Source organism: Lissotriton helveticus, chromosome 7 (assembly GCF_964261635.1).
Source record: "Lissotriton helveticus chromosome 7, aLisHel1.1, whole genome shotgun sequence".
Lineage (NCBI taxonomy): Eukaryota > Metazoa > Chordata > Amphibia > Caudata > Salamandridae > Lissotriton > Lissotriton helveticus.
The window spans coordinates 76,655,857-76,727,945 of record NC_136068.1 but is presented as its reverse complement, the minus strand read 5'-3'; the positions used below and the strand labels follow the sequence as shown (position 1 = coordinate 76,727,945).

Below are 72,089 nucleotides of genomic sequence, written 5' to 3'. Positions count from 1 at the left end.
GCATACTACCCTTACAACGCATACCATTACAACGCAGAACATTACATTGCATGTATGGTAAGTATTGGATAGTGTAGGGGTAAAAATTACTATTCTAACTCCATGGGGGGTTCAACAGTAGGGTAAGTGTTTGATAGTGTAGGGGTAAAAATTACTATTCTAACTCCAAGGGGGTGCAACAGTAGGGTAAGTGTTGAATAGTGTAGGGGTAAAAATTACTATTCTAACTCCAGGGAGTGCAACAGTAGGGTAAGTGTTCGATAGTGTAAGGGTACTATGCGTTGTAATGGTATTCGTTGTAATGGTATGCGTTGTAATGACATGCGTTGTAGTGATATGCGTTGTAGTGGTATGTGTTGTAGTGTTATGCGTTGTAATGGTTGCGTTGTAATCGCATGCGATGTAATGGATGTTGCGCTGTAAACGTTTCATTGTAATGGTAGTGCGTTGTAAATGTTGCGTTGTAAAGGTTGTTTCCCCTGCCAGACCACTTGGTCTAGCTGCCTTCCTTGCCCCATTAGAACCTGGCATCGACAGTGACCCTAGCTCTGCCAATGATGGTACCTTTTGCCCTCAAGGATCCCTCCTGCATTCTTACAGGAGGCCCACCTGTTGGCGTAGGAACTCTTTCCCTGCAGGTTTCCACCGATAGCAGCTTTCATTCAGACAAAGAATACACTCTCTGACCAGTAATTACTCCTTTTTAAAGAAGGCTGGGTAGTCTTAAGAATTTTTGGGGCCCGGAGCAAGACATATTTTGAGGCCCCCTGTTCATAAAAACTCTGAATTTTACTACCCACCTTTTTTTGCTAATTATAGCCTGCAAGATGCCAAACAAACTTTCAGAAACGAGTTTCACTCAAATAGTTGCAATATCCTAACTTTACAACTAGGAAATTGTCTCAGTTAAACCTTTTTGTCTTAAGTTTATCTTAAGCCCAAAACTTAAGTTTAACAGAGACAAAATCCTAACTTTAGTACTCCTAAATGCCTTCTGTGAATACCGAAAGTCGTAAAGTTGGGATTTTGTCTCAGAGTACTTTTTTTAATCGTGCCCTGAGAGTCCCTCATCTGAGTTGTTGGTGTTTCCAAGTGTGTTGAACTGTATCAAACTGAGCACCAGGAAAGCCAGTAAAAAGATAAGAAGACATGCAAGTCAGAAGTAGATGCGTGCACACCAGTCTCGGAAAATGCATTAACAAAATCAACCTAAAACACATAACTAATTTATTATGCACTTTCTGTACCTTCAATCTTCTAAATATGAAATGCTTTATTATCAGGCACACCCAGGGAACTGTCCATACTGCTGGCTAATCACCTGGACAACAGTAGGCTTTTATTTGTATCCTTTTCCTGTCCTTCTGAATTTTGAAATTAATCACAGGTCTGGGTTATCAGAGACGCTGGGCCAGGAGAAAATTGGACTGGCATCCTGCCCACCCTTGTAAAGGCCTGCTTCAGACTCCTCCAGCAGTGGTCTGGCAAGAGTGCCAGGGTCCCTGATGCAAACAAATAAAATAGGCCGAGTTTAATTCCATTTAGACATAATGGTGGTGCAGTGGCCCCTTCAAACCACCGGGACCCGGCGACACTGCACCTGCTCCACTAGTGATAGCGGCACCCCTGACCTCAGGCTTTAAATATCAGCTGTCTCACCTGAGATAGGTTCAGAAACCCCCCCACCTGGCTTTGGGTCACCTCCATATAGACCCAGAAACTCTCAACTCACCATCAAAGGTGATGGAACACAACCATTGGTCTTCAACATTATGTAGCGCTTAGGCTTAGAGACTCTCGGCATGTACTTTGACACTCCCAAAAGGCCTTCAACAATCCCTCAGCCCAGAGTGGCCTTTGCTCAGATAGTGCCATGTGTAACTGCAGCAAATGATGGACGGAATGCTGAATGATTCAAACATTCTCCCCCAGTCAAGAGATCTGGGTTAAATCTATCGTTCTTTTGCTCACTCCGCCACCCCAGTTTGGACCCAGCCATATGCAAATCAGTCTTGACCCTGTGCCTCATGGGAACAGTCTAGACCGAACTGCCAAGCCAGGTTCTCCCTGGACCGGAAACAAGCATCCTGGGACCGGTTTCGGGGTATGTCACCCTTCATGAGCCAGGCTAGCCTGAGCGGAAAGTCATTTTTTTTGCTACTAGTAAACAAAGTGAGAGAGAAGGGGGTCCTTTTCACAGATCAATGATTTTCCTCTGAACACAAACATCTCCTCCAGTGGCTGCTGGTATGTACCGAGGGTGGTGAGGAGGGGGGACACAAAAAAATAAAAAATACAAATAAAACACACTTACCTTCCTGGGCGACGCATTCTCCTCCTCCATTGGTCTTCTCTGAAGGCAGGCTCCAACACGGGACCCAGCCAAATCCCCAACTAATCCTGGAGGTGCTCTCACCAGCATGAGAGCAGCGCCAGGATTGGAGGGAGCAGCCTCACTCAGCGCTCCAAAGAGCACCAGAGGCCTGTGCTTTCTCAAACCCATCTGTCTAAGGCAGCTGGGTTAGAAAAGTTTAAAATGCGCATGTCTGACTGGTCGTCGCAAGACGGCTTGAGAAAGAGACATGCACATTTTAAAGCACTCAACTCTCTGCTGTCACTGGGAAGCACTGGCCACGCCCTGTCCTGTCATTGAATTCGGAACAGGTCAGTTGCTAAAAAAATAAAATGGTAATAAATACACTTTAGTGCCATTTTATTTTTCAGCTCTGGCCTGGGGCTTTTCTTTGTGGGGCGGCGCTCCTCTGCTCAAATGGAAGAGCCACCCTTGCTTTTCCCAATTCACAAGCACAGCTCAGCTCAGCTCCATCAGGCTGGAGCCAAGTTGTTTGTTGGGTGGGGAGGGGGTGTTCGAGTATGGCGGCAGGGGGTCAGAGGTAGATAGGAGCGACTGATAGGATGTTAACTGCAGAAGGTTAAAAATGAATAGCAGCTGGAATGGAGGAGAGTATACTGATTCTGATGGAGATGCCGGTGGGTGGGGGCTGGAGGGGGAGGATGTGTTGATTGATGATGACACGATTGTGCTGTTGTTATATGATAAAATGCAAATAAAAATATTTTTTTTAAAAATGAAAAAAATGAATAGCAGCGCTTTAAACAGAGAGGCAGATTTACGTTGCCTGACGCATCTCTGCAAATCGGCAGAGATGCGCCAGGAACGATACGGCACGCAAGTTCATCCTTGCGCCACCCATGATGTGCCGCATTTACAATGCGGCGCACCATGGTGCAGGAATGAACAGATGCGTGTCGCATCTTGGGCGTAAAGTTGGCGCAGTGCTGAAGTTGTGTTGCGTGCGGCACGCAACTCCAGCACTTTCCCAACTTGCCCTATCTTTAACGTGGTGCGTCAAGCCTTACGCCTGCTTCAAGCAGGCGCAGGGTTTTGACGCATCAGCGTTGGGAAAGTGACTCAGTAAAATCTTGTAGATTTCACTGAGTCAATTTTCAGGTGCGTTCCTGCGACGGAATGCCCCCCCTGCACCGGAATGCCTACATGAAACCTGACGCAGGTTTCATGTGGCGCAGGGCCTTACACCGTGATGCATCTCCATAGATGCGTCACGTTGTAAATGCCTCGTAGGGATGCGCCACGTTTACGCCACCTTGCGTGACGCAACAGCGGCGTAAACGTGGTGCAAGGTGCTTATAAATCTGCCCCAGAGTCTCTGGAGCCAAGGTGGACCTTAATGCAGCGGGCTTCGTGAGCCTCTCTAGATATTGGCGCCCTGGGCTTGGGCTCAGCTCGCCCGTGCCAAAAGCCGCCCATGCCTCAGCCATACCTTAGAGAACCATTGTCTGACTTCGGACACTCTTCGCCAACACCCACACACCTCTGGTCTCTTACGACACTCTGGACCAGCTCTCAGAGCTCATCTGTATGGCCTCAGAGACCTTAAGGCTTCTCCAGCCTTCAACCACCCATGTGGGTATTAGATTCCTCTGCCAGCCCTCACCTCACACTCAAACATGGCTAGCCATTTATTAGACAAAACCAAATGTCTCTCAGAATCTCTCAGCAGACCTTCAAACATTCACAGCCAGCACCCTGACAGCAAAGTTTATCAATAGATACTCCCAGGTGGCCCTCTTCCCCCCAGCAGGTATCCCATAATGGTCATTAAACAAAACCAGAGATGCTCAACCTGCCTTCAACTTCCCTGAATGTGTTTCTTAAACATCAGTCAGAAACTCTTCTTCTGTCTTCAGAGACTCCCAGCAGGCCCTCTTTGACCATCAGCACATCATTAGGACTAGGCCTGGGCAAACTTTAAGTTACGCGGGTGTAATTTGCCTTATTTCAGTAACTTTGGGGCAAATTATCAAGGGATTTATCTCCGCTTTTTTGGCTTTAAAAGCCAAGAAAGCGGAGATAAAATTATCTCCCTATCAGCAACGGGGTGCTAACACGCAAATTCGCATGTTAGCACCCTTTTTCTCTACACTTCCCCTTGCATCTCTAATGAGATGCAAGGGGGGCGTTCCAGAGAAAAATAATAGGAGAAATGTTGTTAAGCGACATTTCTCCTATTATCAAGGATTTCGCTAACCCTGTTAGATATAAAAAAAGCAGTGCTAACCGCAGTTAGCGCTGCTTTTTTTACACCTGGTATTTTCCTGACTTAGCCATGATATCCTATGGAAGGTGGATATCATGGCTAAGTTTGTGAGCCCCTATCATCAACCTAACGCCAAACTTCGAGAGATTATCGTTGGTTTACAGAGATAATCTCTCATTTGGCAGTTAGCGCAAGGATTTTTATCACTTCTGAGATAAGCGTTGCTGATAGCACGCTATCTCAGTGATAAAAATCCACGCTACCCGGCGATAATTATCCTAGCGCTAAGTGCGCTTAGCGATAATTATCGCTGGGGCTTGATAATATGCCCCTTTGTGTTATGCTTCCTACACGAAATTCATGAAATTCTGCCATTATGCCACTTCACATAATTATGCACCATTTGCTGCACAGAATTACTGTGAGTGCGTAATTTGCTGTAAAAAAATTACAGAGAACAAATTTGAACAGCAGGTCGCCAATGGCTGTTGCTCGTGGTCCTTTTGTTTAAATGTGTCCTTGCTAAAATATAGCACAAAATGACAGATTTGCACTTTGTGTAACTATATGTAATTTTGCCATCCTTTTGTGTAATTACACTTAAGCAAATTCCGCACAACCCTACGTAGAACCTCCATCTTGTCCTCAGTTACCCACAGATGATACTTGGATACCACTGGCCTACCCACAGCGGCTCTAGGTGTCCCTTCAGAATATAAAAGCCGGCCCTCAGAAACTCTCAGCCTTCCCGTCACCCCAGTTGGCCCTACACTCCCTTCACTGACCTTAGACTTCCTCAAATGGCCCGTAATCACCTCTAGCACGTTCTCAACTCTAGTCATTTTTCAGAGACCTTTCTCTGATTTTCAGACACCCACTGCTTTCAGCATGTCTCAGCTCACAACCAAACATAGCTAGCTGGCCTTTAGAGGCCCTCAGACAGCCCCATATGCTCCACCAACACCTCCATTATGGTCTCAATGAGGTTCTGAGAACCTCAAATGGCACAGCTTACAATCAGACACCTCCAGCTGTCCTTCAACACACCCAGATAGCTCTTCGAGCGGATGTTGCTTAACAGCTAGGGCAGTCGACCTCAAAGCGGGGGAACCGGGTTCGAGTCTCGGCAGGGACGCTCAACATCCTGTGATTCTGACTGGCCGTAGCAGGAATCGGACATATGCCCATGAGGCTGGAAGGGTGTCGGTCGGTTTTGGCATGGTGGCGGCCGGTATGTTCCTTTGAGCCGGTTTTGCAGAGGTGCTGCAATATCGGCTCCCAGTAACAAAAGCAGCAGTGCTGGTGACGGATATTGTTAGGCAGCAGCGCTTCATGCTTGCACCCCCCCACCCCTCAGCCGGTCCCCAACAAAATTGCCAGGGCTGCTATGGATTACCGGTCCAGCCCTTGACAAAAAGTGCTGGAAATACATCATGAGAGTAGGTTTCTAACTCGTGTGAGGAGGTTCTGCACAGCCGGTGCCCATTCTGCGGTTTTGGAACCTCCAAAGGACATCAGCGGCAGCCTCAGAAGCATTTTCTTTCTTTTCTCCATGTAGGGTGCATACAAAGAGATTATAGGTACTTTGTAATTAGAAATATGCCTTTAATTGATCACAGGCAACATTGAGGGATGCCGTGTTTATTAAAATCACCTTAGAAAAGTCACAAGTAACTGTTCGGAGATTGGATGTCACAAAATAAGTCACCTGGAATAGGCTTATCTTCCATTGTTGACGATTTTGTTTGGAATAGCAATCATTTTAAACTGCACAAGTCTGTCTTCCGACAGCAATGGTGATACGTTTTAAAAAAACAGCCGGGGTTTCTGCAGGCTCTAGGATCAGACTTGAGCCGTTCTTTACGATGGACATACTGCCACAAAAGGTAACTGACACCAGATGTTAGTGATGGGCATCTTTTACTTCCAACTTCTATACTGTTGGTTGTATCTTAGCCCTGAAGAAGTCCCTGCGCACAACCATTAAGCGTGACGAAACACGTGTTGGCTAAGGATTTCAAGATTAAACTGAAGTGACTGTTTCAACGGAGGAACAAGAGTGTTTTTTTGTTACTGTTAATGATATATAATATACACTGTTTGCGTGTGCAAGGGATTGTTGTTTTAGTTTATCAGTGGTTATCTACACATTGGGGAGGAGGGTGTCTCTCCCCACCCTAATGCACCACAATCTTAATTATGCACTAGTATACACCCACTGCGTATTTCCCAGGAGCGCCCTTACCATACATATTCCACCGACCGAAAAGTTCCATTTGATTTCTTTCTGTTTGGGGTGGATACAGGTGACTCTTGGCCTGTGCTAGAACAGAGCCACGCCCACTCTCCATATGCCCACCCACCCACTGGTCAGATATTACGAGGCTCAAGTCCCGCCTCCTCCTCTCACACAATAATTCCTTTTTCACATTGGCAGGTCTTCTCTCGGTAGAATACAGGATACACTACTCACTGGCCTTCCCTGTAATTGGACAGCCCCACTGAAAACAATCCTTAACACAGCTGCCAGAATGATTACATGCATGAAGAAATGTGAGCTTATTACGCCTGTACAAGTCAAGCTCAAATGGCTCCCTTTACAAGCCCACCGCACTGTCAGATCAGCTTATATCAGTTTGAAGGCACTGAAACTTAACACCCCACTGCCTGAAAAGGAAAATTACAACCTCAGGGAGATGGGGAGAGCTTAGCGGCAGTAACTGCACCTGAAACCCAATGATATAATAAGACTCTTATACTATCCCCTTCCTACTCAGGATTTGCACCCAGAATATGGACGAACAAACCTATTGAGATGAGGCAGGCCATGCTTTATCTTCTTTCAGTGCCCACCTGAAATCCCACCTACTTCTGAATCAGTTGTAACACATCATGGAACCTCACCTATGCCCAGTGGCGGCTGATATCAGGACAGGTTGGCGGGGTGGGGGAGAGAGGTGGGAGACCACGACGAGAAAAAAAAAGACAAAAGAAAAGAAAACTACGTACTTTCGCTCACCACATCGCAGACTCACTGCTCTTCTGCTGTGACTGCACAGGTTCCCAGACTCCCCTGCGGCCTATCCCGACGCTGCTCTCATGCATGAGACCAGCGTCAGGATTGGCCTGAGTGTACAGTCGGTTTGGCCGGCCTGAGAGGCTGGCCACATCGACATGCGCACTGACAGCAGTGCTGAAACGCTCCCCCTACAGCTTTTCATCGTCTGGCCCAGCCCAACAAGACTCGTTAAAAAAATTAAATGATATTAACCCCTTGTTATTATTGTTTTATTTTTTATTTTTGCGGCTGCTGGCAGGGGGGCGACGCTCCTCCGCCATAGTGGAGTAGCCGCCGCTGCCTACGCCTCACCGCATCATACCGGGCATTTTGTTTCTAGCTGATAATCATTGAGTACCAACTTAGTATGAGTGTTCTAAGGGCAAATTAGATCGCTTCATGTAGCGCCATGGCCATTGGCCATTAGCCATTTTGGAAATAAAAGTATTTGATTGTTGTGAACTCAATCCGGGTCTGATACCAGCTCTGCTATGGTGGATTCTTTAATTAAAATTCAGCATTTTTCAGGTGGCAATGATAACACTGAAATGGAGAAACAAAGAACATATTGGTCAATTCAAGAAAGCATTTTCACACAGGCCCAGGGTATCTAGGTAACAAATTGTGAAAATATCAGCCAGCCAGAACTTTGAGATCCAGTTCTAAACTTCTCTTAACCCATTTACGGACGCGCACTGTGCGAAACAGTGGCCCATCCTTTTCCTATCTTGCCCCCCATTTCTGGAATAAGCTTCCTTCATACATCTCGTCTATTCCAGATCATTCGTACTTCTGCAGAGAATTAAAAACCCCAATTTATGCGCTATAAGAACCTAGGTTGTCGATCTGTCTGCAAGCGCCTTGAGACCTAACGGTGATATGTTTGTGCAGCTTGTGTATGAACAACTTTTTGATTAAGTAAATTGTGTAAAATTCTATGTTCTGATTCATTCTGATTAAATAACAGTGAATCTAAGTTCGATGCATATTTTCTTCAACTTCCTTTCTTTTGATTGAACTTTCCTTTCCAACGGTTCTGTACTGGGACCCTCTATTTGTGTATGACATCTTGTTTAACAGCATCCTCCTCTCTTCCTTCTCCCCCTTTCTAGGCTCGGCCTTTCTATACAGAATTTTAGTTGCATCTCCTCACCCTACATCTTGCTTTTCGACTCTTTCTTCTCTAGAATAACCCAAAACGGACCGCCGTCCCAACATTGATAATTTTATGGAAACCTTGTGTTCACTTGTCGTATATTTATTTACTTGACCAATACAGTTCTCCCTCTTCCATGGTGTAGCATTATCAATGTTATATCTCATATTTTTGTGCATTCATAAGACTGAGTAAATAGTTCTACTTTGTCCAACCTCTGTAAAGTGTTCTAAAATCCCCTGGAATAATATCTACATTAAGGAGCAATTTAATGTCTCAGTTGAGAAGGTGGCGGGCGACATAGACTTTCACGCAGCCTGGCCTGTCCATAATCAGCCCACTTGAATTGTCAGCCAAACAAACACTCTTTCTAATAAATTTAGAACGCCTCAATTTTCAGGCAGAAGAAATCCATGTTCATTCAGTGAAGAAATTTCCCAGAATCCATTATTTCCAGAGAGGGCCAGTGCAGAAGCGACTTCTTGGCTTATCAGTCTCAGGCAGAGCGCAACGCTGGCGACCAAGACAGACAGAAGCACTGGTGCAGCAGGTCACAATATTACTCCCACTTCCATTGGTGCAAGGCTTCTGGAGTCACCTAGTGTATCATTGCCTGATTTTAACAGATGTCCAAACAAAGGACAAATCTGAAAACACTTTGTACACTTTCAACCCTTCTTTCTCCTCCTCTCGCTGTTAACTATTTTGTGATCCACTAGTAATTGCCCCAAAAGTTAAATTCCCATAACTGAGAGTGACCATATAACTTGACCTCTGGCCACAGCTCACCCAAAAGATCCCATAAGTAAGGACACTGCATTATTTTCTGAGCAAGGGCTGCAGTTCTAACTATTAGCTCATTGCAGGATTGTCTTGTTTACTTTGATTTCCTACTGAAAGACTGGTCTACTTTCCCTACACTTCAGATTCTTTCTTTTGTTCAATAAATTGATTTTTCAAATTCAAAGGCTCAGTTTGGGTATTCAATCAATTATTTTACTGGGCTCTAATTGTGTTGATTTGCAGCTTTGTGATTCACCTGACAAGAAACTTTACAGAATTGAAATATGGTAAGTTTTGCATTTGTTACAAGGTAAAGAGAGCGGTGTGAAAACCAGATCAGGCCAATCTCAATCTGACTTTGATGATGCACTGGATGAACGTTCTACCTTGAGCTACAGGCCGCGTAACTCTTTTTGTTCTCAGTGGTGTTTTCTGTGTGAACAGGGTAAAGGATATAAAATGTATTACTGGTGCAAAGAATGTCTTGCTTGTAAAATCAACCCCCATGTGAAGTAAGCCTCCAAAACTCCGCTTAGGGGAAAAAAGCATGGCTGACTGGCAATGATTGTGTTGTGGTCAATATATTGATAGCACAAATATGGTTTTGACTTAAAGCTCTTGCTGAAGCAACATTTACAGAAATGTTTCTCCCTTGGATATAGATTTTCAATTATTAACTCCATTTGGGGAGATATCTTTGTCAAGGTTGTTGAGCACACAATATTTTGTCTGAAATATTGAATCCAGGATATTCTGGAACCAAGCAAGAGATTGACTTTTGCAGGGATGATAGCTGCCATACAATTTCCAAATCTCCTTAGAAATAAAAGGGGCAACCCAGTAACCCAGGGACCAGGGATGGACAATATTTCACACAAAAAGTGGTCCTTATGGGGGAAGTGTAACCCTAGACTTCCACAGCAGAGTGTTAGGATCAGGGTACAAACACCTCCAACGCAATTAGCTCAAAGTTATACATTCATTTTATTAAATGTATTCTTAGAGATTTTCAATTTAATTCAATAGATTGAAAACAATTGTAAGGTGCCCCTAGAGAGTGACGGCGTAGTGAAAGTGACTATTGGTGCAAAAATTGCATACGTGCAATGTACATAAACATAAACATGTGGCTAATAGGGATAGTGGGATCTTCCTAGCTAGCACTAGTGGAGCGAGTGTTGCTATCCACCCTAAATATATTAAAAACAGTCCTCATAAGTTATTTTGTCAACATTTCAACCCTTTTTTTTTTTTTTACAAAAGACGCTCTTAATCAAATTACTGCAGACATGCTATTTTGAAAAGCATTTGATAAAATCCTGGGTGACACATGCACCTTTAAAAGCCTAAGTCTTGTCCCTGGTGGGCTCACATGAAAGATTTAAGATACTTTGAGGATCAATACCCCCTTGATTGTGGGACCAGTTGCCCCTATCAATCGGTGTCTCCTTTGTATTTTTTGTTCTGATGATGACCCTGTTTTCAATAATACATACTTAGGGGGCCGAAACATTGACACAATAACTTATGTGGACTGTTTACAATATATTGATGGTGGATAGCAACACTCGCTCCACCTGTGCTAATACGAAATCTCCTATTATCCCTATCAGCCACATGTATATGTTTCTGTACATAGCACGTATGCAGTTTTTACACCAATACTCACTTACACTGCACCATCACTCTCTAGGAACACCTTACAAATGTTTTAAATCTAATGAATTGAATTGAAAATCTCTTAGAATAAATTGAATAAAATGAATGTACAACTTTGAGCTAATTGTGTTAGAGGTGTCTGTACCCTAATCCTAACACTCTGCTGTGGAAGTCAGGGGCTACACTTTTCCCTTAGGGACCACTTTTTTGTGAAATACAATTTCTAATTAGCTGAAAATGGAAGGAAACCATAGAAAGAAAATAATTAAAATGGAAAAGGTAGTCTTTCATTTTACGCTCTTTCAAAATACTGGTACTGAAAGAATTAATGTACTTTAAAAAAGCAAGGAAGTTATAAGAAACTGAGAATGTTTGGTATTCCAGAAGGCATTGATCGTCACAGTACTGCTTGCTTTCTACAAGTGAGTTTAAATACAAAGAAAGTGTATTCGGATATTTGAATTAAGCCTTAATAACCCAATGATGGAACAATCTGGTGGAGGTCAAATTGAATGTTGAAAATCTTTAAAAATATTTCAAGTCATTTGATGAGTATTACATATATGTGCTTGCCTGACATCTGGCAATTGTTCTACAGAGAAAAGCAGATCAGTGATTTTCCAGGTGCCATAGCCATGAGGCAATTTGTGTACCTAATGGAAGGAACATAGTAAAAGAGCGCCACACACGGGTGTTTCTTTAAATTTAAGAATGAAATCTATCAGTGGTATTTATTTTCTAGATCTTTAAATTTGGCATCACTAATATTCTGTGAAGGGTTACATTGCTGGCTTGAGTAAAAACAAGACTATAAAAATAAGTTTGAGATGATAATAAGAAATGGAGTCATGGCCAACGGCTTGCTTTGCTGCTCAGCACCAGTTTCTCTTTTCCGCGGGGAACGTCCTTTACAACGGAACTTTTACAACGAAGTACCGTTATGACGCAGGTTTAACAACAAAAGTCATTACAACGACTTTCGCTGGAGGGCGCGCTAGGATAGGTAATAGTTTAATTTACTATCCAACACCTTCCCTACTATCCACGCGGACTGGAGCTGGAATAGTAAATTAAACTATTCACTATCCAGCGCCACCCAACGCAAGTCGTTGTAACGACTTGCGTTGTAAAACCTGCGTTGTAACAGTACGCGTTGTAAAAGCACGCGTTGTACCGTCATACATTCCTTTTCCGCACTCGGTTGAACCCGCCAACATTTGTGTGTGGGTTGTCTGTCGTGTTCCACTCACATCGGAAGTTCTGGTCAAGATGGAGAAGTTGTTCTTTATAATCTCTACGGAAAGACCTGTTCATTATCACGCAGATGATAATAAAACCCACCATCGACCCACAAACCTGAACAACCCATGTTCAGCTGCAATTGCTTAATCCATATTACCTCATGGAGAGCGGGAAGGTTAATTACAATGAAGAATGTAGGGAGAAACAGAAAAGCATCTCAAGGGATACTAAATGAACTGCCATGGTGCCGGGGCACATCTTTTCATGCTTCCTTAATTATTTAAATTAAAAACAATTGGAAATGTTTTCATCAAATTTCTAGCTTGAGAAGGTGTGCTATGTCCTTCAATTCCTGTGTAATTCTGTATAGCGAACTCCAAGGCCCCATCACCCGAGGAAGCTTCCGGCACTCTGTATGCGGCAAACACAGTGTTGTTAAAAAGCGGGTAGGTGGATCCAACTTCGAAAAGATGTGTGGTGCCCCTTGAGCCGTGGAAGTCGGAGACAATATCCAGCTGAGGAGATGGACCAAAGGATAATTTACAACTTTCCATAGATCCAAATTGCACTTTGCTTGTGGGAAATTTGTTTTGAATGATTTAATGTCCTTTTGGTCTGACAAGTGGCATGTCCTAGAGTACCAGAGAGTGAGTGCTGCTCTGTGCAATCGCAGCATGCATAAGATGGAACAACTTAAACCAATTTAGAAACGCATTAAAACTCTAACTCTTGAATTATAGGGATCACAATCCCTGCCACCTGTCATTGGAATCAACATAAATAGTCTGATCAATGCAGTCAGCACATACCCGCACACACCCGCTAACACACACTCCAGCTGGACGAAGAAAGCTACAGTTGTTTTATTTTATGCTTTGTGTCCTTCCCAGCCCTGAAGAGTCACAATTATACGACGTTGTGACGAAACACGTGTCAGCTGTTTTTTCTTTCTGGATTGATATAAAAATCCCCATTAAGATACTCCGGATGTCGACCTTCATAATTTCTGCAAGAAAAGTTCTTTAATTTTGTTTTTTACACTAAAACCTTCACCATTATACGTGTGCACAGGACTTGGTTCTACAGCTGTACAGCACTAGGTCTACAAAGACCCTAAGCAGACAGACACAGCTGACAAGGGTTCAGTGGAGGCTGAAATGACACAGCCACAATACACCCCTTACAGACACCCCTGAAAACATCTCCTCCTAATCCAGTTTTGGATCTTAGTTCACAATGACTGCAAATGTAGGGTAAACCCAGAGTCATTGGGAGATATGTGCTATATAAAACTGCCTAACATACCAATATAACATGTCTTCCTTTATGGATAGTCTGTGTTCAAATGATGTTCTTTCTTGTTAAACTCTTTGGATCAAAGCAAAGGTATTTGTGCAAAGTAAGTGCCCTGAAATTATGCATTGCATAGGTTAAGCTCCCCATGAATACTAGGACTGATGCTTAATTTAAGAAACACTGTTCACTTCACTTTGATGCCAAAGTGAACCTGAATAATTTTTAATAGTAGGCTGCAGCAGGTGTCAATCTGTGCATTGAGATAAAGGTCTAAAAAGAGTCATTTTAAGTGCCATGAAGTGCAACAACTACATTTGCTGTGCTGAGTTGGGTAAGGGGGAAAGAGTGGTGAGAGACACAACTATTAAGATTGCCCCGCTGCTGCTGTCACCCTCCCGCTGGTGCTCCAACCAGGCTGCCTTGCGGGACACAGCCTCGAACCATGATAGAGAGGTAAGTGTGTGTTCTCTTTCGTAAGATGTGTACTGGAAGCATGCCCTTCAGCAAAGTCTTATGCCTCGACAAACTCAGATTAATCTCACTATATGGTGTGTGCTGAAATGCGTTAGCTTTGGATGGACAACCAAGGATGGCTATTTCAGTATATCAAGCGTTGCTTCAAAACCGCTGGGTGTTTGTGCTGACCCGCCCCAGTAATGCCCCTATGACAGAAGGTGAGGCAAAGCAGCTAGATAGATGCCCCTTTCTGACACAAACACCTTTTGTGCTCTCCAAAATATGGGCCCCCCTTATCTGGCGGAGAAGTTTATTTCTAATGTTCCAGCACGTGCTCTCAGTTCCAGTAATAAACTTCTTCTCCAAGTTCCCTCCATTAGGAGGGCAAGACTGGGAGGTAAAGCTCTTTCGTACCTTGGCCCTCGTCTCTGGAACGAGCTTCCCGTTACCCTTAGATCATGTACAGAACATCTCACTTTTAGGAAATTGTTAAAAACCTTTTTGTTTCAAACTCAGTGAATTGTTAGTACCATCTCCTTTCCTCCTCCGTCCGCTTTTGAGCGCAGAGATACTCCTTCGTGGGTCGATTCTAGCGCTATACAAGCCCTTAAATAAATAAATGATAAATAATAAGAGCCATGCACCATTTTGCGTTGCCTTGCGTCATGGCAAAGCCTTAGTAAATGTGGCCCAAATCTCAGGGCACAGATGTCGCTTGAGGTACTTTAAAACAGGTCCTTATCTGGATGCAAATAATCTGAACGCTAGGACCAAGAGGAGGGAATGAGAGAGAAAATAAAGAAAGGAATCTGAAGAAAAAAGTCTACACTTCTGAAATAGGACTAACCATAGTTGTCTTCTAAGGGATCATTAAAGTGTAACAGAATCCAGAGGCACCTCCAAATGAATGAGGCCTTCTTCATGACAGAGGGTCTGTCCTGTCCTGGCGGGCACCAAAACCAGTGGGGCACTCTCCTACTGAAAGGATCTTTCTCTGCATCAGAGAGTGTATGATCTCCTGGGAGTACCAAAGCTCAAGGGGCACCTGGTATTGGGAGACACATTCTCTATGGCAGAACATCTGCTAACACCGATGAGAAGCAGAATGCAAGGGCACACCCAGGACTAGTAACATGTAAGGACACAACTTAGCAGTGGGACTGTCTCTGCCGCAAACAGGCTGTCCTGTCCGAGTCCTGGATTCCAAGACCCACGTGGCACCTTGTGTTCAAAAGTCCTTTCACTCTGGCAGAAGATCTGTTCTCTTTCTGGTGTAATCAATGGGCACCTCAGAGGATATGTTCTCTCCTCAGGGTAACCTATGGGTTCCACTGAGGATCTATTCTCTCTTTGGGGTAACCATTGGGTTCCTAGGAGGATGAATCAAAAACAGCATTTCAGTATCGCCCTTATCTGACTCGCATGGGTCCCTCGCTGACCCCTTCAACCCCCACTCCCTCACTCAGATCCCCCTCATCTTGGAGGTGGACTTTTTTCCGCTCTTTTAAGCAAAGTCACTTCAGGGTCTCCCACTGATTGCTCCCCTCCCAAGATCCTACGTGAGGCCTTCACTGCTTGCCCAGGCCCCCCCCCCCTCCCCCTGGCACTCCTGAATAATTCCCTCACTCTTGGCTTAGTCCCTAGCTCCTTTAAGGCAGCCGAGGTAGTGCCTATCTTAAAGAAACCCACAGCCGACCCCACGATCATGAGCAATTTCCGCCCCATCTCCCTCCTTCCCTACTTAAGCAAGGTGCTCGAATCTCACGTCACTAACATCTTGAGTTCGTTTGTTGAGCAATCTCATTTTCTTGATTCTCAACAGGCCGGGTTTAGACCCGCCCACTCTACAGAAATGGTCATACTCTCTGTCATGGAAGAACTGTGTAGGGGGGCCGACTCAAACATCAGTCAGGCCCTAGTGCTCCTGTATCTGTCGGCCGCCTTTGACACGGTCGACCATGTGATCCTGGTCGACCGTGTCAAGCAGGCTGGCATCAGGGGCACTGCCCTGGACTGGGTTCGCTAGTTTCTTACCAGCCGCCAACAAGCGGTCCGGCTATCCCAGTTCTCCGCTGACAGGGTGGGGTTGACCTGTGGCGTGCCGCAGGGCTCCTCCTTATCCCCACTCCTTTTTAATTTATATCTCACTCCCCTGATCCGGTCTCTCCGAGATAGGAATGTCACCGCGTTTAACTACGCGGATGACATCCAGTTGGTCTTCAATATCGACCCCTCGGACCAGTTGGTTTCAGAGTTTCAAGCCACCCTCTGTCACATTAGCAACTGGATGGGGGCAAATCACCTCAAGCTTAACCCCGACAAGACCGAATTGGTTCTTGTCGGGGGGCCTTCCAACCCTTGGAACTCCAATTTCTGGCCTGCTAGCTTGGGCCTTCCCCCTCGTCCAGTTGACTCAGCCAAAAGCCTGGGGGTTATCATCAGTAAAGATCTTTCGATAAAGCCCCAGATAAATGCCACTGTTTCTTCTTGTTTTTTCCAACTGCGAAAAATTCGGAAAATTGCGCGCTTTCTTACCACTGAGGCGCTTACCTTAGCCCTCCTGGCGTTAGTCATCGCTAGGATTGACTACACCAATTCCTTGTACGTAGGCATCCCAGATTATCAACTTAAACGTTTGCAGCTTGTCCAGAACCAGGCGGCACGCCTCATCTTCCATCAACCGAGGCACCACCATGTCCGCCCCCTATTAAGATCTCTGCATTGGCTCCCTGTTTCTGAACGCTGCAAATTCAAGCTGGGTTGCCTTGTTTTTAAATCCCTGGCTGGCCTAGGTCCCACTTTCATCTCCTCTCTCATTCATCCCCTCTCGTAATCTTCGCTCGGCCCATTCGGCTCTACTCAAAATCCCGAGAGTCAAGCGTAAGAAATGGGGAGGTTTAAGATTCTCATTCCTTGCTCCATCTCTCTGGAATCCCCTCCCATTGGACATAAGGCATGCTTCTCCCTATACCCATTTCAGATCCCTCCTCAAGACTTACCTGTTTCGCATTGCGTACAATTAAAATGTTTTCTCTTTCCCCTGTCTCTTTATTGTTCTCTTTTCTTTTCTCTGCTGCTGCTATGCACTCCCTTGCCCTGCCCAGGCGGTGCCCTCCGTTCTTTCTACACTAGCGCCAAGGAACTGTATAGTGTACGTTGCGCTTTACAAATACCTTTCACATCACATCACATCACATCACATGTGTTCTCTCCTTGGGTAACCCCTGGGTTCCTCAGAGGGTTCTCTCCTTGGGTAACCCCTGGGCACCTCAGAGGATCTGTTCTCTCCTCAGGGTAACCCATGGACAACTCAAAGGATCTGTTTTTTGGGGGGGAAACATGGGCTCTTCAGAGGATCGGATCTCTTTTTGAGGTAACTCATGGGCTACTCAGAGGATCTGTTCTTTCCTTTGGGTAGGCATGGGCACCTGAGAGGATCTGTTCTATCCTTGGGGTAACACATAGGCTCCCCAGAGGATCTGTCCTCTCCTCGGGAAACCCATGGGTTACTCAGAGGATCTATTCTCTCCTTGGATAACCTATGGGCACCTCAGAGGATCCGTTCTCTTCTTGGGGTAACCCATGTGCTCCTCAGAGGATCTGGCATTCTTGGGGTAACCTATGGCCACCTCAGAGGATTGTTTCTCTCCTCTGGGTAACCTATGGACTCCTCTGAGGATCTGTTCTTCCATGGGGTGAAACATGGGCACTTCTGAGGATCTGTTCTATTCATGAGGCAACCCATGGGATGTTTGGAGGATCTGTTCTCTTCTTGGGTAACTCATGGGCACCTCGCGGGATATGTTTATTTATTTATTTAAAGTCTTATATAGCTCATAGTTACCCTGGAGCATCCCAGCGCTTGTTCCAGAAACAGTAAAGAGGCAGTCGCAAGTACTCCCGGTCAGCTATTTTAGCAGAAAAGATGTGTTTTCAAGAGTTTGCGAAAACAAAGAAGGCACGTCTCCGAACGCAAATTCAAGGGGAGTGAGTTCCAGAGCACGGCTGTATTCACTGAGAATCTTCTTTCCCCTGTGCGTGCCTTTTTGATTTTGGGGATCTTAAGCCAGTGTTTCTGGTCTGAGCGTAGGGTTCTGTTGGCCTTATAGGGTATGACTAGATTCTTTAGGGCCGGTGGACCTTTGCCCTGCAGAATTTTGTGCGCCAGACAGAGGGATTTAAACTTAACCCTTTCACGCACCGGCAACCAGTGCAATGCCCTCAGGGCGGGTTTAGCCGATCGTGACGCAGGGGTGTTATTCAATAGCCGCGCTGCAGCATTTTGAATTTGCTGAAGTTTATTAAATGTTGCTTCAGGTGCGCCAAGATAGATAGCATTGCTGTAATCAAGTCTTGATATAATCAGCCCCTGAATCAACAACTTCCTGGATAGCGGTGGGAGAAGAGGCAAAACTTTCCGCACTGACCGAAGAAGACCGAAGCAAACTCCTGCCGTTTTGTTTGCCTGAGTCCTAAAGGAAATGTTCTCTCCTTGGGGTCATCCAAAAGCACCTCAGAGGATCTGTTTTCTCCTTGGGGTAACCCATGGCTCCTCAGAGAATCTCTTCTCTTCCTGGGGTAACCCATGGGCACTTCAAAGGATTTATTTCCTCCATGGGTTCCTCAGAGTAGCTGTTCTCTCCTTGGAGTAAACCATGGGCTCCTATGAGTCCTTGTTCTCTCCTTGGAGTAACCCATGGGCTCCTCAGAGGATCTTACTTTCTTGGGGTAACCCATGACCACCTCAGAGGATTGGTTCTCTCCTGTGGGTAACCAATGGTCTCCTCTGAGGATCTGTTCTTTCTTGGGGTAACCCTTGGGTTCCTCCAAGTATCAGTTCTCTCCTTGGGGTAACCCATGGGCTCCTCAAAGGATCTGACTTTCTTGGGGTAACCCATGGCCACCTCAGAGGATTGGTTCTCTTCTTGGGGTAACCCATGGCCACCTCAGAGGATTGGTTCTCTCCTCTGGCTAACCAATGGACTCCTCTGAAGATCTGTTCTTCCTTGAGGTGAAACATGGGCACTTCAGAGGCTCTGTTCTCTCCTTGATGCAACCCATGGGCTGTTCGGAGGAGCTGTTATCTCCTTGGGGTAAGCCATAGACACCTCAGAGGATCAGTTCTCTTCTTGGGTAACCCATGGGCACCTCAGAGGATCTGTTCCTTGGGGTAACTCACGAGTTCCTCAGAATATCTGTTCTCTCCTTGGAGTAACCCATGGGCTACTAGAGGCTCTCTTCTTTCTAGGGGTAACCAGTGGGCACCTCTGAGGATCTGTTCTCTTCTTGGGGTAACCCATGGGCACTTCAGAAGATCTGTTCTCTCCTTGGGGTAACCAATGGGTCCCTCCTATTCCAAAGGTCCTTTCACTCTGGCAGAGGCTCAGCGTGCTCCAAGGGTCGGCAGAATCAATGGGACACCTCCTTCATGACAGATGGTCTGTACACTCCAAGGGGCAACACAGCCGTCTCTCTGTAGTGGTAAATCTGTGTCCCTCTCTGGCATAGTCCACTGGCTAAGTACTAATAGATGGAGTTTTCACTGATGTTTGAGGAGTATGATGATTCAACTCTCGTAGGCGGGGCAGCCTTCAGGGAAGTAGATGGGTCCCTGATTTACAGGCTTACCCTAATGACATAGGAACTCATCTGCAGGCATTAAGTACAGAATAATGTACCCCGTTGAACACTGTAAGGATGTATCATTCACGGAAGAGGTCTGAAGCATGGATCACTGAGGACATTTATCTACTAAAATTGTACCTGAAGAAGGTACATGGTCCTGCATAATAGTAAAATAACAATTGGTCTTCTTCTGAAACAATCAGGGGATTTTTTCACTTAGGAGACTTTATGTAAAGTTTACAAAGGCTGTGCGACTAGGTAGCTCTTAAAGTGGGGAGTGCACCATCCATCTATCAGATTGGGAGAAACCATTGAAGTGGGTGTGTTTTTGTTGCAAATAATCAGATTATCTTCAAGTTTTGCTTCAGATAGTTGTTGAAGACTGTCTTTGCTTGTGTACACAATCAAAGTAAACCTTACAGAAAAGTCATAGTTGTAAGTTTCACACACTGCTACTTAGCCGTAGATCGCGTGTGCTGAGCTACGAAATGAAACTTAAGGTGAATAGTCTTGTCTTGCGCAGACCATCACAGAAAAAAATACACGTTTCCATCTTAAAAAGGCGGCAAAGACTCATGACCCTGAAGCGTCCAATCCAATTCATATTTTAATTCCATTTCCGGTCACTCTCCAGTGCTCTCTCAACACTACCTTTATTCATCATGGCATTTGGGAGCCTATGTGTGAAGAGGTCAATCAGAGGTAAATCAGAAAGTGGGTTCCCCCTTACAGTCAATACTCCCATTTTTACTCCCACCACGTGACTCCCCACCAGGTTTGCCTGAGAACTGTCACCCGTAATGTCCCGCAGTGTCCTGCAGTTGCTGATATGTTAGTTTGGTGTCGCGTGGGTGTCCTGTTCCGCCATTGAGGCATCTTTGGCACCGCCGTCTGGCACTCCCCATTGGGCTGCACCACCAGAATTTCTAACCATCGGGTAATAGAAAGGCCCTCGGATTCCCTCCTCTCTGTAAAGTTATAAGTTCAGTTCTTGAAAGTTTTTCAGAGAGGGGGCTTGGATCTCAGTGGGCCGGCAAGTCCTCTTAAAGGAGAGATCTCGTGGATCCGCCCTGCTCCGGTATGGTGGCCCTCTGGATGGAAGGCGGTCTGCTCTGGACCGGTCAGGCGAGCGCCCTGGGTCCCTGTAGATATGGGGCTTCCTGGAGTTGTATGGCTGAAGGCCTAAACCGGGATCCGTGAGTGAACAGCGGCGGGTCCGTGAGGCATCCGGCTCAGATGTGCTGAGAGACATGCGGCGGTCACGACGAGGGCTGGCTGCCTGGGGACGTGCTCGGTATGGGCTACCGGCAGGTGAGGCCATTGGTGTCTCATCAATAAAGGTGGTTATTTCTTCTCGGCAGAAGAAGGCATCGTCTGCACCATTGCCATCACGCATGCCCGCTTCCAAGAACTGACGCAGGGTAGAGAGTCCATCGTCAGATTTCTGCCGCCTTCGGTGGTACTCGAGAAGGTCAGGCGGCTGGTGGATAGGCCCACGGCGTGGGCTCCCGCCCCGGATATCATCAGATGATGACCATTTCTGGATGAAAGGAGCAGTGCGTTGCGAGAACATGTCACTCTCGTCATGGGACATGCGGCGGGAAAGCGGCACCTGTGGAGAGAAAGAAAAGAAAGACTTAAAGTTATTTTTTTCCCTTGTCTATTCTTATTTCATTATTTTATTCCAAATATTTGATTGAGTTCAAAAGACTTGAAGCTGTGAAATAAAATGTGTTCAACGACTTTGAAGAATGGTAATTCGAAGGCACCGACTCTCTGTACACCTTGTCATGACTTTCTGTTCTGATTTATTGCTCCCTACTCTTACATTTCTCCTGTCTGTCAACACAAATTCTGTATACTGGTCTGTTTTTTTATTTTCCTCATAAACAGAGCCCCTCCAATCACCCTGTCTTAATTTCCACACCCCTCAATCCAACCATTGTTAGCTTGAAAGTATGCATTGATTATGAATGGGGCTACCGGTTTTATGGTATTTTTTTTACATTTCTATCTGTATTTATCCATATTTATTTTTTGCTAATTTTATCTGGATTTATCCATATTATTTTGGGTTTTGTTAAAAAATTATGCTGAAACTAGTGTATTTCTACATTTATTTAACCGATAAATATGCACTCATGCTTGAATGTCTGCCAGATTTCAGTGCTGTGATCACCCGCAGAAGATAACTCAGCGCCCTATATGAAAATATGCAGATTTCACTATCAACCTTGTGTATATTTATCTACTCCTGTTAAAGCCTCTTTATTAAAATCCCTCTCTTTTGTAACACCCTTACCTATCAATCCACACAGCTATTGGCTTGGCAGTCATGGTCGACAGTATTTAGAATTACTCAAAAATTAACCCACTTCTGCTTTTATCCACATTTAAAAATAAATAAAGATATGAAAATAACTGTTTTCTGTCTGTATTTATCTGTAAAAATCAGTAAAAACGGAAAACAGGCAGCCTTAATTAAGAATCCCTGAGCATTAGGCAGCAGGTTTCCAGCTGCCTGCAGTGCCCTTTAATTACCACGAGATGGCAGAACAAGCTTACAAAATGCATTCATCAGACGTGTGTTTGTAGTTGGTGCTACTGGTAGCTCAGTAAACATTGGACCTGGTAGAAAACTGGGTGATGCTAGAACATCATCTGATTTGTGAAGGGAAATGCATAATTCAGAGGGGAGTCCATTTCCACCACCAGAGGGATAGCCTAGCAGATGAAATTCTCTCTGAAGATTTTCGTCTGAATCTACCACTCCCTTCATAGGCCTGAGAACACATTAGCATATTTGGTGACATCACAGGAAGTGAAGTCATATAGACTTTGACACCAATGGTGCGTTCACTGGGTTCTCATGATCCGCCATTGCATGCACTAAGTCCTAGGGGCCTCTTTTATGAGAAATGACGCATTGCTGCGTGAAAGCAGCGATGCGTCACTTCTCAGTGCGCACTCCTTGCGACATTCCTGATGCGTGATATTTAATGTATGACGCATCATGTCGCAAGGAGTTACAGATACGTCAGTATTTCTGACGTATCTGTAAGTGCAAAAGTGACGCATTGCTGGAGTGTGTCACAAAAGTGACGCAACTCCAGCAATGCGTCCTTTCACATGGGGCAAGCCCCAAGTGAAAGGGCCTGCGTCAGTCTTACGCCTGCTGTGAGGCAGGCGCAAGATTTTGACGCAACGGCATCCTAAAAGTGACGCAGTGAAATCTCCTAGATTTCACTGCGTCACTTTTACAACCCTTCCTTGCGTCAAAACGCCCCCCTTGCATACATTATACCTGGCGCAGGTATAATGTGGCGCAGGGGTTTACAAAGTGACGCATCTACCTAGATGCGTCACTTTGTAAATATGGTGCAACAAGGTGCATTTTTTACGCCACTGGTGCGTCACAAAAAGTGACGTACCGGCGGCGTAAAAGTGACGCACATCCTCATAAATGAGGCCCTAGATGCTTTTCGTTGAGTACAATGCACCCTAGAAACCCCCCCTGGCCATCCAACATACTCTGGGCCTACAAGCTCCATAGTGACAGTGGAAACTGGATTTTGAAGTATGTTTTGTAGTACTACAATAGCACTACAAACGTGCTACAAAAAGCTACTCACAAACCTACATGCAGAGTTTCTGCCTTTCCTATTTCTTTTTCCGTGCAGAGCTCTTCGTCTCGACTTCAGAGTCTCCACACACAGAGGTATACGTTTTAGTAGTAAATGTGGAGGAACAGAGGGGGCGGCTGGAAAATGGGGCATACATGCGACTAAAGGGGAGGGATTATAGGGAGGGACGTCACCCATCCACCAAAGAGTACTATTTACAAACTGCAGTTTTAAAGTTACCCAAACAGTAGTAAATTACCCCATCTCAGAGCTAAGATAAGGCCAGCACCACACATGACCAACCACTGGTATTGCAACACCCTCCCATAGAAAATAACAGAGTTAGGGACTTGAAATGAAACCCCATGGGAAATAATGTTACATTAAATTAAATAATTAAAAATATGAAAAATATGAATGTATTTAATTTAATGTTAACAAGTATAAAAATAGTACATATTATTCATAAAAATTTTAATAGCCTATTTCGAGTTTAGAAATTCATGTAATAATTATTTTTATCAAAATATAATATGGCTACTTTTAATGAATTCTATACTTCACTTTTTAATAAATATACTCATACTAATATTACTACTTTTTGTTTTCAGCTTTAACTTATACTCATAAATGTTTAACTTATACTCATAAATGTTTCTTCACCCCCTTTTTCAAGAGGTGGAGGAGCGTAAGTGTACACTTTTTAGTTACTTTACACTCTGATTATGTAAATAGGGAACAGGAGTACAGTTACTAAAAAGTGCCAGAGTAAATTACACATGTACATTACTCACAAGTGTAATTTACTTTTGTGGATAGCCCCATGCATACCCAGGGTCCCCTAATACCTAGACTGTGTTGTTGACTTCCCCTAAACACAGATACACCAAGCATCATGCACAGGTTCCAGGAATGCATCTGCATCCTCTGTTGCATAAGACAGAGTCCTGTGCATTCATCTTTAATAATACTGTGCGGTGGAAATCCCTAAATACATGCACTGTATCCTTCGGATCCTCAGTGACCACCCGGGGCCCCGATTGCCTACACTGTGTTCTGGATTCCCCCCCAAAACAGCACAAGCCCACCTAACAGCATAAACACAAAATTTGTCCTCAGAGGCACCGACTCCCTCAAATTGTTCACAATCGTATATTGTATATTATATAACAAATGACAAAATCCAGCAATTTCCTCCTTTTGCATATCTGTTTTAGGAACCCTTGCACTGCGTCCTTGTAATTTGCTACTGAGTAACCTTGGCACGGGAAACAACCTTTACAATTCAACCATTACATCGCACTACACTTACAACGCAGTCATTACATTGCAACATCCTTTACAACGCATACCATTACAACGCATGACTCTACATCGCATGTCACTACAACGCAGGCATTACAACGCATATCATTACAACGGTAAACGTCGTTTACAACGCGGTGTTTACACCGCACGACCTTTACCATGCTGCCATTACAACGCAAGTCGTTACTATGACTTGCGTTGGATGGCGCTGTTGGTTAAGGAATATTGTAATTTTATATTCCAACACCTTCCCTACTGTTACGTGGACTGGTGTTGGAATATAAAATTATAATAATCCTCAATCCGTGCCCTCCAACGCAAGTCGTTGTAACGACTTGCGTTGTAAAATCCGCAATGTAAAGTACCGCGATCAAAATGATCGCGTTGTACTGTCATACATCCCATTACAACGCACACCATTGCAACGCATAGTACCCCTACACAATCCAACACTTACCCTCCTGTTGCACCCCCTGGAGTTAGAATAGTAATGGTTACCCCTATACTATCCAATACTTACCTGAAATGCAATGTAATGGTATGCGTTGTAATGGTATGTGTTGTAAAGGTACAATGCGATGTAATGGAATGCGTTGTAAAGGTAGTTTCTGAAAACGCGATGTAGTGTCATGCGATGTAATGGAATGCGTTGTAAGTGATGTTGCGATGTAAAAACTGCGTTGGAAAGGCATGCGTTGTAAATGTATGCGTTGTAACGTCATATATTCCCTTGGCACAGACTCCCTCCACTGCATAAACTAGTTTGGTGACTTCCTATGCTTCATCCATTTGTCCAGTGCTGCATGTATTGCAAATACATACCTACTTTGTCCTGAGGCCATCCATTACAAACACTGTGTATCAAAAGCCCTTCACTTCATCCAGTGGGCCATGGTATGTCTCTGCTGCACCCACTGTATATTGAATACACATTACATTAGTCTCTAAAAGTTGTCAGAGTTCTCTGGCTCACCTGATGCCGGTTCACCTGCAGGTAGTGTACCCTCTCGCTGGGCCTTAGCGGCAGGAACTTGCCCTCCTTTGTCTCAGCGCCAATGAACTGAGGAACGCGCTTCATGGAGGCCGTTCCGTTGGCATCAAAGCGCACCTCACATAAGCGCCCATCCAGGTAGCCGTCACGTTCGTTGTCTAGAGAAGAGAAAAAGACACCCGATGAATGTATAATTCCTCTATCTTTGAATATAGTTCTTGCAAACCACCTCAGGGGTGTAGGGTACACTCCTCACCACAAAGAGTGACTATGCTATTTCTGGCACATCTAGGGCCACATGTAGGTAATCACATATTACGATTCCTAAAATACCGAATTTTACCGATTCGGTATTCAGGAATCCGTAAATGTGATGTAGCTAATGATTCAGTAAATTTTACCGAATCGGTAAAATTCGGTATTTACCGATTCGGTATTTACCGATTCGGTATTTCCCATTCATTCCTATGGGCCTGGAGGCCCACAGGAATGAATGGAAATTACCGATTCGGTAAATACCGAATCGGTAATAGGGGGAAGACTTACAAGGGTGGCAGGGTGTCACATTGACACCCTGTTGCACCCCTGGATAGTGCATGGGTGCACATCTGGCACACATACATGCCCTAAGGGCATGTATGTCTGCCACATGACACTGTTAAAAAAAACAGCACAAAATTGCTTTTTTAAAGGTTTTCGATATTTGCCACCAACTTGTAGTTGGTGGTAAATAACGAATCCTTAAATGACAAATGCACTCACTTGAGTGCTCCCTACCTTAAGGATTCAGTAATTTACCGAATCGGTATTTAAATTACCGTTCGGTAAATTACCGAATCCTTAAACCTGCCTCCTACATCTCAAACCCTAAATACCGGTCGGTGACGGCCGAAATGCGGTAATTTCGGCCGTTACCGACCGGTATTGGGCTACCTACATCTGGCCCATAGTGTTTATAATCCAAGTCAGCCTCATGCGGTCCTCCACTCCAGATCAGATTGCTTGCAATCATCTCTACTTCCCTCCAAGTCTACATCCTAAAGGCTTTTCTTGCACTCCATGAACCATGTTTAGTTTTTCGACAGAAGGACACGGACCCTTCGAAATAAAATCCAGTAGTCGCCATATAAAAGAGCAGCGAGAACGAGCGTGCAAAGCCTGGGAGTTAAGGTACCTACTCTTTACTGGGTTCGGGTGAAAGTGTGTGTTCGTATACACGAATAGGCTAAATGAACAAATCGAGTTATAAAAAATACTCTCCCCAGAAAGGCATACAGGACCCGGATGGGCACCTGTGAACAAAGTAACATTGGCGGTTGTTTACCGAATCTGAAGTGATCTGGAGACAGAAGCGACTACCTCGATAAGGTAGGATCTAGGAGAGTGTTTGGTGTCTGACCACAGGCGAGACATTGGAACAAATAACTGATTCCAGCATATTGATATTTCTTTCTCTAGAAACTGTGGCAGGGACCATTTTTAAAAAGAAAAAAAGGGAACCCAATCGAACTGTGACGACTCACATTAAAGGTATGCACCTTGTAGTCAAACACGAGAATACAGCGATAACGGGATGCTAATAAGCCTAAAACTGACTGAGTTTTTTCTTTTTTTCTTTTTGCACAAACCTTGCAGATAAAAAGTGACAAAGCCCTGATGAGTACCCGCAAATTAAAATAGCGAGTTCGAAGCGCCTCGGCAAAATGGAGACAACTAATTGATAACAGCAAGGAACAAATTGTTCCCTGAATGACTGGAACATTGATTAATTCTCCCAGTCATACTTGTACTTTTCATTAGATTTGTTAATCTCCATCTGAACGTGACTTTATCACTTAACGAAAGATAGTGTAAATATTGAATATTTCTGTTGCTGCATAAAAAATCGTGCAATGTATACACGAAATGTTCAGATTAATGTTCTGTTTTTTATATGTAATGTTTTTTGAATAATTGTATGTAAAGTTTATATGTAATGTCTTTCTCTTTCAAATGAATTTCAAAGCAAAAAAATCAAAAAGTAAAAGGGTATAAATAAATGATACCGAACAAATCTGGAAATAAGATTGATTTGTTACTCCAATTAAGGAGTAGTGTAAAATTACCTTGTAGGGCCAGCATTTTGTGTTCTAAATATTTCAAGACAATGAAGCACTAAATCAACCCTCTGCCAGACTCCACGATTCCTCATTCCACAGAAAAGTGCAATGCCATCAACCTCTTCTTCAGTAAAAAATACACTAGATACGAAAACACATCAACAACACCCCATCAGCTTCCTCTCTTATGCCCACCTCGTCCCGTGGAGTCTCGCAATTGTCAGCCTTCGGAGCCCTATCTCTCCCAGACCTCACTTTCATACTCAACTCCTCAAAGTCACTTCTTATGAAGATGATGTCTTAGACTTGTCCTTCATCACTGGTCTCTTTGGGGATGTTCTCTCACCCCTATTCATGACTGTCCAAGCCTCGCACCTGGCAGTTGTGCCCAGGATAAAAAGGTCTCGGAGTGGGGGATACTTGTTTTTCTACAATGCAGCAAAATTGTGGAACCAGTTTCCTAATCACATCCGTCTTGATTACAACTACTTGTCCTTTCAAAAGCTTCTTAAAACCTTCCTGTTTCCCTGAAGACCACTCGCGCTATATAAATGCATATTCATTCATTCAGTCATCCCATACTCACAGCATCTTCCCAGTAGCTATGACAGGACAGATCACCCCACTCTTTAAAAAACCTAAACAAGATCCTGATAACCTCATCAATTAATGATCCATCTCTGGTCTACCCTTCATGGACAAGATCATTGAAAAAACACAAGTCACGTCAACTCCAAGATCATATCAATACTAGACATCTCCTGCACGACTACCCCTCTGGCATCATATCACATAAAGCACAGAGACAGCTGATTTACATAATGTAGACAATGCCCTCTTGACCACAGGTGAAGATGATCCCCTGCCTTCCGATATTGCTGGACCTCTCAGCTGCCTTCGATACAATCAGCCATCCCTCCCTCTCGCGCACCCTGGAGTCTCGAATGGGATTTACGGAGAATGTCCTTCACTGGTTCTCCTCCTGTCTTTCCAACTGAATCGAGTTTGTTGACATGGACCCTGCCAGGTCTCAAAAGAACCCTGTCAGGTACAGAGACCCCCAGGGTTCCATTCTGTTGCCTGTCTTCTTCAACTTCTATGAGGACTCACTTGGTGCTCAACTCACAGATAACCGCATCAAGATTGACCAATGTGGTGATGATACACAACTCTCCTTGGATGTCTCCTCTGCTTCAAACATCCAACCCCTCAAACTGCCTGCACATCATCCAAACATGGATATCCAGCGCCTACCCGAAGCTCAACTCGACCAAAACAGAATTCCAGTTATTTCCCAAGAACAACAAACAAAAATCAGTACAAACCTAATTGAACCTCATCTTCCACTGAATGCCAAGTCACTCTGGTTCACCCTCAACACCAACCTCACTCTAAAACCACATTTTGCCAAAAAACACAAAGACTGCATAGTACAAACGCTCTCTCCAATAGAAAGTGAAACCGTTTCTTCCACAAAGCAATTTCAGAACTGCTGTACTCATACTCTTGCATTTAGATGGTGGCAATGGTGTGCTCTGTGCCATCCTAGTCTACACCCAGGCACCCCTTAGGAGCACCCTGTATGCCGAGGCATGTCTTATCATGGACTGAAAAAATATGATGACTTCACCCCCGAATCTGATGGAAACCCAAAGGCTCCCCTTGCCACCTGCACCACCTTCAAAACTTGCTGCTTCGTTTACAAAGTAATCAAAAGCAGGACAACCGGCTCTTTTTCCAACAAGCTCGCCATCTCTGGTGGTTCTCATTACACCCACAATAGGAACACCATCAGACTACAGACTAAGAAGTGTAAGTAAGAAAAAAACAAGGTACAAAGGCCTTTTCCATCTAGGCGCACGAAATATGGAACAAAATCGTAGCTCCATCAGGATCTCCCCAAAAGTGCTTCAATTTAGGAAAAAAATCAAACTCGGTCTTTAACCCCTTCCATGCTGATGACGGCCCCCGGCCGTCATGCATCACGGTGGGCGTGTGCTGATGACGGCTGGGGGCCGTCATGAACGCGCCCACTCTTCAAAACGGCTGCACAGGCGCAGAATCGCGGCCCCGCCCAAGGGGTTCAAGAAAACTACATCACAGTGCACTATCTGTCCACAACCACCTGCCTCTCCTATCACTGTTCTCTTTGAGATTATATATCTCTTTGACCTTGTGCACTGCACCTCTGCCTTTAACTAGGTGGTCACTATGGAAATACCATATGCATACGTACATAAAGCTGTCATGCGCAGATGCTAACAAGGGCTACATGCCCCATACATATTCTTATAGCCTCATTCCATTGATTTGGTTGGTTGAAATACAGAACCTGGTAAATATTCATACCATCTAATGCAGAACTCACCAGATGCATCCATCACCACCCCCTTTTGTACCGCTTTGGCCGCCATAAGTGTGCAGGGTATGCTTAGACGTGAGTCCCTTGCTCACTTTGCCACTGGATTCAAGCAAGCCTGGCTGAAGACGGCTGTAATGCCAGAAACCGGTCCTCGGAAGCTTGATTCCGGTCTGGGAAAGACATGGCTTGGCAGTTCGGGCTGGACTGTTCCCATGAGGCACGGGGTCAGACTGATTTGCATATGGCCATGTCTGAACTGGGGTGGCAGAGTGGGCTAAAGAACGGTGGTGGATTATACCCAGATCAGTTGACTGGGGGTGAGTGTTTGATTGGTTCGGATGCTCCGTTCATCACCACCCCCTTTTGTGTCGGACTCACCAGATGCAGCATTACTGCCTATTCCCTTGTATGTTAGGCAGATGGGGATTGGCTATAAAGTAGTAATAATATGCGATCGCCCGTTCTGAGCCGCAAACTCTGAAAGCGTGGTCATTTTCCTTGCACATATTCCGCCACGTATTATTTGGCAACATTTGTGTGAGGAGAAAGATTTGGTCACATTCTTCTGTGCAGCAGGTGCAGTGGGACCAGGACCTGGAGATGTTAGAAACCCAGTGAACCCCAATCATGCTGTATTTTACACCCAAACCCAGGACCAAGGATGCCCATTCTCCTTGTTGCATCGGAGTCCATGGCGCCCTTTCCCACACCCCGGCAAGTGCTGCTGACTCTGGATTACACACCCATGTTCTGAGGGCTGAAGCCTCCTCAACTGGGCAAGCATAGTTCCCTAATGGGGAGGTTTACTGAGCTTCTCTCCCAGCCTGCAGGCACCAAAATGTGGATCTCTTCCACACAGGACCGGTGCAGGTGGCCTCCTACCCTCTCAGACCCATGCACAGGCTTTCAAGAGACCAAGCAGGGTAGATTTGATTGGATTACCCAGATCACCTGGAAGCTCTGATAAATCTCACAGGAACTGCTTTAGGGATTGTATGTGTGTTTTGGTATTTCTAAAGCGCAAACCTAGCTGGCTAGCAACAAGAGGGGGCTAAAAACTGCAATGAGGTTGAGGGTAAAATGCCTCAGCATTAGTTAACTACGGGGCAGATTTACAAGCCCCTTGCGTCACTTTTACGCTGCTTTTGCATCACTTTTCTGACGCAGTGGCGGCGTAAAAAATTCGTCAGATTTACTATGTGACTCTTCTAGGGAGATGCGTCACGTTGTAAAGCCCTGCGTGACATTATACCTGCATCAGGTATAATGTATGCTGGGTAGGCATTGCCACGCAGGAAAGCCTCGTTAAAAATCTACAAGATTTCACGGAATGACTTTTAGGGCGCCGCTGCGTCAAAACCTTACGCCTGCTTGAAGTAGGCGTAAGGACTGACGCAGTTTATTTGTAATAAGCCACAACACTCATTGCTGAAGTTGCACCGTGCTTGCGGCACAACTCCAGCAATGCGTGACTTTTCCACCAACAGATGCGTCAGAATTTCTGACGCATCTGTCAATCCTTGCGCCATAGTGCGCCATATTGTAAATATGGGGCATTTATGGTGGTGCAAGCATTTTTCACTCAGGCACTGGGAAACTGACGCATCTATACAAATGCGTCAGTTTCTTGTAAAAATGCCCCTACACCTTTTATATAGGAAATCGAAAATGCCCTGTCCCCTGTACCTTTCCAAACCTTGGCTTGTCTTCACTACACTTTACAGAGCTAGAGGCTGGACTCTACTGTACCACAAGCTTTGGTGCAGCACAAAAGAGGTGTGGAATACAAGCGAAGTCCCACAGATGATGCTTTCAGGGCAACTCTCTGAAAGAGTGGCACCAAATTTCACTAGATTTGACATTCCGAATTCTTCTACCCTCCAGAAAATGTGTACGTTGGGGAAGCTGTTTTGGGGGGGTGGGTGATAAAGTTTTCAGAAAGTGTATTTATAGGATGGGCGTGTTTGCTTGTCACCAAACATTTTTTTAAATGAAAATTTGACCTACAAATCACTTTTTCAAAACAAAAATTACCTTATAAAATCTGTTTTTGTCAGAAATATAACAAATAGTTTTGTCAGACATCAATTTTAATAAATTGGCAAAGCAATAGATAAACATAGACAGCCACCAACAAATCAAGAAACAAGGAGACAATAATAAAATGGACAAAAGCGTACGTACACTGACAAACACGTAAAACCAACACATATATTGAAATAAAACCTGTATAAAGGCGTAAAAGCAACAATTGCTGCTCAGGCTTACAATTTTGTGAAACAAAATTTGTGCAATTCTAAATCTTTTCAAGAAATCTCTGAAAGGAGCTCAAATGTTGTGCATTACAAACTTTAATGTGCAAATGTGCCCATTATTATTTCAAATACAAATACTTTTTTTAAAGTTAGATAATATTTAAACTTCAAGGCATGCGGGTTTTAGGGTAAAAAATCCACTTTTATTTGACTTTCTTTTTTTGATACTTATATCCCATAAAAAAAGTTTAGTGCAAGGTGTGTTATAGTTTCAACCAATTAAAAACCATTGTAGTCAGCAATGACAACACAAATGGGATAATCCGTGATATGACAGGTAATATCACACTGGGGATGCCAACCCCTCCTGTCCCCCATCGACTCTCAAATAGTTAAATAAATAACCCTCTCAACAAATGTCCTACCATGCCGTACCACACTTTTCAACCATTCAATACTATTTGGAATATTCAAGAGTGATTCAAGACTGTGGTTCTCCAGTTCCTTCTAAAGAAGTCGACTTGTGATCAGTGGCGGCTGGCATGTCCCAAGGGTGGTGAGGTGGGGGGCACATAAAAGAAATAAAAACATAAAAGGCACTTACCTGTTCTATGAGCGCAACGTTCTTCTCGATCCTTCTCTCCTCGAGGCAGGTGCGCTCCCTACTCCCGAGCCAATTATGGCGCTGCTCTCATGCAGCATGAGAACAGCACTAGGATTGGTGGGACCTGCTCCTATCAGCGCTCACAAGAGCACTGGAGGCCTGCGCTTTCTCTAACCCAGTTGTCTTAAGACAGCTAGACTAGAGAAGTTTAAAATGCGCATGTCTGGCCGGCCGTTGCAAGACGGCCGGCCAAAGAGACATGCGCATTTTAAACTCAAGAGTACAAAGCATTCTGCTGGCACTCAGCAGCAATGGTCCCGCCCTGTCCTGAAGCTCAGTTCAAGACGGGTCAGTTGCTGAAAAATAAAAGAGTAATAAATAAACGTTATTACCATTTTATTTTTCAGCTCTGGCCTGGGGCTTTTGCTTGTGGTGCGAAGCTCCTCCGCTCAAACGGAGGAGCTGCCCCTGCTCGTGATCCCTCCTGCCCCTCAAACCACCGCCCAGCTTCCACCCTCCTGTCTTCTCTGAGACACTTTAACAGCAGCTCAATCGATTAGCTCCATACCGTCCCTCCTCCAATTCACCAATTTCATTACAATCTATTTGGCTTTTGCAAATGACAGTCCCCTGAACCAACCCTCAGCCACATCTCAAACATTCTCACCGCTACTCCCCATAACCATCTTGCCTCCATTTTCATCACTGCGACCTCTCTACGGCATTCGACACAGTCAACCACACTGCTATACGAATGACTCTTCTCTCCCGGAGAGTCGCATAAAATGCTCCGAACAGGTTCTCCTACCCATACCAGTATTCCATCTCAAATTCCAACTCTCGGGCTCCAGTGGGTATTTTATTGGCAATGAAATTCCCTACTTTTGAGCGATTACGAGTCTGGCGGTCTATGGACTACCAGACTCACGAAGGCGCGACAGAGGCGATCTCCCGACTGGCCTTTGACAATCAGGGTGGTTGGACTGCCAATGCCCGCCGCAGCTGCCAGGGAACCGCTGTTCCCTGGCCAAGTCACGGCGGTCCAGTGGCAGTAATGTGCTGGGTGGGACCACCGCTGCTCCGCCAAGCATATTACAAGTTTCCTCTCTGCCATGGTTTTCATGGCGGTTCCATTGCCATGAAAACAGTGATGGAGAGAGAACAAAGGGGCCATACAGGGCCCCCTCGTGACTCACGTCATGTAGATGTACACAGGGGATCACAACATGTGCTCCCCTGTGTGCATGCGCACCAGTTCCTGCACAGCATGTAATGCCTCCCAGGAACTGTTTTTGGCATTTGCATTCAGGTGCCCATTTTCTGAGGCACCGCCGTGGGAACGCCATAAACCAGCCAGTCAGACATGAGGAAACCCCTAATCTGGCGGACGGCCTGACCAGTGGCACTTCTTGTAACATCTGTATACAGACAACATCCAAATCTTTCTCTCATTGTCTTCCATCACATCACATCTCAAAACCAAATTTTTGGACTAACTAGCCGTATGAAACTGGATGGCCCATGGCTCAATTGTGCTAAATTTCTTCAAGACAAAATCTTTTTTTCTAAGTTCTGCATCTTAGATTTGTCTCAGCTGCCCATTTTAATTCCAACGCAGTAGCTTGGCGCCATCTCCTTGAGCCAGGAGCTGAGGCGTCTCATTGACCTCCACGATGCGACTCCAACCATTCATCCCATGCACTATGACCGATGCCAGGCTCCAGCTGCTAGACATTAGAAGACCCAGCGGCATCTCCCCTCCCAGATGGCGAAACCCCTATTAAATACACTGGTCATGAGCAAGTTAGATTACTGCAGCGGCTTATGGGTGAGCCTGCCCGTCTAAGCTTTTTGCGCGTGCAAGATCATTAATGTTGCAATCGGATACCATTTATCCTACCCACAATCTCATCTCACTCCCTTCACGAGCTGCAGGCTGGCTGGCTGGCAGCCAAAAACAGGACAAATTACTCCTGTTGGTCTCCAGAGCTTTTCATGGCACCCCCCCGCCATCCATTTCCCAATAGGTCTTATGTCGCACCCCATGTCGGTCCCTACTGTCGGCCAACATTCAGCTGTTTGCTGCACTCAGACACGACTTGCACCACATACAGGTCCTGTTTGTTTGAACTTCTCTAACACCCTCTCATACCAACTCAAAGGCTCTGATTCTAGTTCAAACGCCATCTTTTCAGCTGCTCCGGTGCCACCATTACATTTGCACCGCTCCTCCTATGCCCGCAGCAAGTGCCAGCAGCCCCTGTACCCTGTTTACCATGGTAAACAGAGATCAGGTGCAGCTGTGATATTTCCAGGTCCTCTCGGCCACAGCTTATGTGAGCCATGGAGCAGCAGGTCACCTCAAAGCTGCCAGGCGCTGAATTTGCATTTAGAAGCAGGGTGCAATGTTGCCCGCAGCATTTAGCGATCCGACGTGGCTTGAGGCTGCTGACACCTGCCCGCGTGTTTTGTTCACAAATGGAAAGTCAGCATGGGTCAGATTCTAGCTGAACCTCAAATCCAACCCTTATAATTCCTGGACACCTGCTAGTGCGATAGTCTTTTTTCCATTACTGCACTTCCAGGCAGCCATTTTACATGAGGACTTTCAGGCAGCCATTTTACGTGAGGCAGGGTTGTGGAAAAAGTTCACTTGCTTACAACCCACACAGTATTGCATTGCGCCGCAGCAGTTCTCTTACTGTGCTGGTCGGCAATTTTTTCTGACACCTGATAAACACAAATGTGAAGAAGGCTTCTAAAAAAACGAAGCCTGTTCTTCAAATCGGAAAATGCTGTCCCAATTGCTATATACAATGTTGAAAGATGTAGTGTGTTTGCTTTAGTCTGAAAAGGCAATTTTCCCTTTTCCCTCCTTTGATTGTGAACATCTTCAGTGCGGTGAAATGTGGGTAGCAAGATGACATTTTTCAAAGAATTCCAGCCAATTTAGGGGCATATCATCAAGGGGCGGCCATAAATAAAGCAAAGTGCGCTTAGCGCTTTTTTATTTATCGCCGTCTATCTCTGGAATTTATCGCCCTGGTATCACGTTATTAACGCGTTTCTCCAGGGCAGTAAGAATTCCAGCGATAGGGGGGAAATCGACGTTTTGCAGGGAACATCGCTGGTTTTCCAGCGATGTTCCCTGCAAAACGGCAATAACCTTGCTGATACGACCCTGTGGTCGTATCAGCATAATCCACCCCCAATGTTATGGATAGGTAAGTCTGCATTTTAGCAGACGTTAGATTTTGGCAAAAACTGCGGTTTTCTCCAAAAACGAACGTCTGCTTAAATGCTGGGGCAGCCTTGTAAATATTGCAATGTGCACATCAGCGTTATTTGCAAGGTTGTACTGCCCAGTGATGCTTACTTTGCATCTCATTAGAGATGCAAAGGGAGGTGTCAGGTAAAAGGGTGCTAACATGCGCTAATGCATGGTAGCACCCACTTGTAAATAGGGCAAAACGATTGTTCCCGTTTTTTTGGCTTTTAAAGCCAAAAAAGCGGAGATGTTGTTAATAGCCCCTAAGAACCTATAATTTTTAGGTAATTGTTTTTGTTTCCACAAACGAAAATGAGGAAAACTCAGCTTGTTTGGCTTGCTTCCCTTTGTTTCATTTTCTTGTTCGTCACAAGCAGGTCAACAGATGCCTAATTCGCACACTCACAATGCAGTTATTTTTCTTCAATAATTTTCCCAAAAAAGTGACTGGGCCAAAATTCACCAAACCTCGAAAAAACAGTAAACGAGACCAAGCCCTACAAATTTGGAAAATATTCATCCAACTATTTTAAAACTGAGGAGAATGACGAGCCAGTGTGTGAACACAGATTAGGTAAGAAGGGGACACCTCCTGGAAAAAACTGAATGGTCTGTGAGGGAAAAACAAACTGTGACAATATGGCGGCCATTAGCGTAGGAAGGGGCAAGGGCAAGCATGTGGTGGATGAAGTGTGGTGGATGAAGTGTGGTGGGTGGCAAATGAGTAAAGAAGCAGGGGATATGGTCACAGAAAACAAGCACTGGCAAAGCCAAAAGGTCTTGCTTTATAATGAGAGTTGCAAGCTGTTGACTTTGCCAATGTTTGTGCGTATTGTTTAAGAAAGTAAAAGAAAAAAAGAAAAGAATGGAGACAAAGCTAACAGATATCTCAAGGTGTCTCAAAACATCTTATTGAATTCAACGTTTTTAATCTTTATAAATGGCTTTTATTTTTCAAATATTTTTCACTCCAGAAACTCTGAACAAAATTTAAAAACAATAATGAAATATTAGAATATTTGCCCAGAGAGCAGATGTATGTGCCTCCAGGAGAAATGTCATTCTAAGTGCACCTTCTGACCCAAACGTTAGGTGAGTTCAGCAGATGGACCTTGCAAAGTGCCATAAAGGCCTTTGTGTGCCACTGCTTGTTGTGACACCAGTGGCGCTGGAACAAGAGGTGCGTGAAGAAGTGCTGCAGAACTGCATAACTCTTGACAAAGTGGAGCTAGAAAATGAACATTAAAGGAGCCTCTCAAATGTTGTTTTCACTTGACAGCATTTGTTGTGTTTTCAAAAGCAGACTGATACATACCCCAAGTGGCTTTTGTGAGGTGATGTTGTTGACAAATTGTTTCACCACATTGGCTGTCATGCAATATGTGGAAGGCAGGAAAAACAATCCATAAAGTCTGCTCCTCACAATGGCTAGCAAAAATATAGGGGTGGGCGAAGAATTCCGCTCCGCTGGCGGAGTTTGCGGAGTTTTGCGGTGGTGAGGGAATGATAAGGGCACCCCTGCCGCTGTGATCGCTGTTACGGACCATTGCGCCGAGAGCCCTGCAGCTGATGCAGGGAGGACCCTGTGGCCCTCTGCGGAGTGAGGACCACGCCTCGCGTGGGTAGCATCCGCCATTGAGAGGGCTGACCTGTGAACGTAGCCTGCACAGCAGCCGGGGCCCCAGTGAGACTTGCCTACAGGGCGGCGATGTTGGGAGGTGCAATCAGTCCCCCCCTGCAGACATGGGGCCCGATTCACAGAACTAACTTAAGACAAAATCCTAAACTTACTACTTTTGGTATTCACAGAAGTTAGGATTTTATCTTAAGTTTGTCTTAAGACAGACTTAAGACAGACTTAAGACAAAATCCTAACTTAAGTCTCTTAAGTCTGTTTTAAGTTTGTCTTAAGACAAACTTAAGACAAAATCCTAACTTCTGTGAATACCAAAAGTAGTAAGATTAGGATTTTGTCTTAAGTTAGTTCTGTGAATCGGGCCCATTGACCCTATGATGGCCCGCGCACTGGGAGAACAGAGGCAGCCTCGGCCGGTCCTTGTGGCCCCCTGCGGGCAGAAGAAGTCTCCGGTGGCGGACGGAGCTATGGCCTGGAGGAGAGTCGCGCAGAGGTGAGGAGGTTCCGTCTGGGAGTAGATCTGCAAACCTACTGGGGAAAGGACCGCCTGGTGTGACCGCTGCAGCTGGGCCGGTCTTGGCTACCTGCCTGGAGCGATGCAGCGGTCAGATGTGGACTGGTTACCGGGTGTTTTGGTGTGCTCCCTAGCTGGGGGCTAATTTCACTGCGGTGGGAGTTGATTTCGTTGATGGGGACCTGCGTGTGTTTTAAAATTAACAAAGCAAAACGAGTTTTGTTCAGCGCACGCAGGTCCCCATCAATGAAATCAGCCCCCAGCTCGGCAGCACACCAAAACGCCGGTAGCCAGTCCGGCCCTGGCAGCGGTTATGGATGCTAGCAGTGTGAAGACTCACAACACCTAGGACTGAAGCGAGTGGCCTGGCCTGCCGGCATCCTCGCTGGGCCTGCAGGTGAAATCACCGGAAGAGGTGTTCGGCGCCGCCCTTGCAGGGCCCCCGCGAGGACTATGAGCTGACTGCCGGCCCCATTCGGAGGAGGGCAGTCTTGTCTGGACTACTCTGCAGCCCAGCTGATTATGGGGGGCCCCAGGAAGCCCTGTTGGGGCCTGCATGCGGCCCTGCATCGATCCTGATCAGGGTGAACAGCCTTTACAACGAAACTTTTACAACGCACTACCATTACGACGCAACTTTTACAACGCAAACTATTACAACGCATAGCGCTTGGGGGCACTCTAGGATAGGGAATAGGTTTAATGTACTATCCAACACCTTCCCTATTATCCACGGGGACTGGAGTTGGAATAGTAAATTAAACTATTCACTATCCAGCGTCCAAAAGCATTATGCGTTGTAATGGTATGCGTTGTAAAATATGCGATGTAAAGGTAGGCGTTGTAAAAGTATGCGTTGTAACGTCATACATCCCTGATCAGGGACCATGGGGTGCTTGCCAACAGCAGGAGTTCATTACACGCTGGGGACAGCTGACTGAGCTCTGCATGACTCCCTCCGAGCCTGGCAGCGCCCCGCGGATGCCAGCACCTTCTTCATAGTAGTGGCGGGAGTGACCACCACGCAGAGACTAGCATTTTGACTCCAGTTGGCGACCTTGCCTAATGTGTAAACATGAGCACAAAATCCGTTCCGCTCGCGGATTTTGCGGATTTTCAGTAAATTCGCAATCCGCGAACTCCCGCGAATTTACCGAAAATCCGCAAATCCGCGAGCGGCGGATGCGGGGGGGGCAAAAGTTCAAGCCTTCAAGCTTGAAGTTGTTGTAACTATTTTAGGATGGCGCCGGCAAGCTGCCAGCGCCATCCTAAAATAGTTACTAAGTTAGCTTCAACAGGAAGCACTAATAAATCAAATAAAGCAGGTGCTCGAGCACCTGCTTTATTTTATCTATTAGTGCTACCTGATGAAGCTAATTTAGTAACTATTTTAGGATGGCGCTGGCAGCTTGCCGGCGGCATCCTAAAATAGTTACAGGGTGATGGACAGCTCGCTCAAGGGACCCCTGCGCACATCGGTGCGATTGCATAGTAACACACACATGGTCGCTGGAACTAGTTGAAGCTCAAATTCAGTGACTCATTCATCAGCCCAAAAACAATCGTGAGCGTCGTCGAGGCTGGGCAGGTGTGCCTTCTTCCCAAATCTACAGTCGAAAATCAGCTGTGATGCTGGATAGAGGCCTTTGTATCCTTGACTTTCACGAGCGCAATCCTCGTGCTGACAGCTCACTCAAGGGACCCCTGCGCACATCGGTGCGATTGCATAGTAACACACACATGGTCGCTGGAACTAGTTGAAGCTCAAATTCAGTGACTCATTCATCAGCCCAAAAACAATCGTGAGCGTCGTCGAGGCTGGGCAGGTGTGCCTTCTTCCCAAATCTACAGTCGAAAATCAGCTGTGATGCTGGATAGAGGCCTTTGTATCCTTGATTTTCACGAGCGCAATCCTCGTGCTGACAGCTCACTCAAGGGACCCCTGCGCACATCGGTGCGATTGCATAGTAACACACACATGGTCGCTGGAACTAGTTGAAGCTCAAATTCAGTGACTCATTCATCAGCCCGAAAACAATCGTGAGCGTCGTCGAGGCTGGGCAGGTGTGCCTTCTTCCCAAATCTACCGTCGAAAATCAGCTGTGATGCTGGATAGAGGCCTTTGTATCCTTGACTTTCATGAGCGCAATCCTCGTGCTGACAGCTCACTCAAGGGACCCCTGCGCACATCGGTGCGATTGCATAGTAACACACACATGGTCGCTGGAACTAGTTGAAGCTCAAATTCAGTGACTCATTCATCAGCCCAAAAACAATCGTGAGCGTCGTCGAGCCTGGGCAGGTGTGCCTTCTTCCCAAATTTACCGTCGAAAATCAGCTGTGATGCTGGATAGACGACTTTGTATCCTTGACTTTCACAAGCGCAATCCTCGTGCTGTTCCTGTGACCAGGAGCTTCTTTCTCTTCATCTGCTGCTCTGATCGGTCTCTGACCATTTATACACACAAGAGGCACTTGAACTCGCACAGAAGACCCCGCCCCCCGAGTGGGGCAGAGGGCAGAAGACCGCAAAAACGAGTTGGGCAGAGGGCAGAAGACCACAAAAACAAGTGGGACAGAGGGCAGAAACGAGTGGGGCAGAGGGCAGAAGACCACAAAAACGAGTTGGGCAGAGGGCAGAAGAGCACAAAAACGAGTGGGACACAGGGCAGAAACGATTGGGGCAGAGGGCAGAAGACCACAAAAATGAGTGGGACAGAGGGCAGAAACGAGTGAGGCAGAGGGCAGAAGACCACAAAAACGAGTTGGGCAGAGGGCAGAAGAGCACAAAAACGAGTGGGACAGAGGGCAGAAACGAGTGGGGCAGAGGGCAGAAGACCACAAAAACGAGTTGGGCAGAGGGCAGAAGAGCACAAAAACGAGTGGGACAGAGGGCAGAAACGATTGGGGCAGAGGGCAGAAGACCACAAAAATGACTGGGACAGAGGGCAGAAACGAGTGGGGCAGAGGGCAGAAGACCACAAAAACGAGTTGGGCAGAGGGCAGAAGAGCACAAAAACGAGTGGGACAGAGGGCAGAAACGAGTGGGGCAGAGGGCAGAAGAGCACAAAAACGAGTGGGACAGAGGGCAGAAACGAGTGGGGCAGAGGGCAGAAGACCAAAAAAACGAGTTGGGCAGAGGGCAGAAGAGCACAAAAACGAGTGGGACAGAGGGCAGAAACGAGTGGGGCAGAGGGCAGAAGACCACAAAAACGAGTTGGGCAGAGGGCAGAAGACCACAAAAACGAGTGGGGCAGAGGGCAAAAGGGCACAAACACGAGTGGGGCAGAGGGCAGAAAGGCACAAAAACCAGTGGTACAGAGGGCAGAAGGGCATAAAAAACTAGAGGGTGGCAGTGATGAACCTAAGGGCGCATCACGGTCTCGCCCCAAAAAAAACCCGCGAACACGCAAAGCGGCCCACGAACATGCCAAAACGCCCCGCGAACACGCAAAGAGCCCCGCGAACACGCAAAAATATAAAAATCCGCAAATTCGTGAATTTTGCGGATCGCGAATTCGCAAATCCACAAATTTGCGAATCGCGAATTCGCAAAATTTGCCCATGCTTACTAATGTGTATGCTGCCCGGAGGCAATGACGATTCACTGTTGCAATGAGATCGGGCCGGAGTAGCCTCACCCTCCGGGGGCCCAAGGGGATTGAGCCCAGACAGGTGGACCGGGGGCGACATTGGTGATTGCCCCGAGAGCCCTCTGGGCAGCGGAGCATCGAGTGGGCCCAGCGGCACCCTCGGCCACAGTGCCCCCCCTGCCCCTCATTTGGAAGTTCCATTAGACTTGTTCACTGAAACGAATATAGCACGTTACAATGCGTGCTTTTACTACTCGGTTTCAACAACTTGCTCTGGGGGCGCGCTGGACTTAGGAATAGTATTAATTTCTATTCCTACTCCAGTTTGCGCAACAGCAGAGAAGGTGTTGGATTTAAAATCCAACACATTCCCTGGTGTTGCACGCCACCTAGCGCAAGTAATATAAAACGACTTGCGATGTAATGCCAGGCGTACTAACAACGCTGTTATTGTAACGACTGCGTTCTTACCTACCAGCGTTGTGTTGAGAGCATTGTAAACGCTGTTCCCACTGAAACACCAGCTGCCCTGGATGATCGCAAAATAGGTAAAGACAAAGCGGCCCGCACCACTACCACCAACACAATCCCTCAGTCTACCAGGCCACCCTCTGCAGCAGATAACTAGACAAATGGGTGACAGTGATAAGGGGGAAGATGGCAGCAGTGGGGAGCCCTCTCGTGCGGATCTGCTGGAGGCCATACAGGGCTCCAGAATGGCCCTGGAACACCAAATAGAGATGGTCTCAATTGACGTGAATCTACTGAGGACAGACCTGTAAAAAGTAGTAGATAAGGTGTCCACAGCGCAGGGGGGACATTGTAGAGTTAAAAGGAGAAGTGGCAACTCTTAAACAGCAGGTGGCTCAGAACACCATGACAATGAAGGCCCTGGAACATCGGGCTGAAGATGCGGAGGGCCGCTCCCAGCGCAGCAACATCTGGTCCTGGGATTACCAGAAAGAGTGGAGGAGAGCTCTGCAGAACAGTTCCTGGAACAGTGGATCTGTACTCAACAGTGCCCACAGGGACTATCAGGCTTCTTTGTTGTGGAAAGGGCTCACAGGGCGCTGGTGCCGCTGCCATCTCCTGAGGCTCAGCCGCGAGCTATCATAGCCAAGATACTTAACTAACGCGACAGGGACTGAATATCACATGCAGCACCGGAGCGCCAAAACCTCAACCATGGCAATAGTAAAATCACCATATACCCGACAACACCAAGCAGGTACAGCAACTACGCAATCATTTCTTGGAGTCAAACAGAAGCTGTGGACCTTACAACTACAATACATACTTTTGTAAACTGACAAATTGAAGATCCTGGTACAAGTCAGAGCACATTTCTCTGAGACAACGGAAGAAGTGTGGGAAGGCTTGAGGTTAGGGAGGATGCCTGGAGGCGCAGTGGCGACGATGGGGCTCTCGTGCTGGAAGGGGGGCAGGACGGAACACACAAGCTGTGGAAGACCCCAATGATACTCTGCTGGGGGAACAGAGGGTCACAGTAGCTGAGGATGGCACTATGCACCTTGGGACTGTAGAAACGCAGGCAACGGACTCACATGCTGCTTCGTCGGTGTGGGAGTTAGGAGATGTGACAATGACTCTGAGACCATTGGCAGACGTTGTCCCAGATACCCTGCTGGTTCCTGCCCCAGTAATGGAAGACAAGTGGGAGCAGCGACTACAAGAACTCCTGATTATGTCATCTTTATTATGGTAGTATGACCATTGTGTGTGACTGGGACTTAGGTCCTGGCAGCGAGTGTGGTGAAACAGCAGGACTGTGTGATGGACCAATGGGTGAGTTGTTACGCCGATGCCCGGGTGGGGAGGCAGGTAAAAGAAGTATCTGCTGTCTGCATAGTGTATATAGTGGAAATTGATGCCATACTGCCCCATGGTGGGCTTTGGCTGGTTACACTATTGGATCAGGCCCAGTCGAGATGCTAGTTTTCGCTTGTGGAGTTAACCGGTCCCTGTTGAACTGATGGTGAGGCATTGCATGTCCTGGCACGAGCATGGGGAGGGCACCTCCGAATGCACAGTTGCACGTTATTTGTCCATGGGTGGGGGAGGTAGGATATTGTTACAGTATTGTTTGTTCATTGGTTGTAGTACTTTGCAGCAGATTTAGGTTGGAGGTCAGTGGTATGGGCAACTTTTGAAGCACACAGCATATTGGGATGGCAACCAAAGTCAAGCTCCTACCCTGGAATGTCCGGGGCTTAGGCACCTGTGCTAAGCGAGATAGAGTACTCTCTTTCCTGAAAAGGCATCACATGTCCATAGCATGCTTCCAGGAGACACACCTAGACGAGGTGGGCGCCACTAAATTAGCTGAGAGATGGCGGGGTCTGTTGTTCCACTCCTCCTACTCGACCTACGCTAGGAGTGTATTGATATGGGTGGCTCAAGGAACACCATTTACCTTCACATACCAGAAGGCGGATGTGAGCGGTCGCAATATATTGCTCAGGGGGACACTAGACAGACGTGAAATTTCCATATTGAATTCTTATGCCGCAAACGTTGATGATCCAGCGTTTTATCAGACCATGCAGGATTGATAACACAAGAACTTGACATGCCAATCCAGTGGATGGGGATCTCTAAATGCATTCTGGACCCTAACCGGGACAGACACCCACCCAGGCAGGGACCTAACCCCTGATGACTAAAAAGCTCAGTGAGGTGATGCATGAAGTGGGCCTACCCGATGCATGGGGAGTGGGTCGTTCGACACAGACACATCGGACCGCTACCAACTGAGAACAGTCTGTGCATAGATGTATCAGTGACATATGGGATAGGCTAGATAGATATACACTCTGTCAATACCAACAATGCCAACACAGGGAGGAGGACAAACCTCACCCCTGACTACCAGCCTCTCACACCGGTGGTAAAATAGTGCATACTAGAGCTGCCATACTAGAGGTGTTTCAGCGACACCTACAGCGAGTGTACACCGCGGACTGCTACACACTGTTTCTGGAAGGGTTGACCATGACGTGACTTCCCCCACTGCCTGTGAAGACACTGGATGCCCAGTTGTCACTGGAAGAAATACGTGCAGCGCTATAGGTACTACCAAGGGCAAAGGCCCGAGGGGGTGTAACAGCTTCGTGCCCGAGTACTATCAAGCATTCTCGGCTATGACGGGACAATCCCTACTACAGGTGTCCTGGGAGGCACTTGACCAGAGCACATTACCCTCCTCTATGAGAGAGGGGGAGATATACATGTTCTCAAAACTGGGGGCAATGAGCTGGATCCGGCGGCTTAATGCCTGCTCACCCTGATAAACGCAGGTGTAAAAGTGCTATGTTAACTGCTGGCCACTCGTCTAGCCCCACATATGCCCCACCTGGTCCACAAGGGCCAGTGTGGGTTTATTGCTAGCCATACCACCAGCATAAATTTGTGGTATTCATCTCATATATTGGAACAAAGTGAAACGTAGAGATGAGGAACTGGCCCTGGTATCAATAGACCTGGAAAAGGCCTTTGGATGGTGGACTGGGGTTACTTGCTGGAGGTGCTGAGAGTGGTGGGCATAGAACCGCAGTTTTGGTACTGGATTAAATTGCTCTACACAGACCCTTGCACTAGGATTCGTGTGGGCCAGAGTTGCTCTGGAGTGTGGTCACTGGAACGGGGACCATATCAGGGATGTCCACTCTCGCCACTCTCGCCACTACTATTTGCCCTGGCGATAGAACGGCTGGCCATTTGGGTGCATCGAGAACTCAGCATTTAGGGTATTCATTTAGGTGGAGCCACACACATAATATCATTGTATGGAGATGATTCCCACTTTTACATAGCCTCACCCCATGTGGTACTTCCGAGACTGTTGCAGCTCCTTGACGACTTTGGCGACTCTTCTGGCCTGCTCCGTAATTGCCTGTGCCATAAATCCCTAGTCTCCCCCCTGGCGAGCCCGGCAACATTACCCTTAGAGCACCTTCCCTGCCTTGGGTTATGCTGAGAACTGGCACAATTTCTCTATCTGGGTGTACAGGTGGGGCTTACGGATGCCCAACTATTGCACCTAAATGTGGATAGGGTCATTGCCACATTGTGAATATCGATGGCCTTTTGGAACTCGTTGCCACTCTCGCTGATGGGCAGACTGGTGGTGTCTGAGATGGTAGTTCTCCCACGCTGTCTTTATGCTTTACAAAATTCATTATGCCCTATTCCCAAGACTGTTTATAAACAACTAAACTAGGTGCTGACATCACCGCGACTGGACTTATAATTCTGCGGCACACCCACAACAAGCAACCTGGGGGTTTGACGAGAGGGATAACTGGGAGAATAGGTGGGCCACCATTAGTGACCTTACACATACAGTATCATGTAATGCACATTTTAAGTTGGTGCAATACAACCTTTTGCATCCTACACACACAACACCAGTAAACCTTCATCGTATCACCCATTCCCGATTGGAAAATTGCCCACGATGTGGTGAGGGAAGAGTAGATTTTTAGGCTTAACCTAAATGGATGGTTAGGAGGCTATGGCCTATGGGAGTGACAAACACAAGAGAAGGAAGGCACGCCATCGAATAAGAACCAAGCACATGAGAGTGACAATACGGCCAACCAATGGTGAGCAATGGGTGGGCTGAAAGCTTACGCTGTCTGGTAGACTATACCCAAAAACAACCACCCATGACATCCAGCACAACATGGGGTCTGTAGTGTGCATTTATAAACAGGAATAGACAGTGCAGAGGATGTGGGTGGTGGGGAGCCTACAAGGAGTGTGGGGTAAAAAAATTAAAAAAACACCATCCACCAACCCAGAATGGCGACTGGAACAACAACAAAACCACTATAGGGACCTGACAGAAAAGTAAACAGACTATGGTAGGGGAAAGGGAACAGTCCACAAAGCAGGCCACATGGAAAAATTGCAGACTAAAGGTATTCAAATGCATCAGCAATGCAATACAGTACAATAAGTAGGTGCTCACTACAGCTTGAAACAAGTTGTGCAATGCAGGCAAAGCTGCTCTTGGCTTCTACTATTTATGTATGCATGTGCTACTCAGTAGCTGTAACCACTGCTTTATGGCTAAGTGGCACTTTCAATTGAAAAGTTGTGTATTAATTACCTATAACTTTTGGCCTCTGTGGACTGGTAGCAATCCATTAGTCTAGTAAGCTTTGGTGTGGCACGCCATGTTTTGGGAAGATAGGTGCAGGAGAAAATATTAAGTGCAGTTATAAAAAAAAGAAGTGATTTCCCATTTTAGCTCCCATAGGAAATTTTGCTCAGGTCCAGCCTGACCCACTGAAGGGATTTATACCAAACTTGACATGAAATAAAACGTAAGCCAGAGATTGTGTTTTTGTTGGTTTGGTGTGAATCCAATCTGTAGTTTTTGAGTTATAAGTATTAAAAAACATTTGCAAGGGGGCATAAACGTTTGTATATTTCTACTGTTTGGGATTTGCAAATTATTAGTTATTGTCCCTTTCAGACCCACAGTTCCGAAGTGGGACCCCTGATATCGAGAACAGGTTGATATCCGCAGGACAAACATTTCCTCTGCAGCAGCCATTTCAGAATGTGAGGTACAGTCCCCGTGTTCAATCAATCAATCAAGCCATTTGTAGAGTGCGCTACTCACCCGTGAGGGTCTCAGGCGCTGGGTGGGGGGGGATGCTGCTACTGCTCGTACAGCCAGGTCTTGAGTAGCCTGCTGAAGGTTAGTAGGTCTTCGGTCTGCCGTAGGAGGATGGGGAGGGTGTTCCAGGACTTTGCGGCGATGTAGGAGAAGGATCTGCTGCCGGCGGTCGCTCTTCGGATGCGGGAGACGGTGGCGATGGCGAGGTCGGCAGAGCGGAGCTGGTGGTTCAGGGTGTAGAAGGTGAGTCGTCTGTTGAGGTACGTTGGTCCGGTTTTGTGGAATGATTTGTGTGCGTGGGTGAGGAGCTTGAAGGTGATCCTCTTGTTGGCGGGGAGCCAGTGCAGGTCTCTCAGGTGGGGTGTGATGTGGCTGTGGCGAGGGATGTAGAGGATTATGCATGTGGAAGCGTTCTGTATGCGTTGCAGTCGTTTCAGCAGTTTGGCCGGGGCTACCACGTAGAGGGCGTTTCCGTAGTCCAGCCTGCTGCTGACGAGGGCCTGGGTGACGGTTCTTCCTGTGTCTATGGGGATCCACTTGTAGATCTTTCGGAGCATGCAGAGGTTGTTGAAAGAGGAGGATGAGATGGCGTTGACTTGCTTGGTCATGGAGAGTGTTGAGTCGAGGATGAATCTCAGGTTGTGTGCTTGGTCAGTAGGTGTTGGTGCTGCTCCCAGGGCAGTCGGCCACCAGGAGTCATCCCAGGCTGAGGGGGTGGGGACGAGGATGAGTACCTCCATGTTGTACGAGTTCAGCTTCAGATGGCTGTTCTTCATCCATTCAGTGACGGCTTTCATTCCTTCTTGGAGGTTGTTTTTGGCTGTGAGAGGTTCTTTGGTGAGGGAGAGGATCAGCTGTGTGTCGTCGGCGTAGGAGATGATGTTGAGGCCGTGTAGTCTGGCGACACGGGCGAGCGGGCCATGTAGATGTTGAACAATGTCGGGCTGAGGGATGATCCTTGGGGTACACCGCAGATGATCTTGGAGGCTTTGGATCGGAAGGGGGAGGCGGACGCTCTGTGTTCTGTCAGAGAGTAAGGAGGTGGTCCAGTCCAGTGCTTTGCATCAGACTCCTGCGCCGTGGAGGCAAGTGCGTAGGGTGCGGTGACAGACCATGTCAAAAGCGACTGAGAGGTCCGGGAGGATGAGGGCCGCGGTCTCGCCGTTGTCCAGCATGGCCCTGATGTCATTGGTGGCGGCGATGAGGGCCGTTTTGGTGCTGTAGTTGCAGCGGAACCCGGACTGGGACGGGTCCAGGATGCTGTTCTCCTCGAGGTAGCAGGTCAGCTGTTTGTTGACTTTTTTCTCGATGACCTTTGCTGGGAACGGGAGCAGGGAGATGGGCTGGAAGTTCTTGAGGTCCCTCGGGTCTGCCTTGGGTTGTCTTGAGCAAGGCGTTGATCTCGGCATGCTCCCAGCTCTCCGGGAAGGTCGCGGTCTCGAAGATGTTGATGGCCTTGCGGAGGTGGGGTGCGATGGTGGTGCTGGCTTTGTTAAAGATGTGGTGAGGGCACAGGTCTGACGGCGAGCCGGAGTGGATCATTATCAAAAAAGGGCCTACAAAGCGGCAGGTAGGCACACCTTGAACACACCAGGCTGTAGTGAGGGACACTCAAAGGCCCTTTCCTTTGTTAAAAAAAGGCAAAAAGTTGTGGGATTTGCAAGGCTGATTCACCAACCCAAAAAAAGGGAAAGTACTATTGCCCAACCCTTATAATTGGTTAGGGTTTCACACCCAATCCAGCCTGAGCACGGATTTAGGGCATGTACAGTGGTTGTGGTTGTCTGCTTATGGCAGGTTCGCTGTGGGACCTGGACGCAGGCCTGGCTTTGCAGCCAAGCTCAGCATTGCTTGGCCAAAGGTCCTGCGCAGTGGGGCTAGCCTCCCCACTGTGGATTGGGTGCAGGGCCTGGCTGCAGGCTAGACCATTCTCCTGCCTTCCCCTGCGAATAGCCGAACGCCCTGCATAGCGTGGGTTGGCTGCCCACAGCTGGTGGGCGTGGAACCTAGCAATAGTCTGGTCTTGTGTTCAAGTCCTGCAGCGCACTGCCAAAGGCCTTGTGCAGTGGGCGTTCCCTCTCATTAACGGATTGGAAGGACTGGCTGGACACAGGCCACATCGTCTGCCCAACGCCCTTTTTGCACGGCCAAATGCAGTGAAGAGCGAGGGTTGGTATCGGCAGCCTGTAGGGCATAGAGCCTTGCCACAGGCCAGGCCCTGAGACCTGCTCCTAATTCGCATGTCCAAAGGCTGTGCACAGCATGAGTTAGCTGCCCACTGTGCGATAGGCGAAGGGCGTGGGGCAGCCAACACTTGCGGCGCACTGCCAAAGACCACCTGCAATTGTGACTGGAAAATAGGTGCATATTAAAAATAAAAGCTAATGAAGTTTACTTATGAAAACAGTTAAAAACGATGGGTCTCATTTTGATGTCGGGTGGGCTGCCACCAACCGTCTACCAGCGGTAGGCCATCTGTCTGACTGCCGGTTTGACCGCTGAGGTCGGGGGGAAAGACAGTCCCCTCTGATAGGTTCCAAGATCCCGTCGGGCGGCGGTCGGTATCCTACCTCTACAATGGAGGCGGTGTCTGAGCAGGCACCGCCGTAGTGATTAGGATGTCCCTTTCTGACTGCCTTTTCACGAGGCGTGGCCGGTTCAAGTAGGAGCGGTGGGGCAGGGGTAACAGACAATGGAATAGGTCAAATGAAATAAAAAGATTAATAAAACCACTTAACATGCGCTCACCGTATTGCCGAGTTTATGAATTTCTTTATTATATTTTACCTATTCTGTCATCTGTCGACTTCCCCCTGCATCCCCCACTGCTTTTTTCTGAACTGGCTGCACCTGCTTTTCATGGCTTTTCAATCGGACTGCCGTCAAAAGACAGACAGAAAGGCAGACTGTGGGGGCCCCATTCAGGCATCACTGCTAACTGCTAACTTCCCCCCCACACATCCATGCGCCGTGTGCCAGGCACCACATGGTGCCTGGCACACGGTACATAGATATGTACAAAGTGTTTTTTTACACTGCAGTTTGTGCTGCAGCCCTTTTCCTGGGCCGCAGCACAGTAGAAATCTCAGTGGTCCATCAGGATGGCGGGCAGTCACCACTGGGCCGGCAGGGGTGATCCGCCCGCCATCCTTGCTGAAATTACCCCTCACCACATTACAATGGCTGGGTGGTCCGCGGCGGACGGAAAGACCGTCCGCCTCTTTTCCGCTCAGTCGACATGTCCACCGGGCGGAAAAGGGTTCAATATGGTGGCGGTATCTGAAAGACACCGCCAGCCATATTAGAATGTGGCCTTGTACATCCCTTTCCGCGGCGGCATTGCTGCCACGGAAAGGCATGCAGAGTCGGCTTGGGGGGCCCGTTGCGGGCCCCCAGGGGGGTGGGGGTGCACATGGGGGGTACCTATGGTATCCCCCTGCCTTTCAATGAACAACCTGGCAAGCACCGTGCAGTGCCTGTCACGTTGTACATTGAAAAGCACAACCTGCCTCTGTGGCATTGAGGCGGACGATGCTCTCTGCACCGCCCACCGCAATGTTGTAGATGCACTATGCGCCCGCCAGTGTGGCGGGCGCATGCAAATCGGGAATCGGGAGTGTGGGACCCCAGCACCCTCAGCGGGCGGTCCCGGTTCCCGAGGGTATGGCGGGCGGACAAAGTCCGCCCGCCATACTAATGGGGCCCTCAGTGTCTAACGGTCTCCTGCCCGATGCGATGTCGGTCGGTGTTCGGACCAACTGCCAACATAATGAGGGCCTTAGTTATGGTTCAGTGTCAAATATGTAAAACCACTGAAGTTTGCGATTTGTGGTTTCCAACAGACGCCATGACTTATGCAACCTGTCATGGTCAAAACACAAATTTGCCAACAGCATGAAAACAAACAAATAGACATCAAGAAAGCAACATGGTAGGCACCGCGAGTTACGACATATGTTGTGCAAATTGGAAACCGTAACTGGAGAGCTTCCATGATTTTTTAATTTGTGTCAGAATCATAAAGTTTGTTGGACCTGGCCCTCTGGGCAGGGTCATCCCTGAACTTTTTGCCTTCCTCCAATATTCTCTCTGACCTGTTTTTGTTGGTTTAATGACTCTGGGCACTTTACCACTGCTGACCAGTGCTAAAGTGCATATGCTCTCCCTGTGCAAAATGTATATGTGATTGATTTCCATGATTGGCTCATTGAATTTACTGTCAGTCCCCAGTAAAGTGCACCAGGAGTGCCAGGGCTTGTAAATGCCAATACTGCTAGTGGGCCTGCAGCGCTGGTTGCGCCACCCACGGAAGCAGCCTGTTAAAATGTGTCTAGGGTCTGCCATTGCAGAACCTGCGTGCAGTCTGGTACTGTCATGCTGGCTGGGCAAGTGCACACACTTGCCAGCCCCTAAACCTTCCCTTAACTTCATATTAGTCACCCCTATGGTAGGCCCAAGGGCAGGGTGCATTGTAAGTGTAAGGTAGGACATGCTCTGGTGTGTGTAGCATGTCCTAATAGTGAATTACAGCCAAATTTGTTTTTCACTATTGTAAGGCTACCTGTTCTCTTAGGCCAAGATGGGCTGCTGGAATTATTACACTCTATAATCCCAGCAGGCTCAGGGAACATGGTAGAAAATAAAGTTTAGTATGCCTGAACTCAGAATAATAAAATACTTCTTTTAGTAAAGTTTATTTTAATATCCTGTGTTTGCAAATGCTACTTTTAGAAAGCTAGCATTTGCTTGCCTAACCATATCAGCCCGCCTCTGCTAGGATGTGTATCTGACTGTCTGGGCTATGTGAGTGACAGGGCTGGAGAATGACAGGTGGTGAATGCCAGGATTACACCTTAGTGGGAGGTGGGAGTGCCCCTGGACTCTGAATAGGGCTGTGCTCTGCCACCACAATGCTGGCTCCGCCCCCTGGGGAGCGACTGATGACTCAGCCAACACCTGGCCCAGGAAAGGAGAAGCACTGTCAACAAGGTACTCCTGGCTGCCCCTGTCCACACAATGTTGGCTCCACCTCCTGTGGAGCGTCTGATGTGCCTGCCCCTCACACTGAAAGGAGAGACCAGAGTACACCCAACAAAGTGCTCAGAGACTGAAAGAAGTTATGCAAAGGCCCCCCTGGCCTGTAAGAACAAAGAAAATGCTGTATAAAAGTAGGAGCCCTGCTCCTTGCAAATCAGAATCCTGTTTCCCACAACGAACCTCTGCCCAACTAGAAGGAGAAGAAGCTGGAAGGACTGGCCTGCTGTCTGCCTTGCTGAGGAAGGAGAGGAAAAGACTTTGAAAAGACTTTGCTGACTTGTGCTAGAAACTTTCTCCAAGGGCTTGACTGAGCTTGCCCCCTGAACTGACCCCCAGGACCAGTGGGTTCATTGTGCCTTCTCTCGTTTCTATCTGCCAGCCGTGTGTGCCTCCCGCCGGAGTCGAGTTTGGGCCCCCATCGCCCCCTCCTAGGGCTGTGGCACTCGGGAGCCTGTCTGCTCCTCTGCCCCTGCCTGCCACTGGAGCGTGCTGAGCGCTCACTCGCCCCTCCCGCCGGAATTTCCTCAAGGCCGGTGACCTACGCCGAGACTGCAGCCCGCACGTAAGACCGTGCCCTGCTGTCCCCACTCGCCGACCCAAGGCGTTTGCAGGCCGCGCCGCCCCCCTGTTGGGAGACCCCAGTACCATCTGTACCGGGGTCGTGGGCCGCGCCCGCCTGCGTGTACACCCCCGCTGCAAGTGGAAACCCGAAGTCACCACCAAGAACCGAGTCGCACTGCCAGTGCACGACTAGGCCTAAGAAGAGAAGAGAACCAAGGTACATCGCAGCACAACGGGCTCGGGGCCACAACGTTTTATTTCCCCGTGATCTACTTGTGCGCGTCGGATTGCCTTGAAAGAAACCATACGCTATTATAAGTGCGCCCCGTATTGCCTAAGTGACTGAGAAGTTGTACGCTGTGCCCCTCGCACTCAGAAACGTGCCCAGTACGCTGCAATCCCCCCGCAGTACGAGCCGCACAAGCTGGGTAGGCTCCCACCACTGTTTTGCATTGTCTGGAAGCTGTACAGCACGTACACCGTCTCACGGGAGATGCGTGAGGATTGGTAGGGCATCGGTGTACGCGACCCACGCGAGATGCGTGAGACTTGGTAGGGTGCAGTGTTTTCTCCCGTTTTAGGTGTCTAGGAGCGCTACGAATCGTCCAGCGGGCCCAAGGCTGGCCCCAAATATCTGAAACCTGCAAAAGAAGTCATTTTAACGGACTACCAACCTTGCCAAAGAAACTGAACCTACTGTTGGGAACTGTCCAAAAGAAACCCTTATTTTATAAGTATTGTGGCCCACTTGAACAACGTTACTGGGTCTTGTGATAAGTCTTACCTGCACAGATATATTTTTATATAAAGAAGACATATTTTTACATATCTACAGCCTGGTGTCCACTTGTGAGGGGATTGGTATAGTTACTGTGTGTGTTATTACAAATGCTCAACTCGGAAACGCCTTAAGAATAGCCTTGGCTGCTCACGCCACGCACCTAGAGGGTGAGCAAGGGTAATTCTAAGGGGTCATCCTTCGCCCTGACTTAGAGGAGAGGGTCCCTGCTTGCCACAAGTGGATACTTGCGCCAACCAGAGACCCCCAATTCTAACAAAGTTTAAACTGTGTTTATTTCAGTGAATATATTTTAATGGTGGAGTGGTGTGGCTCACTGGTTAGAGGCGGCAGACCCGTAAGCAGAGGACGGCCCGGGACCAGGGTTCGATACCCGACGCGGCAGGGTTGTGGACCAGGGTCAGCGGGCTCGATAATTCTCGCCTCGGTGCCTACTCCAGTCAGGGACCACACTCGGCAACTCTGGGCATTAGCTTGCCTCATCTTCACAACGGCCCCCCAGACCGCCGGGGATGCTTGGTCGCACCTTAGAGATACCCATTAGGGACCATCTCTCAGGGTGAGCCAGGACGGGTTCCCCAGTGGTCGAAGCGCGGAGATACTCCTCCGGGAGTTGATTCTAGCACTATATAAACCCACAATTAATTAATTAATTAATTAATATTAGAAGTATCTGTTGGTACTAGGCTTTGGTGGAATTAAAATTACGCTGATGTAATTCACATAATTTTGGGAATTTGGAGTTATGCTTTTTATGTGACAATCACAAAATTATGCTGTTACCCCACTTCACGTAATTATGAACCATTCACTGTAAAAAAATGAGTGCGAATGTAACCATCAAAGGTAAAAATTTGCTGAATGCAAGGGAACAAGAGAACGTGAGCAGATGTTGTTCACAGTGCTTTGGTTAAATGCGTCTTGCAGCAAAGTTTGACATGAGGATGTGTTTTGCATTAAAATATAGCACAAAATTCAAGATTGACAATTCACGTAATTTTGCTGCAATCTCACATAATTATGCGAAAGCAAAGTATGCAAAATTCACACACCACTCGTCGATACTCAATCGCTCCTTTGCCATAAAACCACACAAATGGTTCCTGAAATGGAAAAGCATACTGCTTGGCGTGTACAGGTGAGTGACTCTGGAGGTAGTATTCTAAACATCTGTGGAACCGATCCAGTATCGGCTCTGTACATGAGTGGAGACAGAAAGGCAGGATTCAGGCCAGAAGAAATCTGCTATGGTGCAGGGGCGGCCTTAGGCATGTGCAAGCTGTGCACCTGCACAGGGCCCCCAAACCCCAGGGGCCGCCACGCCAATATATATCCTTAATATAATAATCCTCTGAGGATGGATACATATTTGCGTGGCGGCCCCTGGCAGGGATTTGGCGGCCTCCGGCTCTGTTCCACTTCCAAACACCCTGACACCCCCCCTCTTCACTTGGTCTCCGCGCCTGCATTCCTCCTGGTTCCTGATTGGCTTCTTTTTTTCCCTACCCACTCCCTCACGTCGTGTGTCACAATACCCTCCTCCTCCTCCTAAATGTTATCGTTCTGAGACGAATTCGGAAGGGTAGGAGCAGCAGCAGGTACGGGTCATCTAACACCTTTTCTGGACGTTTTATTAAAACACTTTTCTGAGCTCTGGGGGGCTCCGCCCCGCCCGGACCCCCTCTTCCGGGGCCCCCTACCTCCGCTGCCTGCCCAGGGCCGCCATGAGCCTAGAGCCCTGTATGGTGCCTCCTTGGACTGGTCCTTCGATCAGGATGCGCTTACCTTCGTCGCCATCCTCCTCGGACATGATGGCCACGCACTGCTCCCACACCGTCTTCACATCCGCCCGGTACCGCTCGCAGGACCAGATGAACGAGGGAAGCAGCAGCGTCTGCACCATGGAGCACCAGAGCACACACAGCACCATCCAGATGGGGGCACTGTTGTACTTCAGGCTCACAAAGCTGACCACCTGCAGGGAGAAAGAAAGACCAGAGGGGTCACTGCAGGAGCAGAGACAGGAATCTACCAGCCACCATTACACCAAGTCACCATCGCCTGGGCACATCCAACGCGAGCCGTGATAGACTTTGTATCCCTGACCCCATCTCCAGTACCATCAGTTCTGAGTGGTAAGAGGCTACACCTCTATGCTTCAGTCTGACAAGTTCACCCATCCATAGAGGTCACCCCTGGTGGCTTATCATAATGGAGGTGTGCAGGAATCACCACTGGAGGGTCCTCGTGTAGGTCAGAGAGTTTTGAACTAGGAAATCCTACTTTATGCACACTGCAGGAGAGCACATTACACACACCCAGCCCCTGTGAGTGATAGTAGGCAGGCAAAGTAAGCCATGAATGTGTGGTGAATCTACCTAGAAAAAATCTGATATACAGCCTGGGTGCAAAAGCTGAGAAGTTGGTAGCACAGGAACAAGAGGTGGGACAGGGCAGGTATGTTTCTTTGTGACAGATGTGTGAGAAGTGAGTGAATGTGGGCACCAGTCTGAGAGAGAGAGAGAGAGAGGGAGAGAGAGAGAGAGAGATCACGAGAAAGAGAGAGAGAGAGTGTGTGAATGTGTGTATGACAATGTGTGTGTGTGTGAGAGAGAGAGAGAGAGAGAGAGAGAGAGAGAGAGAGAGAGAGAGAGAGAGAGAGAGAGAGAGAGAGGGAGAGAGAGAGAGAGAGAGAGAGAGAGAATGTGTGTGTGTGTGTGTGTGTGTGTGTGAGAGAGAGAGAGTGAGAGAGAGAGAGAGAGAGAGAGAATACACAAGTCTGCGTGTCTGTGTGTGATACAGAATGAATGCTGCAGGAGTGGTGTCCCACTTCTACAATATCACCTGGGCACTCACTCATAAAGGTGACATGCTCATGGCTCTATAATGTTGGGCTCTTCTCTCCCCTAACCTATAGGTGACAGGTTCTATAATTCTCTGCTGTTCTTCCCACCCCAACCTATAAAGGTGACAGGCGCTCTTCTCTCCATCCCACAGGTTCTACCAGCACCAATCCTGTGAGCACATTCAGCCCTAGATGTATCCGGTTCTGTATTCATATGCAGTCTCCCTGAGCCAATCACGTGCTAGAGGTGACAGGGGTGTGTCCCTGACCCCTGGCTCCTGGAAATGTGCTCACAGCACTGCCTGCCCGAGAAGCGCCGATTGGGTGCTTCTGAAGTGATTAAGTTGTCCAATTAACGTAATGAACTTGCTAATGTAATTATCCCAATTTAATTAATGGATCAATTAACTTCTCCCCCTTTCTGGGAAAGGTTTTTGTCAGGAAGCAGACAGAGGAATTGATGAGGAGAGTAAAAATACCCAATAAACAGAGCCTGGTCGAGATAAACGGAGAGTTAGGCAGTGTGGCAGACAGAAGGGGGCTGGGTGATAGGGTAGGGAGAAGCAGACAGTGAGAGGGAGAGATAGGAAGGAGGGAAAGAGCAAGAAAGAGAAAAAGAGAAAGGATAAGAAGGCACAGGAAGAATGAAAAATGAGAGAAGGATGGAGGAAGAAAAAGGGAGAAATCGAGAGAGAATTGGAGAGAGAGAAGAGAGAGAGAGCGAGAGAATATATATCGAGAAAGCGAGACAAAGAGCGAGGGAGAGAGGGGAGAGGGAATGAGCGAGAAGGAGAGAAGAGAGAACAGAAAAAGAGGACGGAGTTAGGGGAGCAGAAGAGACAAAGGAAGGGAGAGAGAAAAAGGCTGCCTGAGTTCTATTAATAAGAGACGTAGAGAATGAGGAAACGAGAGTAAAATAAAGGAAGAGTGTATGACAAAAGAGACGGGAGAGAGAAAGAGAAGCCCAGTGAAAGACAGAAGGAAGTAAGGGAGAATAAGAGCATAAAAAGAGGGAGAGAAAGGGAAGGGTCCAAGGGAAAGAGAGAGGTGAACAGAGATATGAATAAAGGGGGAAAAAGATAGAGTCGGTGGGAAAACTATATAATAAGTCGCGAAAGTTGATGTAAGTTGCATACAGTAAGTAGAGGGGTAGAGAAGGAGGTGGAGAGTGAAACTGCCACACAAGACTGATAGAGACGGGAAAAGAGCAAACCCATGAGTGAAATAACATAACATGTATTTGTAAAGCGCACATTCACTCAGAGGTCTCTTGGCGCTGAATAACAGATGTATATTGTTACCCAACTCAATGGTACTCATTTTATCGACCTCAGGTGGATGAAAGGCTGAGTGGACCCACCAGGATTAGAACCTGTGGCCATGAGGTCGAACAAAGGCCCCTACAGTGGATGCATTAGTCCACTGCACCACCGGACCCGGACAAATACTGCTGGTGAGAAGAATGAAGCAGGGAGGGGAGGAGTCTGGTGATGCACCCACCTGACAAGGGGTTGGCAGTGTGTTGCAATGGGTTGAGCAGTGGGGGCATCAGCAAGGGGCATCCGTGGGCTGTATATTGGGCATGGCAGGAGGTGGAGACAGTTGTCACTGTGGTTAATGTGGCAGCAGGGGTGGCCATGGGTGGAGCGGAGGGGATTTCATCATGGTGGGACACCAGAAGTGTGGTGGCAGTGAGTGGGGTGAGCCCTGCTCAGGCAGGTGAGGCAGTGGGCATGACAGCATGAGGTGGCAGTAGGCATGGCAGTAGGTGGTAGCAATGTGCATGGCAGCAGGTGGTGGTAATGGGCGCAACTGCAGGTGATGGTAGCGGATGGGGAAGCAGGTGGTGGACGAGAGTGTGGCAGAAGGCGGTGGATGTGAGTGTGGCAGCTGGTGGTTGACGAGAATGTGGCAGAAGGCGGTGGATGTGAGTGTGGCAGCTAGTGGTGGACGAGAGTGTGGCAGAAGGCGGTGGATGTGAGTGTGGCAGCTGGTGGTGGACGAGAATGTGGCAGAAGGCGGTGGATGTGAGTGTGGCAGCTGGTGGTGGACGAGAGTGTGGCAGAAGGCGGTGGATGTGAGTGTGGCAGCTGGTGGCAGACGAGAGTGTGGCAGAAGGCAGTGGATGTGAGTGTGGCAGAAGGTGATGGAAGTGGGTGAGGCAGCAGGCGTTGGATGTGAGTGTGGCAGCAGGTGGTGGGAGTCGGTGTGGTAGCAGGTGGTGGAAATGGGTGAGGCAGCAGGTGGTGGAAGTGAGTGTGGCAGCAGGTGGTGGTATTAAGTGTGGCAGCAAATGGTGGATGTGAGTGTGGCAGCAGCAGGTGGTGGAAGTGAATGTGGCAGCAGGTGGTGGAAGTGAGTGTGGCAACAGGTGGTAGATATAAGTGTGGAAGGAGGTGGTGGAAGTGGGTGTGGCAGCAGGTGGTGGATGTGAGTGTGGCAGCAGGTGGTGGAAGTGAGTGTGGCAGCTGGTGATGGAAGTGAATGTGGCAGCAGGTGGTGGAGTGGCACCAGGTGGTGAATGTGAGTGTGGCACCAGGTGGTGGAAGCGAGTATGGCAGCTGGAGGTGGAAGTGAGTATGGCAGACGATGGTGGATGTGAGTGTGGCAGCAGATGATGGATCTGAGTGTGGCTGCAGGTCATGGAAGTGAGTGTGGCAGCAGGTGGTGGATAAAAGTGCGGATGCAGGTGGTGGAAGTGGGTGAGTCAGCAGCTGGTGGATGTGAGTGTGGCAGCAGGTGGTGGACGTGAGTGTGGCAGCAGATGGTGGATGTGAGTGTGGCAGCAGGTGGTGGAAGTGAGTGTGGCAGCAGATGGTGGATGTGAGAGTGGCAGCAGGTGGTGAATGTGAGTGTGGCAGAAGGTGGTGGGTGTGGCAGCAGGTGGTGGATGCGAGTGTGGTGGCAGCAGCAGGTGGTGGAAGTGAGTGTGGCAGCAGGAGGTGGAGTGGCACCAGGTGGTGGATGTGAGTGTGAACCAGGTGGTGGAAGCGAGTATGGCAGCTGGAGGTGGAAGTGAGTATGGCAGATGGTGGTGGATGTGAGTGTGGCAGCAGATGGTGGATGTAAGTGTGGCAGCAGGAGGTGCAAGTGAGTGTGGCAGCAGATGGTAGAAGTGAGTGTGGCAACAGGTGGTGGATAAAAGTGTGGAAGCAGGTGGTGGAAGTGGGTGAGTAAGCAGGTGGTGGGTGTGAGTGTGGCAGCAGGTGGTGGAAGTGAGTGTGGCAGCAGATGGTGGAGAAAAGTGTGGCAGCAGGTGATGGAAGTGAGTGTGGAAGCAGATGGTGGAGAAAAGTGTGGCAGCAGATGATGGAAGTGAGTGTGGCAGCAGATGGTGGATGTGAGTATGGCAGCAGGTGGTGGATGTGAGTGTGGCTGCAGGTGATGGAAGTGAGTGTGGCTGCAGGTGGTGGGTGTGAGTGTGGCAGCAGGTGGTGGATGTGAGTGTGGAAGCAGGTGATGGAAGTGAGTGTGGCTGCAGGTGGTGGGTGTGAGTGTGGCAGCAGGTGGTGGATGTGAATGTGGCTGCAGGTGGTGGGTGTGAGTGTGGCAGTAGATGGTGGATGTGAGTGTGGCAGCAGGTGGTGGATGTGAGTGTGGCTGCAGGTGATGGAAGTGAGTGCGGCTGCAGGTGATGGAAGTGAGTGTGGCAGCAGGTGGTGGAAGTGAGTATAGCAGCAGGGGGTGGAAGTGAGTGATGGCAGTGAGAGAAGCAGCAAGTCTTGGCAGTGGGAGCAGCAGTTGGTGTGGCAGCGCATGGTGCAGCAGGAGGTGGCAACATCGTGTGGCAGTGGGCGTGTTAGATGGTAGTGGCAGTGGGTGTGGCAGCTTGTGTAGCAAGGAGTGTGGCAGCAGGCTGTGTCAGGGAGTCAGCAGCAGGTGGTGAGGGAACAGGATCTGGAAGCAGGTGAGGCAGAAATGATGACACTGGGTGTGGCAACAGGTGTGGCAATGGTTGTGGATTCAGGTGGTGCCAGTGAGTGAGGCAGGGATCGTGATAGAATGTGGTAGGAGCTGGAGTAGCAGCAGGTAGTGACAGTGGGTGTGGCAGCGGGTGTGGATTCTGGTGGTGCCAGTGAGTGAGGCAGGGATTGTGATAGCACTTGGTAGGGCCTTGTGTAGCAACATGTAGTGACAGTGGGTGTGGCAGCTGGTGTTGCAGTGGGTGTGGAAGCAGGTGGTAGGAGCTGGTGTGGCAGCAGGTAGTGATAGTGGGTGTGGCAGCGGGTGTGACAGCTGAAGATGTAAGCAACTAAGGAAGTATTTGGTGGCAGTGGGCGGGGCAAAAAGTATAGCAGTAGTTGATGCAGCAGGCATAGGCTGCAAGCTAAGGCTTTAGGTGTGGCAACAGGTGTGGCAGCAGATGGCAGCAGTGAGTGAGGCAGCAAATGGTAAGAAGTAGGTGCCGCCGCAGGTAGCAGCAGTGACTGTTGAAGTAAGTGGTGGCTGTGGGTGAGGGAAAAGGTGGTGGCAGGAGTGGCTGCGGGTGGTGGCCGTGTGGGAGGCAGCACGTGGTGGCAGAGAGTATGTCAGGGGGTGGAATTAGCAGGTGAGGCAGCAGATGGTGGCAGAGGTGGTGGAGACGTGTTGTGGCAGCAGGGGAGGCAGCGGGTGGTGGCCGTAAGGTAGACAAAAGGCTGTGGCACTGGATGTGGGTGTTGCAGCAGGTGTAGTAGAGGAAGAGGCAGCAGATGGCAGCAAGAGGTGGCAGTGGATGCAGCAATGGGTGCAACAGCAGGTGGTGGCAGCGGGTACGGAGTGGGTGAGGCTGCCAGTGATAGAAGTTGGTGCAGCAGCAGGTAGTAGAAGAGATGCAGGCATCAGGTGGTGGCAACCAGCAGGTTGTGGCTTTGTGTGAGGCAGCAGACTGTGGCAGCTGGTGTGGCAGCGGGTGAGGCAGTAGGTCGGGCAGCGGGAGTGGCAGCATACTGTGGGAGCAGGTGGTGGCAGAGGGAGTAGCAGCAGGTGCGGCAGTAGGTGATACCCCAGGTGTGGCAGCAGGTATGGCAGTGGGTGAGGCAGAAGGTGGTGGCAAAGGAAGTGGCAGTACGTGGTGGCAGCAGGTGATAAAGCAGGTTCTGGCAGTGGGTGTTGCAGCATGTGGTGGAGGGGGTACTGCAGCAGGGTGCAGCAGTGAGTAAGCTAGCTGGTGGTGGCACCCGGTGTGGCAGTATGTGGTAGTTACGGGTGCGGCAGAGGGTGAGGCAGTAGGTCGGGCAGCGGGAGTGGCAGCATACTGTGGGAGCAGGTGGTGGCAGAGGGAGTAGCAGCAGGTGCGGCAGTAGGTGATACCCCAGGTGTGGCAGCAGGTATGGCAGTGGGTGAGGCAGAAGGTGGTGGCAAAGGAAGTGGCAGTACGTGGTGGCAGCAGGTGATAAAGCAGGTTCTGGCAGTGGGTGTTGCAGCATGTGGTGGAGGGGGTACTGCAGCAGGGTGCAGCAGTGAGTAAGCTAGCTGGTGGTGGCACCCGGTGTGGCAGTATGTGGTAGTTACGGGTGCGGCAGAGGGTGAGGCAGTTGGTAGTGGTAGAGAGATTGTCAGCAGGTGCCTCAGCAGGTAATACAGCGGATTGTGGCAGTGGGTGTGGCAGAATGTGATGGCAGTGGCCATTGCAGCATGGTGCAGTAGTGGGTGCGCCTGCAGCTGGTGGCAGTGAGTGCGGCACCATGTGGTTGTGGTAGGCACTGCAGCAGGGTGCAGCAGTGGATGTGCCAGCAGGTGGTGGCAGCTGGTTTGACAGCAGGTGTGGCAGACGGTGCATCGGCAGGTGGTAGAAGTGGATGTCGCAGCAGGTGGCGGCAGTGGCACTGGGTGTGACAGCAAGTGGTGGCTGTGTGTGAGGCAGGGGATAGTGGCAGCGGGTGAGGCAGTAGGTGGTGGCAGAGGGAGTGGCAGCATGTGGTGGGAGCTGGTGGTGGCAGAGGGAGTAGCAGCAAGTGTGGCAGCAGGTGATACAGCAGGTGTTGGCAGTGGGTGTAGCCACATGTAGTAGCGGTGGGCACTGCAGCAGGGTGAAGCAGGGGGTGAACTAAGTGGTAGTGGCACCTGGTGTGGCAGGATGTGGTAGTTACGGGTGCGGCAGTGGGTGAGGCAGTAGGTGGTGGCAGAGAGTATGTAAGGGGGTAGTGGTAGCGGGTGAGGCAGCAGATGGTGGCAGAGGTGGTGGAAATATGTTGTGGCAGCAGGGGAGGCAGCGGGTGGTGCCCGTAAGGTAGACAAAAGGCTGTGGCAGTAAATGTGGTTGTTGCAGCAGGTGTAGTAGAGGAAGGGGCAGCAGATGGCAGCAAGAGGTGGCAGTGGATGCAGCAATGGGTGCAACAGCAGGTGGTGGCAGCGGGTACGGAGTGGGGAGGCTGCCAGTGATAGAAGTTGGTGCAGCAGCAGGTAGTAGAAGAGATGCAGGCATCAGGTGGTGGCAACCAGCAGGTTGTGGCTTTGTGTGAGGCAGCAGACTGTGGCAGCTGGTGTGACAGCGGGTGAGGCAGTAGGTCGGGGCAGCGGGAGTGGAAGCATACTGTGGGAGCAGGTGGTGGCAGAGGGAGTAGCAGCAGGTGCAGCAGTAGGTGATACACCAGGTGGTGGCAGCAGGTGTGGCAGCGGGTGAGGCAGAAGGTGGTGGCAAAGGAAGTGGCAGCACGTGGTGGCAGCAGGTGTTACATCAGGTTCTGGCAGTGGCTGTTGCAACATGTGGTGGTGGGTGGGCACTGCAGCAGGGTGCAGCAGTGAGTAAGCCAGCAGGTGGTGGCACCTGGTGTGGCAGTATGTGGTAGTTACGGGTGCAGCAGTGGGTGAGGCAGTAGGTAGTGGTAGAGAGATTGTTAGCAGGTGCCTCAGCAGGTAATACAGCAGATTGTGGCAGTGGGTGTGGCAGAATGTGATGGCAGTGGCCACTGCAGCATGGTGCAATAGTGGGTGTGTCAGCAGCTGGTGGCAGTGGGTGCAGCAACATGTGGTTGTGGTAGGCTCTGCAGCGGGGTGCGGCAGTGGATGTGCCAGCAGGTGGTGGCAGCTGGTTTGACAGCAGGTGTGGCAGTGGGTGCATCAGCAGGTGGTAGAAGTGGATGCAGCAGCAGGTGGCGGCAGCGGCACTGGGTGTGACAGCAAGTGGTGGCTGTGTGTGAGGTAGGGGATAATGGCAGCGGGTGAGGCAGTAGGTGGTGGCAGCATTTTGTGGGAGCTGGTGGTGGCAGATGGAATGGCAGCAAGTGTGGCAGCAGGTGATAATGCAGGCGGTGGCAGTGGGTGTGGCAGCTGGTGCTAGCAGTGGGTGAGGCAGTAGGTGGTGGCAGAAGGAGTGGCAGCATGTTGTGGCAGCAGGTGATACAGCAGGTGTTCGCAGTGGGTGTAGCCGCATGTGGTAGCGGTGGGCACTGCAGCAGGGTGAAGCAGTGGGTGAGCTAAGTGGTAGTGGCACCTGGTGTGGCAGGATGTAGTAGTTACGGGTGCGGCAGTGGGTGAGGCAGAGAGAGAGTGGCTGTAGGTGTGGCAGCTTGTGATGGCAGAGTGCACTTCAGCAGGGTGTGGCAGTGGGTGCATCAGCAGGTGGCGGCAGTGTGGCTGGCAGCATGTGGTGGTGGAGACTGCAGTCGTGGGTGCGTCGGCAGGCGGTGGCAGGTAGCGTGGCAGCATGTGGTAGCTGTGATGTGGCAGTGGATACATCAGCAGGTGGTGGGAGTGGTTGTGGCAGCATGTGATGGCAGTGGGCACTGCAGCGGGGTGCGGCAGTGTGTGCGTCAGCAGGTGGTGGCGGTGGGGATGGCAGCATGCAGTGGCAGTGGGCACAGCAACATGGCACGGCAGCAACATGTGATAGCTGCGGTGCATGAGCAGGTGGTGGCAGTGTGGGTGGCAGCATGCGGTGGTGGAGACTGCAGCTGTGGGTGCGTCGGCAGGTGGTGGCAGCCAGCGTGGCAGCATGTGGTAGCTGCGGGGTGGCAGTGGATGCATCAGCAGGTGGTGGCAGTGGAGTGGTTGTGGCAGCATGTGGTGGTGAAGACTGCAGCTGTGGGTGCGTCAGCAGGTGGTGGCAGTTAGCGTTGCAGCATGTGGTAGCTGTGATGTGGCAGTGGATGCATCAGCAGGTGGTGGGAGTGGTTGTGGCAGCATGTGATGGCAGTGGGCACTGCAGCGGGGTGCGGCAGTGTGTGCGTCAGCAGGTGGTGGCAGTGGGCACAGCAGCATGGCACGGCAGTGTCTGCGTTATCAAGCGGTGGCAGCATGTGATAGCTGCGATGCAGCAGCAGGTGGTGGCAGTGGCCGCGGCAGTGGGTGAGACAGTAAGTGGTAGAAGTGGGGGCAGCAGAACGTAGGGGCAGCGGGTGTGGCAGCAAGTGGTGGGTGTGTGGTGTGAGACAGCAGGTGGTGGCAGGAGGTGGTGGCAGCATGTAGTGGCAGCAGGTGAGGCAGGCAGTGCTGGCAATAGGTGGGGCAGTACGTGGTGGTAGAGTGATTGGCAGCAGGGGATACAGCAAGTGGTGGGAGTGGCAGCCTGTGATGGCATTGGGCACTGCAGCATGGCACTGCAGTGTGTGCGTCTGGTGTGGCAACATGTGGCAGCTGAGGGTGCGGCAGTGGGTGGAGCAGCAGGCGGTGGCAGCAGGTGGTGGCAGGAGGTGCGGTAGTGGGTGAGACAGTAAGTGGTAGAAGTGGGTGCAGCAGAACGTAGGTGCAGCGGGTGTGGCCGCAAGTGGTGGGTGTGTGGTGTGAGACAGCAGGTGGTGGCAGGATGTGGTGGCAGCAGGTAGTGGCAGCAGGTGGTGGCAGGCAGTGCTGGCAATAGGTGGGGCAGTACGTGGTGGCAAACTGATTGGCAGCAGGGGATACAGCAAGTGGTGGGAGTGGCAGCCTGTGATGGCAGTGGGCACTGCACCATGGCACTGCAGTGTGTGCGTCTGGTGTGGCAACATGTGGCAGCTGAGGGTGCGGCAGTGGGTGGAGCAGCAGGCGGTGGCAGCAGGTGGCAATGGCTCCAACATTGGAAGTTGTACGGCTATGAAAGATGACGCGGTGCCAGTCGCCCCCATGCGCCCCAGAGTGGCCTCGTGATGCCAGCCTTACCAGGATGGGCAGCCCGGTCAGCGTGTCGTAGAGGAAGACGATGGCCCCAATCAGGTTGGTCATTTGCATGGAGGTCTTGGCCGATTCCGAGCCGTCCAATGAGGAGCGACGCTTGCCCTGGGCATCCTCCACCACAATGGTGGGCACGTTGAAGGCATTGCGGGCGGCGCGGCGCCCCGCCCTCCCTCGCCCGCACAGCGCGTGGTAGAAGGTGATGGCCACGCACACCAGGCCCATGGAGATGCCCCCCAGCAGCAGCAGGCTGAAGCACACCCCGAAGCCCAGGCCAATCTTGCTGACGATGAACTGGCAGCCGCGCGCGTAGTAGCGCTCGGTGTTGTCATGCCAACCGATGCTGGGCAGCGTGGAGAGGATGAAGGACACCATCCAGATGCCCATGATGGCGTGCAGCGCCTGCTTCTTGGTGTTGCTGAGGCGGTAGTTGACCGGCCAGCGCACCATCCACATGCGGTGGTAGGACAGCGAGGCCACGGTGAAGCAGGTGGCCAGCGCCAGGGTGTAGTAGGTGGACACGAACACCTTGCAGATGCCTTCGTTCCAGTCGTACTCCGAGGCCTCCTTGCGCAGCTGGATGACGGAGAACATGGTGAGCGGGATGGCCACCATCAGGATGTGGGTGCCCGCCAGGAAGCAGAGCAGCAGCTCCAGCGGCTTGTGCTTCTGCTGCTTGGCCGAGATGCTGAGGATGGTCCAGGCGTTGGCCAGCAGGGAGAGCACGCCGCAGGCCAGCCACGAGAGGGAGTTGTTGTGCAAGGTCTCCACCTCGGGGCTGTGATGCATCTTACACCCAGGCAGGGCAGAGGGGGCTGGGGCGGGCAGGAGGCTCAGGAGAGGAGGCAGCTGGGAGATGTCTTTGTGGCACAGAGGGTGGTGCGGGTGAATGGGCGGTGGTGAGGCCACATTTGTTCTGTGCCAGTGCAAGGTGGCAGCCCAGCTTTCTGAAATGGCAAGTGTGTTTTTCTCTCTGTTTCTCCTCTCGTTTCCTTTCTTTTTTGTGTTTATCCCCTTCAATGTCTTTATTTCTCCTCTCAACTTCTTGTCTCATTTCTTTATCTTGCGTGCCCCTTTCTGCGTCCTGTCGCACAGTCTCTTGTTGCGGTTACCTCCTCAGCGGTGACACTCACTCCCCATCACATGGCAGGGGGTGGCCTTGGTCCAGCGACGACTCCTGCTCTCCAGCAGTTAGTTAACCCCTTCTCAGCCTTGTCCCTAACTTCCCCCCACATGCAGAAGTGTTAAACTCATCCCAGCAGGGCCCCCACTTTCCCCAGGTGCACAGAATTAAAAACCTCATCTCAAGGCAGCCTCCAATTCTTCACCGAGCCCAGAATTGTTCAGCTCTTTCCAACTGTGGTGTGAAATGTCCTCTCCTCTCCTCCATCACATGCCGGCTTGTGTCCTCTTCTCAGAGGGGCCTATGGTTTATATCACCCACCGGGGCTACCAAAGTCCAGGGGTCGTTCTGATTGGCCATCGTGCACTGAACTGTTAATGCACTCCCCGTGGGGCCTCCAAAATCTCCCGCGTAAACCGAATGGTTAAAATGATGTCCCGCAGTTCATCCAGGGCTGCAGGGTGTGGTAGGTCAGGTGGTCGGTTGTTCGTGTCCCCCTCCCCTGGCAGACCGGTGCACGGCCCCTAAATACTGCAGCCAGTCAAATACCTAAGCGCATCTATGCTGACTGGACCCGCGTCTAGGCGCCCCGCTCCACGCATCCCTCCTTCCAGGCGCGCGCCTTCTTGTCGCCGCCCTGGCCCAAGCAAGCGCCAAGCTGCCACTTCAGGGCGCAGCGCCAGGGTAGACCCAGGTGCGGCGAGTGCGGCTGTCGCGCAGGGATGCGCGCCCGTCTCCTGGGGACGTGTCTCTCAGAGGAGGGTGCCCATCTGTCGGGCGGAGTGGATGTCTGCCAGTCTCGGCGTTGGCGGCGTGCCCGGCTCTTCCCCGGTGGATGCCAGTGAATCAGTCAGGCATGGAGTCTGTCGCCTCTCAGGATCCGGGGGCAGATGTCGGCGTGACTCGCGGGGCTCTCGCCCTCCTGCGGAAAAGGAAAGAGATGACATCAGGAGGGCACAGACCCGCGTCCCACACTCCTGCCCACCTCCCACAACTCTTCACTCACTTGTCCCCTCAGACCGCCCCCTCCCTCCCTCTCTCTGGGGGTCCCTTCAGCCCCCACCCCAGTGCCTGTGAAGCTCTGAAGTTTAACCTGCCCCCTCGAAGAGGGGTTCGTCACCAGCTCGGATACAATTGTGCCAAACTCCAGTCACAAGTGTCACGTTGTCACTCAGCCTTCCTTCCTTCCTCCCCCTGGCTGGAACCTCTGAGATGCACCCCACAGGACACCCACAGATATCTCAGTTGTGGAACCTACACAGAACTCCTGCGAAGTACCTCACTTCTGAGCTGTGGCACAGTTGTTTGTGAAACCAAAGGGGATGATGGACGGAGTGTTGAGCATTGCAAGCACTCACCCCCAGTCAACAAATCTGGGTTTAATCCATCATCATTCTTTAGCCCACTCCGCCACCCCAGTTCAGACATGGCCATATGCAAATCAGTCTGACCCTGTGCCTCATGGGAACAGTCCAGCCCGAACTGCCAAGCCATGTCTTCCCTGGAACCGGAAACAAGAATCCTGGTACCGGTTTCTGGCATTTCAGCCGTCATCAGCCAGGCTAGCTTGAATCCAGTGGCAAAGTGAGCAAGGGACCCACGCCTGGGCATACCCTGCCAACTTAGGGCGAACATACCCAGATCAGTTGACCGGGGGTGAGTGCTTGCAATATTCAACACTCCGTCCATCATCCCCTTTGGTTTTGCTTTGTTCGCCCTAAGTGTGGCAGGAAGTGTGGAGAATTTGGGGGAACATCTCTTCATCTGATGGTAGCAGTTTATGAAGCACTAATTCATTCCTAAAATTCTATATGCAGTAGAAGTGCTGGGCTTAGATACAATTCTAGGTTGGGATAAGACAGAGGGATGTTGTTTGAAAAAAACTATTAACCCTCCCTTAATGCACCAAAGAAACACTATCCCTCCATACTGCACTGCATCAAAGAAACACTATCCCACCATACTGCACTGCGTCAAAGGAACACTATCCCTCCATACCGCGCTGCGTCAAAGAAACACTATCCCTCCATACTGCACTGCATTAAAGGAACACTATCCCACCACACTGCACTGCGTCAAAGGAACACTATCCCACCATACTGCACTGCGTCAAAGAAACACTATCCCACCATACTGCACTGCGTCAAAGAAACACTATCCCACCATACTGCACTGCGTCAAAGAAACACTAGCCCACCATACTGCACTGCATCAAAGGAACACTATCCCACCATACTGCACTGCATCAAAGGATCACTATCCCACCATAGTGTACTGCATCCAAAGAAGTCTATCCCTCCATACTGCACTGCGTCAAAGAAACACTACCCCACCATACTGCACTGCATCAAAGGAACACTATCCCACCATACTGCACTGCATCAAAGAAACACTATCCCACCATACTGCACTGCGTCAAAGAAACACTATCCCACCATACTGCACTGCGTCAAAGAAACACTATCCCACCATACTGCACTGCATCAAAGGAACACTATCCCACCATACTGCACTGCATCAAAGGATCACTATCCCACCATAGTGTACTGCATCCAAAGAAGTCTATCCCTCCATACTGCACTGTGTGTGTCAAAGAAACACTACCCCACCATACTGCACTGCATCAAAGGAACACTATCCCACCATACTGCACTGCATCAAAGAAACACTATCCCACCATACTGCACTGCATCAAAGGAACACTATCTCACTATACTGCACTGCATCAAAGAAACACTATCCCACCATACTGCACTGCATCAAAGAAACACTATCCCTCCATACTGCACTGCATCAAAGAAACACTATCCCACCATACTGCACTGCGTCAAAGAAACACTATCCCACCATACTGCACTGCATCAAAGGAACACTATCCCACCATACTGCACTGCATCAAATAAACACTATCCCTCCATACTGCACTGCATCAAAGGAACGCTATTCCACCATACTGCACTGCATCAAAGGAATGCTATCCCACCATAGTGCACTGCATCAAAGGAACTCTGTCTTACCATACTGCACTGCATCCAATGAACTCTAGCATACCATAATGCACTGCATCCAAGAAACGCTATCGGGCCATCCACTGCATCAAAGGAACACTATCCCACCGTACTTCACTGTGTCAAAGGAACACTATCCCACCATAGTGCACTGCATCAAATGAAAGTTATCCCTCCATACTGCACTGCATCAAAGTAACTCTGTCTTACCATACTGCACTGCATCCAATGGACTCTATCCCACCATACTGCACTGCATCAAGGGAATTCTACCCCACCATACTGCACTCCATCCAATGAAGTCTATCCCACCATACTGCACTGCGTCCAAGAAACACGTTCTCGCCATTCTGCACTGCATCAAAGGAATGCTATACCACCATACTGCACTGTATCCAATGATGTCTATCCCGCCATACTGCACTGCATGCAAGAAACTCTATCCTACCATACTGCACTGCATGCAATGAACTCTTTCAGGCTACACTGCACTGCATCAAAGGAACCCTATTGCATGTACCTCACTGCATCCAAGAGTGTCTACAGAACTTCAGTGTACTAACACATCACCTTGCACTGCATCCAGCAAACACTATCCAACCATGCTGCACTGCAACAAAGGGAAGCTATCTCACTCTACTGCATCAAAAGAACGCTATCCTGCCATACTGCACTGCATCCAATGAACTCTATCCCACCATACTGCACTGTATCAAAGGAAGGCTATCCCACCATACTGCGTCCAAGAAACGATATCCCACCATACTGCACTGCATTAAAGGAACTCTATCTTACCATAATGCAGTGCGTCCAATGAGCTCTTTCCCACCATACTGCACTGCATTCAAGTAACTATCCTACCATACTGCACTGCATGCAATTAACTATTTCAGGCTACACTACACTGCATCAAAAGAACCCCATCACACGTACTGCACTGCATCCAAGAGCGACCAGAGAACTTCAGTGTACTAACACATCACCTTGCACTGCATCCAAGAAATGCTATCCAACAATACTGCACTGCATCAAAGGGAAGCTTTCTCACCCTACTGCATCAAAAGAACGCTATCCCGCCATACTGTACTGCATTCAATGAACTCTATCCCACCATACTGCACTGTATCAAAGGAAGGCTATCCCACCATACTGCACTGCATCAATGGAATTCTATCCTAAAATACTACATCAAAGAAACTCTATACTACCATATTGCACTGCATTGAATGAACTCTAACCCACCATACTGCACTGCGTCAAAGGAACACTATCCCACCATATTGCACTGCATCAACGAAATCCTATCCTACCATTCTGCACTGCATCAAAGAAACACTATCCCGACATACTGCACTGCATCAAAGTAATACTCTTCCACCATACTGTACTGCATCAAAGGAACTCTATCTTACCATATTGCACGGCATCCAATGAACTATAACCTGCCATACTGTACTGCATCAAAGGAATGCTATCCCATTGGACTGCACTGCTTCAAAGGAACTCTACCCTATCTTACTGCACTGCATCCAATGAAGTATATCCCACCATATTGCACTGCATCAAAGGAATGCTATTCCTCTATACTGTACTGCATCAAAGGAACGTTATCTTACCATTCTGCACTGCATCCAATGAAATCTAACCTGCCATACTGCACTGCATCAAATGAATGCTATCCCACCTTACTGCACTGCATCAAACGAACTCTACCATACCATATTGCACTGCATCAAAGAAACACTATCCCGTCATTCTGTACTGCATCAAAGGAATGCTATTCCTCCATACTGTACTGCATCAAAGGAACGCTATCCCACCTTACTGCACTGCATCAAACGAACTCTACCATACCATACTGCACTGCATCAAATTAAGTCTATACCACC

The 72,089-nt window shown here is 48.8% G+C and overlaps 1 protein-coding gene across 1 annotated transcript; it reads right to left on the bottom strand.

Annotated features, from left to right (window-relative positions):
- Positions 1–20,449: 20,449 nt before the first annotated feature.
- GPR162 (G protein-coupled receptor 162) lies at positions 20,450–66,958 on the bottom strand. The gene is made up of 4 exons (XM_078650408.1): positions 66,058–66,958; positions 55,941–56,130; positions 25,760–25,935; positions 20,450–21,467 (listed from the first exon to the last, which is right to left on the bottom strand). Exons 1-4 carry the CDS (start codon positions 66,856–66,858, stop codon positions 20,832–20,834), a joined length of 1,803 nt encoding a protein of 600 aa, XP_078506534.1. The 5' UTR covers positions 66,859–66,958; the 3' UTR covers positions 20,450–20,831.
- Positions 66,959–72,089: the final 5,131 nt, after the last annotated feature.

Coding starts and splice junctions, on each gene's coding strand:
- GPR162 (XM_078650408.1), bottom strand. CDS start 66,858: ATGCATCACAGCCCCGAGGTGGAGACCTTGCACAACAACTCCCTCTCG. Junction 25,936..55,940: donor CGAGGAGGATGGCGACGAAG/GTAAGCGCATCC, acceptor TCTCTTCTCTAG/ACAACGAACGTGACGGCTAC. Junction 21,468..25,759: donor TGCAGGTGAACCGGCATCAG/GTGAGCCAGAGA, acceptor TTCTCTCCACAG/GTGCCGCTTTCCCGCCGCAT.